This window comes from Eublepharis macularius, chromosome 15 (genome assembly GCF_028583425.1).
Source record: "Eublepharis macularius isolate TG4126 chromosome 15, MPM_Emac_v1.0, whole genome shotgun sequence".
In the NCBI taxonomy this organism is placed as follows: domain Eukaryota; kingdom Metazoa; phylum Chordata; class Lepidosauria; order Squamata; family Eublepharidae; genus Eublepharis; species Eublepharis macularius.
The window spans coordinates 50,250,654-50,311,601 of NC_072804.1; the positions used below are offsets into that span (position 1 = coordinate 50,250,654).

At 46.9% G+C, this 60,948-nt stretch overlaps 3 protein-coding genes across 3 annotated transcripts; 1 reads left to right on the forward strand and 2 right to left on the reverse strand.

The window, feature by feature from the left end:
• Positions 1 to 298: 298 nt before the first annotated feature.
• On the reverse strand, positions 299 to 12,578 carry LOC129342824 (phospholipase A2 inhibitor gamma subunit B-like). The gene is made up of 5 exons (XM_054998735.1): positions 12,502 to 12,578; positions 10,141 to 10,254; positions 8,157 to 8,318; positions 4,756 to 4,902; positions 299 to 671 (listed from the first exon to the last, which is right to left on the reverse strand). Exons 1-5 carry the CDS (start codon positions 12,548 to 12,550, stop codon positions 514 to 516), a joined length of 630 nt encoding a protein of 209 aa, XP_054854710.1. The 5' UTR covers positions 12,551 to 12,578; the 3' UTR covers positions 299 to 513.
• Positions 12,579 to 22,894: 10,316 nt separating this feature from the next.
• On the reverse strand, positions 22,895 to 35,067 carry LOC129342854 (phospholipase A2 inhibitor gamma subunit A1-like). Its single transcript, XM_054998799.1, has 5 exons — positions 34,978 to 35,067; positions 33,223 to 33,336; positions 31,329 to 31,487; positions 27,155 to 27,310; positions 22,895 to 23,244 (listed from the first exon to the last, which is right to left on the reverse strand). The coding sequence occupies exons 1-5, from the start codon at positions 35,024 to 35,026 to the stop codon at positions 23,087 to 23,089; spliced, it is 636 nt and encodes a 211-aa protein (XP_054854774.1). The 5' UTR covers positions 35,027 to 35,067; the 3' UTR covers positions 22,895 to 23,086.
• A 13,984-nt stretch (positions 35,068 to 49,051) lies between these two features.
• Positions 49,052 to 60,657, forward strand: LOC129343634 (phospholipase A2 inhibitor and Ly6/PLAUR domain-containing protein-like). Its single transcript, XM_054999955.1, has 5 exons — positions 49,052 to 49,146; positions 55,835 to 55,951; positions 56,614 to 56,769; positions 58,982 to 59,125; positions 60,082 to 60,657. Exons 1-5 carry the CDS (start codon positions 49,056 to 49,058, stop codon positions 60,240 to 60,242), a joined length of 669 nt encoding a protein of 222 aa, XP_054855930.1. The 5' UTR covers positions 49,052 to 49,055; the 3' UTR covers positions 60,243 to 60,657.
• Positions 60,658 to 60,948: the final 291 nt, after the last annotated feature.

A 60,948-nucleotide genomic window follows, 5' to 3' on the forward strand; every position in this document is an offset into this window, starting at 1 on the left:
CTGTTGTCCTTGATTTCCCTCGAATCTTATTTTATTCCATCTTCTTGGTCCCCACAATAATCTCTTGGATGTCTACTTCGAGCTGGTATGGGATCTTCTGCCACAGCATCACAGAGGGTGGCTCAATTTGTTGCCTTGGTCACTAATCTCCCATTTGCGTGAAGCTGAACTGGGTGTACAATAATACTCAAATTCCCATTTCTTCTATCTGCATCCCCCTCCTCTGTACCCTGACACGTGAATCATCTAAGAAACACACACACGGAACACACTGTACTTGACGGGCCAATTTATTTGGATCATTTTGGTTGTGATTCAGTGAAAATATATTCTGCACATAAGCTTCAGCCTCTAGACCCCAAGGTCTTCTCTCCCTCCCCACTTGTGCCCCGCACCTCCACCCACTACAGAGAAGGAAACCCGAGATCCTGAATGTCAGCCTTTCCATGTGCAAATTACTTGGTCCCCAAGAATGGTGGATTCCAAAGAAGGGAGGGATTTGGACCCTCCCATTTACACTGTTATGACTTCAGTGTTGTTGATGCACTGAATTCGTTTCACGGTGTATTTCATTTCATTAGAGGATACAGGTGCCTTTGAAATTTTAGCAGTGCATATGCTTGGCGTTCCACAACCTTGGAAAGCTATATCACTTGGTTGTTGTTCAGTATCTGTGAAAGAAAAAAACAGTAACATCAGTCTATTTTTTGTGTGTGTGGGCCTTCAGGGAGGCATTGATCAGAATAGCAGGCCCCAAAGTCAAAAATTTCCCACCAGATGGGGATGTTTCTCTTCCTTAAAGGTTCAGTAATATACTTCCAGGCCTCCAATGAATTTCCTACCTTTTGCATCCTTTGTAAGAGTTTCATCAAGGCCCAGGCCCCTAGAGAGGCAATGCTGCCAAGGGGAAATCAGGTGTCAATCAGAATTCAAGAAAGGATTAATTTCCAAAAATCAGGCAGGAATAGGGTTGCCACTTCCAGGTTGGGAAATTCCTGGATATTTGGGGGTGGGGGTGGGGTCTAGAGAAGGTGGGTTTGGGGAGGGGAGGAGCCTCAGACTGGTATAATGCCATACAGCCCACCCTTCAAAGCAGCCATTTTCTCCAGGGGAACTGATCTCTGTCATCTGGAGATCAGTTGTAATTCTGGGAGATCTCCAGCTACCACCTGGAGGCTGGCAACTCTAGGCAGGGCTGCCTCCAAGGTCCTTTCCAAACTCAGTCTTTACAGCGGGTTCATTACCTGTTTCTCATTCCATGTTTGTCTGCCTCTTACACTTCCAAGCTAGTCATGTGACACAGCTCTGGGCTATGTTAGGTTTACCCCATGGTATCTGGCTGTGGAAATACGCCAATTTTTTGTGTGCCTCGGCTGCCAATTCACGCTTCGCCCAGTGTCTATGTGTGAACGGTTTCCCTCTCTCAATCCTCACACTCTTTCCTATCGTAAATTGATTGGCTGGAGCAGATTTAACCACACCCAGCATCGTCAACTCCCCTAACACTTCTTTGCCATTGTTTTTTCTAAAAGACGTTCAGTGGCAGTGCGGTGAAGCATCTTCTGCCCGCCCGGCTTCATGGCAGCGGAGAGCCCAGTGCCTACCTGGCCTGGCCTGAGTGAGGAAAGCAGAGCACAGAATGGGAGGAAGGCGGGCTGGGCTGGGGTGTTTGGGCACACATATGTGAGCTCACCCTCCGGCTCCTCCATATGAGTGAAGCCCCTGTGGAACTCGGGCTTGGATAAGCGGTCAGCTGCACGGGGAGGCCTTTGGCTGTGTGAAGTGCTTGGCACACGGTGGGGGTGGGGGAATGAGCCCACTGTAATCTTTGCTCGGCTGCCTCATGCCCTTTCCAAATCCCGACGAGTTTGTGAACCAGGCATTACGAGCTGTTATCTGAGGCTTCGAGTGAAGAAGGATTGGAAGCTGGTAATAAGCAAGTGTTTTTTGATGGTTTGTGGGACACAATGGCAGAGGAGTTCGGTTTTGTTAATGGAGAATTTAGTCTTCTGTTTCTTTGAAGGTGAGGCCATGGGTCAGTGATACAGCACCTGCTTTGCTGGCAGAAGGTCCTAGATTCAGTCCCTACCATATTCAGAAGGACCGAGACAGCTATTGTTTTATGGACTTTACTTCAAGTTCACAGTTGTCAGTGATTTTAAAAGCTTTAATTGAAGACCATGGAGAGCTTCACCATAGCATACAGTAGCCCACCAAGAGGAGCGCAACCCAATTGACTTACATTGTCATACACAAAAGGTAAAGTCTATACTGAGAGCCAGTTTGGTGTAGTGTGTGGCGGGACTCTAATCTGGAGAACCAGGTTTGATTCCCCACTCCTCCACTTGAAGCCAGCTGGGTGACCTTGGGTGAGTCACAGCTCTCTCAGAGCCCTCTCAGTCTCTTCTACCTCACAGGATGATGATTGTGAGAATATAATAACATACTATGTAAACCACTCTGAGCGGGCTTTAAGTTGTTCTGAAGGGTTGTATATAAATTAAATGTTATGATTATTATGTTATTATTAACCATTCTGTTTCTCAGTCAAAAACCTGGACTCATATCCGTTGTGGCTGGTGAAGGCTGGTGCTGATGGACTTTGGGATTATTTGGAGGCTATTGTTAACTTGTCTTTGGGCACCGGGGTTTTTCCCGGGGTACTAGAGAAGGCCGTGGTGAGACCTTTCCTAAAGAAACCACCATTGGACCCTACTGACCTGGTCAGTTACCGCCCAGTTTAGAACCTCCCATTCCCGGGTAAGGTGATTGAGCAGGCAGTGGAGGAAAAGCTGGCGGGCTTGCTGAAGGATGCCTCAGCCCTAGATCCCTTGCCCAGCTGGTGTGAAGGTTCAGACTTGGGTGTCACCAATATGCGGATGGGATGGTCAAGGCTTTCTCCTTCCAATCAGTGATAATACACAGCAGTGTATTATCACTGCTGTGTATTATCACTGATTATCACTGCTGTGTATTATCACTGATTGGAAGGAGAAAGCCTTGCTGTGAGCACATTAAGTTGGAGACTGTGACTTCGGACGTTATGTATATAAAGGAGGCTGAGAAGAAGGGACTCCGAAACGAGCAGTTTTAGCTGGCGGGCTCGTTGCCAACAACCAGGAGAACCGGGAAGGGACCCGGATGGTGTACTCCGGAATTTGCCATCTAGATTTTCTACTATGAAATTTGCAGCTATCTGGAATTTATACTTCTTTGGACTCAAATAGTGATTTGTTTCCTTTCTAGCCATTGGCATAGGAAAGGATTTAACTGTGCAACAGAATTGGCTTCTGACTATTACAGCACCTTGGAAATGTATAATATATGACTGTATTTATGGAATGAGTTATTGTAATATTGTAACACTGTATGAAATTGTGTATATCTTTGCATTTGGATCATGATAGTGTAATTAAATTTTGATATATATAGTATACAGTTGAGGGGTTCCTGGGAGTTTTCCCTTTGTATCTTGGGGGGTGGGCATTGCCACCTGCTCTGCACCTAATATCAGCTGGGTTAAGGCACTGGGAGGGTATTGCCACCTGCTCTGCTCCTGTTCCCTGCCTGGACTTCCCACCACAACATGTTTCTGAAGTGATATGGTGAGTTACCTGGGCTTTCTTCTATGGCAGCACCCTCTGGTGGTGCAGCAGGGTATAAAGTGAGTTGTCTGAAACATGCTTATTCAATTATATAGTAAGATTATTAACTATTCTGTTTCTCAGTCAAAAACCTGTACCCATGTCCGTTGTGGCTGGTGAAGGCCGGTGCTGATGGACTGTGGAATTATTTGGAGGCTATTGTCAACTTGTCCTTGGGCGCTGGGTTTTTTCCCAGGGCACTAGAGGAGGCCGTGGCAAGACCTTTCCTAAAGAAACCATCCTTGGACCCCACTGACCCAGTCAGTTACCGCCCAGTTTAGAACCTCCCATTCCTGGATAAGGTGATTGAGTGCTCCCTTGCCCAGCTGGTGCGAAGCTTCAGACTTGGGTGTCACCAATATGTGGATGACACTCAACTGTATCTACTGATGGCTGGCTGGCTTGGCTCGGCCCCAGGTGTCCTAGAGCATGCTTTTGAAGCTGTGACTGGATGGTTGAACCAGAGTGGGCTGAAATTAAATCCTATGAAGACAGAGGTCCTGTACTGGTGTCCCCGTACATGTGCAGTGGTGCCTAGAACCTATGGGATGAAATTAACTGAAAGCTTTTTGAGAGTGTTCCAAGGGAAACGGTTGGTATCTACAACTGTGAGAGGAGACAGTTATTCTGTGAGTGAAGGGATGATGGAAGAGCTCTGTTTTACTATGGGGATGAAATCAACCCAAGTGGCAGGTTGGGAAAATTAATTATTTGTGACTGAGTCCTTTTATAAGCACTTGAAGGCCTGTACTGAGCTGGATGAACCACAATAAATGAGGGTTGCTGAGGAGAAGGCAGAAGCGAGGGTGCTACTGAACATCTGTCCGCAGTCTCCTGGGAAGGGTCCCTACTCAATCAGTGGAGCTTCTTCTCCCCTACCTAAAGAAGCCTGGCTGCAACGCTGAGGGCCCTAATATACATGAACATCTTTACAAAAAACATTGTATATAAAGAAATCTTTCAACATTGACTGTTAAGTTTCATGAAATATAAAGAAAATCTTACAACAGTTTGGTAGAGGCTGTTGTATTGTTTCACACAATGGGCATAGTTTCTAAGTAAAACGCACATGCCAAGCAACTCTAGGAATATAGAAAGCAACACTGCTCACCTGTTTCCACCACCATGGCTCCCACAATGCATTTCGTCTCCTCACCAGTACAGGCAATGTTTTCGGTTTCCGAGCACTCGGTCTCACCGAAGGCAATGCAGGATGGGCATTGTATCCCATTGGGGGGAAGTTTCACAGGATCTGACACTGCAAAAATGAACCCAGTCATCGCACAGTTTCATCCCACTTTTTTTCAGGTTTTTAAGAAATTTCATTTACAAATCAAAACGAGAAGACACATTAAAAGGAACAAACCAAAAGAGAGGTTTAGACCAAAGCAGGACTGTTTCCATAATCCAAAGTACAGTAGAAGTCTGAGTGATGAACTAGGACTTGGGAGATGAAACTTTAAAATCCCACGTAGTCATGGAGTGCAGGGGTCCCCAATGAGGTGCCCATGGGCACCATGGAACCTGCTAAGTGTTTATGGAAAGAGGGTGGTGCCACGGGGGGCTCTTGCCCAGCACGCCTTCAGATTTGGCACTGAAGAATTGGCACTGTGTTTATAGCAACAAAGCTTATGTCCCATGGCATCTGCCCCACAGCACAACCTGCCAGCACCCCCCATGCGCCCTTCTGTGCCTCCTGCAGCCTCCCCTGAAGCCATGGCAATAGCCATGGGGCCAGCTGGGCACTTGCAACCGCAGATGGCTCTTTTGTTTTCAGTGCTATGGGGAGGTCTGCTCCCTCCTGCTGCTGCAACCACGCTCCTCGGGGCTCCCGCAGGCAGGCGAGACGGGATGTCCTTCCAACCTGGCTGGGATTGGGGTGAAGCCGCATTGCTGCAGGACAAGCAGGCTCTTTACTGCCAGGGCGGGGTGTGGAGGGGAAAGGCAAGTAGGGAGGCAATGGGGTTTTGGGGAGGGCTGAGAGGCAGGTGGGGTGTGGAGGGGAAAGGCAGGGAGGGAGGCAATGGGGTTTGGGGAGGGCTGAGAGCCTGGTGGGGTGTGGAGGGGAAAAGCAGGTAGGGAGGCAATGGGGTTTGGGGGAGGGATCAGAGGCAGGTGGGGTGTGGAAAGGAAAGGCAGGGAGGGAGGCAATGGGGGTTTGGATCGGCTAGTGGCATGCCACGGCTCCAGGGGCCTTGGAGGGCAGTGGCGCCCCTGGAGCTGCAGTGCGCTGCTCTCCTTGGACCCGGGGCGAGACGCCACGAGAGAAGTGCTGCTGCCGTGCAAAGCCCCAGGTCTTTGCAGAGTGCGCTGCCCTTCCCGCGCTGCCACCTCCGCCTTTCAACCAGCGGCATCGGGTGACGCCCTCCGAAAGCAGCTTGCCCGGCGTGCTTCTATGCTGGTGTGCCCCGCGCAGGCGCACCAGCATCAATGTGAGTTGTTGGAAACCCGCTAAGGGAATTATATAGTAGGAAGAGTAGCAACAAAGCCCATTGTTGGGAAAAAATACGACGGGCTCTAGAAAGGGCAGGCCAGGCAGGCCAGACGTTGCTGCCTCCACTGCACCATGATCTGGTCAAGGGGAGGACAGGGCAGCTGGGTCTGGCATTGCCCCCTCTGCCACACCCCAATCTGGGTGGGGGGAGGACAGGGTGGCTGGGCCTGGCATTGCTCCCTCCCCAGTGCTGGCCAATCATGGTGGGAAAGGGCTGGGAGGCGGTCCAGTCCGGCTTACCACCTCCTCACCCCAATTGGGCTGCAGAGGGTTTGGTAAGTGGACCCTTCCCTCCACTAGCCAATCCCAGGCCTGATTTGGGCACTGCAGAGCCAGGAGCACTGCTGGGGGGAAGGGCCCTGGAGTGCTCCTCCGCCCTGCAGCCACCCGATTTAGCCCCGAATTGGGCGGCTATGGAGACCAGAAGTGCCGCCGGGAGAGTGGCCGAAAGGGCCCAGGAGCAGTCCTGCACTCTGCATCCAGCTTATTCAGCCCAGATTCAAGCTGAATCAGGCTGCTGTGGGGCCTGGGAGTTCTGCCAGGGGAGGGGAGGGCCCTGGAGTGCTCCTGCGCTCCACAGTGGGTCGAATTTGGACTGCTTTGACTGAAATTGCCCTACTGTGGTGCATAGGAGTATGCTACACCATCAGAAAGTGTGCCCAATAGTAGACCTGGCTAGGGTAGTAGACCTGGGGGCAGAGCGTGGCACTGGGGGAGGGGGAAGCAGGGAAATGCCGCTCCCTGGGCACTCTCTCTGATGGTGCAGCATGCTCCTACGCACCACAGTAGGGCGATTTCAGCCTAAATCAGTCCCAATTTGATCCACTGTAGAGCACAGGAGCACTCCAGGGCCCTTTCTGTCCCCCCAGGCAGAACTCCCAGGCTCCAAAGCCACCCGATTCAGGTTGAATCAGAGCTGAATAGGCCGGCTGCAGGGTGTAGGAATGCTCCTGGGCCCTTTCTGCCCCTCTGCCCTGGCAGCACCCCTGATATCCGCAGTGGTCCAATTCCCGGCTGAATTGGGTGGCTGCAGGGCGGAGGAGCACTCCAGGGCCCTTCCCCCCAGCAGTGTTCCTGGCTCTGCAGTGCCGAAATCAGGCCTGGGAATGGCTGGTGGAGGGAAGGGTCCACCTACCAAACCCTCTGCAGCCCAATTGGGGTGAGGAGGTGGTAGGACGGACCTGCTCGCCTCCCAGCCTTTTCCCACCATGGTCGGCCAGCAGTGGGGAGGGAGCAATGCCAGGCCCAGCCACTTTGTCTTCCCCCCACCCAGATTGGGGTGCGGCAGAGGGGGCAATGCCAGACCCGGCTGCCCTGCCCTCTCCTTGACCAGATCATGGTGTGGTGGAGACAGCAATGCCTGGCCCACCCACCCTGCCCTTTCTAGAGCCCGTTGTATTTCCCCCCCACAATGGGCTTTGTTGCTAGTAAATACATAAAATATATGAGCAGTTTGGGATTAAAATAACATTATCTCAGCTGTAGCAGCCAGAACAGTGTTTCTTTTATTCTCTCTTGCCTCTTTCCCAGTGTATTTTTTAATTAAGTCTCTTCTCCTCTGCACTTAGGCTTTCTTTGGTTGTAAGCCTTTGCCTGTTGTGGAAAACATTTTGTGTTAGCTCCCGCCCCCGGGGAATCAGAACTGGAAAAGTGCCCAAAGGATCAAAAAGAATACAGACCCCTCTTCTAGTAACGCTTTTTTGGCCTAAACAACCTCACAGTGTTGTTGTAAGATTAACTGTTGGAAAGAAGAGTAACATTTGGTTCCCTTAAGTGTTTTAGATAGCTCTGCCATATCATTTCAGAAATAAAGTAGACTTTTTTGTTTTAGGACGAGTAGATGTAAGCGGAGGCAGTCTCAAGCACTGTCAAGAGAGAAGGACTTCTGTGTCCCATAACAAATGAGTCCCCAAATGGAGGCTTGCGTTTACCCTGTAAGAATGAATGGCATCCATTTCATATAAAGAAAAGCTTTTCCATAGATATAGAAGATTCTGAAGAATAAACTCGCTGCTTACAAGTGAGAAATTCTTTATTGCAGTTGTCACGGCAGCAGCACTCAAGATGGGAACGATAGCTCGCATCCTCTCCTACATGCATGCTGAATCGCTTGTTCACACAGTCTTCTCTAGTTTTACCACAATACTTCGAATGAATGTTGGATCCTGGATAAATTTCACCTGTGAAAAGGAATCTGAGATAGCCTTTCTAGTTTCTTAGACCAGCAACATTTCAAGGTAATCATCTCTGTTTATTTACCTTTCTATGCCAGAATTTTGAGAATATGGATTATAGTACTTAAAGTTTTTGCTTTTAGACAACAATCATAAAAATGTTGGATGCAGTATTGTTAGTATCTTTGAGCATTGATGTCTGAATTGTGAAAACAGATCCAGTGGTGAACACTTTCATAACTTCATTTCAACCCCAGACCACAGCCTCCAGAATGTTTTTCAATGGTTAAATCAAGGACTGCTGTCCCATGGCTGGAAAACTTGAAGAGCTTCCTATGGGTGGAGCCTGTGAAAATTGCATCAGTGACTCCAGGAAGCCATTTGGGATAAAAATTTGGAAATGACATGATGTCCTACTGCAGCACTGAAGAAGTTCCACAAATCCAGGTAGTATTGCAACTAGAGATGGGCACGAATTGAAATATGACCCCAGAAACCTCACGAATCGGGCCGGTTCATGGTTCGCGAACCAGTGTTCATGGAAGCTCCTTCCCACGAAACTTCCACAAACTTATATGCTGGTTCGTTGGGTCATATTTAAAGGGGTAGTTTAAATGGCCAGGGAAATGGCCATATATCCCTCCCCCGCTGCCTGCCAGCCACCCCCCCGCCGCCGCCTGCCAGCTGCCATGCTGCCCTTTTATCCTGGTGCGCTTGAAATGGGCAACCCTAGGCACACCTGACCCCATGAGTCCTCCACCTTATCTCCTCTTTATGGTTTCAGAGTTCTCTATGCTTCAGGTCAAGGCAGACATGAAGGGACCAAGAGAGATCATGCAGTCAGTCTGTATGACTTACTCTGCTATGCCAAGATGGCATGGACAAAATCATCCCTAATCTTCTCCAAAGGGCTGAACTACACGTGTGGGAAGCTGCTAGGTAAAGAAGTATTTAGCTGCAACAGCAGGAGATACACAAGATCAGGGCCAAACTATTAGCTGAGAACTGCAACTTCTCTCTGATTCCCAGCAACCTCTTGAGTGGCAGGATGCCCTTTCACTCAATGTACCAACTCCCAGCTCCATTTACAAGTGGTTGGGGCAGGTATTCCAAGCATGATGATGTTGTGTCACCTTTGCTCTTTCACAAGAAGTTAGCAGAAGAGGGAGGAGTTGTGATCTGGGGTGTGTTGCCCGATCTAAATTCATTCCCATTTCCCCAGGAAACTAAGGATTCTCTTGTGGAGGACAGATCATGAAATGAAGACAGATTCATATATTAGAGGGTGGTACTTAGGGGTGGTTCAGTGCAGAGCCTGATTCAGACTGGGACCTTGGTGTGCAAGAAAGGTGGCTTCAGCCTTCTCTTCCATGCCATTTTCCTGACCTGAAATGTCTTCAGGGCTCTTCTTCTTTCCTTATTGATGATGGGGGGCGGGGAAGTACACAAAGGTTTCATTGATGGGGCAAATATGACTCCTTCAAAGTCAATCAGGTTCAGGTAAATAGCATCGTAAAAGGGCATAAGCAAGCTCTCCCCCTGTGTCATAGCCCGGATCCCAAATGAGCCCGTGTACATTAGGGAATTGAGTCCCAAGTGGGGAAATGGCAGGCGCATGTCTGACAATCCTTATGGCAGAGTTGGACCTGGCCCAAGAACTGTGCATCCTGCGGTTAGGGGTGCTAAAGCTCTGCAATTGAAGCGGCAGATGGAATTAACGTGAGATGAGATCAAATTCTGCAGTGCCTCATTTATGTTTACAATATCCCCTTTTATGCTAAAACTCTACTGGATGAACATCCCCTTTGAGGAATTTCTTCTCACTTACCTATTCTGAACTTATTTATGGCTGAAACACAGGCATCTTGGTCATCAGTGCAGTTCACAATTTCTGGTGTATCACACAACCCTCCCGGACAGAAATAGCATTGCAGCAGTGCCACTGCAGACAGGAGAGAGATGGTGATATTGGTTGCAAAACCTCACTGCTCTCTGTGCACGTCACACTATACTTGACAAGTAACATGAACATTTCCAGTTAAGAGACTCCAATGGTACAACATTTTTTTGCTGTGCAGAAATTGGAATTTTCCTGAGCTCAGGTGTGTGTGTGTGTGTGTGTGTGGTGGGAATAAAAGGTATTTTGGGGCTGCTTTAAGGTGGTTTTCTGTGATGGTCATCATGCTGATGTGATCACATGTGCAATTGCCCTTGCAGCTGAGATTCTAGAGGAAACAGGGAAATCGGCTTTCTCATATTTGGTTGTTGTGGATTTTCCGGGCTGTATAGCTGTGGTCTTGGCATTGTAGTTCCTGACGTTTCGCCAGCAGCTGTGACTGGCATCCTGAGAGGTGTAGCACCGAAAGACAAGGATCTCTCAGTGTCGAACTGTGGAGAAGATGTTTGCGGGTAATTTATATCTACTCAGAAAGGTGGGTTGGGTTGTGTCATCCTGTAAGAGTTTCCCAGGGTGTGAAATGCATTAGCATATCAATTCATTAGCATATCAAGCACCAATCCATATGCAAAAGAACCTCCTCAGGATACAGTGGAGCATTAGCACTCCATTAGCATTTCACACCCTGGGAAACTCTTACAGGGTGACACAACTCAACCCACCTTTCTGAGTAGATATAAATTACCTGCAAACATCTTCTCCACAGTTCGACACTGAGAGATCCCTGTCTTTCGGTGCTACACCTCTCAAGATGCAAGTCACAGCTGCTGGCGAAACGTCAGGAACTACAATGCCAAGACCACGGCAATACAGCCCGGAAAACCCACAACCACCATCGTTCTCCGGCCATGAAAGCCTTCGACAATATTTTCTCTCCTTTGTTACCCATGGTTTCCCTTTCCCATCTGTTGTATATTGGAGCCCTCTCCCCCGCACATAGGCACTGTATTCTCATGTTAACGTCAGGAGTCTCTGCTCTCCCAGTTTCATTTTTTTCTTATTTTGAGAAGCATGGGTAACATTAAAGGTAAAGGTAGCCAGTCCCCTGTGCAATCACCGAGTCATTACTGACCCAAGGAGGGATGTCACATTAGGACATTTTCTTGGCAGACTTTTTTACAGGGTGGTTTGCCATTGCCTTCCCCAGTCATCTGCACTTTACCCACAGGAATCTGGGTCCTCATTTTACTGACCTTGGAAGGACGGAAGGCTGAGTCAGCCTTGAGCCAGCTACCTGAACCCAGCTTCTGCTAGGATTGAACTCAGGTTGTGAGCAGAGCTTGGGCTGCACTACTGCAGCATATCGCTTTGCGCCACGGGGCTGTTTCCCTCTGGGACATTTATGGGTAACATTGCTGAATTATAATGCAATACCTTTAAAAAAATATATTAAGGAATCCCTCCACATAGGTGCAGATGCACTTCCAGACGATTCCCTACCTCATATCTAAAGGGTAGGCTGGTGTGTGGATGACTATCTTTTGTTTAAAAAAATTCCACGAGTATGGGTAACACTGCATCGGAATAATGTAAGAAAATTTTAAAGCCTGTTTTTTTTAAAAAAACCGTGTACACAAAGAGGCACCTCCAGATGATCTCTTCCCCATTCTCCCTGCCTGAAGACTGAGCTGTGGTGATTCTCTGCTCTTATGCTTATTTATGCAAGTGCTGCAAGGGACTGGTGCCTTTCAGTCTTCAACAATGCAAAGAGTGGTTGACTAGAGCTTAACCCAAGTCCTACGATGGAACTGTTTCCCGCTGGGACTCTAGAATCTGCTCCAGCTCATATCATGGAAACGCCATTTTTAAAATGGTTTAAAGTAAAGCAGAGGTTTTGGTGGATGGAATGAACTGAACTACTAATTAGTCTGAGCACAACAGAGGATGATGTAATGTGGAAACATGAAAAAATGTGTGCATTGGATGGCTGCAACTTGGAAAACATTTTGTGTGAAAGGAACCTTGGTGTGAGAAAGGGACTGCACCTATTAGTTATCTGTCTACAGTTCCATCCATCTGATGAAGTGAGCTTGGAGTAAAACTCTGGAAAATATTGTTTGTCTTTAAGGTATTGTTGAACTCAAATATTGCTCCTCCACTATACATTAAGACAACCACCCACCTGAAACTACCCAGGTCCATATAAATACTGAAAAATATTCCCCTGTTTTCCCCTCCTTGTATCAATGTGAATCATATCAGTTACTGAGACATTCTGGTTTTTAAACTCACCTGGAGAAAGGAGGCCAAAAAGGAGACATGCGCTGAGGACTGCCTTCATAGTAAAGACGAGAGGAAGAGCAGAGGGAACAAACAAGGCAGCGAATGTTGGACCAAAGGGCTCATCTGGAGATCTTTATAAGCCAGAGAAAGGAGCTCTAGGCAATACCTGGACACTGGCTAACTGAGATACAGGAAGGGCTTGTAATCAAGATGGTACATTTTGCCACTCTTGGAAGAAACTGTAATCTTCTTCTAGCACTTTGTGAATTTTTGGCAAGCATGCTTTCCAGACTCTGCCCCAGCTGCTGTTTCCCCAGACTGGACACAGTACCTTAAGCAGTGTGAAGCAGATTGTGTTCATTTCTCTTTCCCAAAGGCTGAGTAAATGACATATGCCTGGAATTACATCCCCTCACTCTGATCTAAAGCAGAATCGGAAAAAAAACAACTGTGAAGTAGCTTTTCTGTGTAGACTGAGAAAATTTTCCTTTTCAGTGTAAAATCCCAGGTTTCCAAACAATGGTTCCCATTATTGGTGTTTTCAGGAGGAGGGAGATGTTGCCAGTTTTGCTTAAATCCATTTTTTTAATCATAGATTTCAACTCTGTTCTTTGCAAAGCAACCTGTGAGACCCTTTCGGGCAGCTGGCTTTGCACTTAAAACTACGAACACTACACAGACCATGGGCCTGCCTCTAAACTGTCAATCCACTCAATTTCACCACATACAACAATGGAGTTTGGTGTTTTTGGACCTCGAAGAATCCTTGGGGGAGCCATCAAGTCAAATACTGCCTGCACAAGCATATATTGCTATTTTGGGGATGGTAGAGAAACGATGTTTGGGCAACTGTATTTTGCACTTAATTAAAAAACACATCAACCATTATCCCCCTCCCTCTAAATCATTAATCCACCACTTTTTTCCCTTAGTACACTACACACCCACAACAATGACCCCAAATACGATGAGTGTTGGTGGGTGCACACTATAGAGGGAAATTGGCAAAGTGGTAGCAGGGCAGCAGGAGGGCAGCATACAAGCAGTAGAGCACTCCAGCCAATACACCAACATTAAAAAAAATCCTGCCTCAAGTTCACTTTTTTCATTTTCTAAGCGATGATAGTGCTAATCAATTATTACTGTTTCCATCCTGATTTTGGCTATTGCTGCCATGTTTCCTTGTTCTCCTTACCGGAAGCCACTTTAATGAAACGAAACAGCAATCTCCGAGTTTATTTCCCCTATTTCCATGAAGCTAGGAATGGCATATAAAAATATTCAAATTCTTATATTTTCCGTTAGTAACCTCCGTATTGTGCCCCCAACACATGATTCCTTTTAGAAACATGGACACGGAATATTTTGTATTTCTCATGTCAATTAATTCCAAGTTTGATTCCACCCAGCATAACTTGAAGTTTGTTAAGATTTGCTTTCCTGAAGTCCAACCTATACGTCTGATTTCAAACAGCTTTTCCCTTCCCCAAGACTGGAAATGCCAGAATTGCACATGTCCAGGATGTGACATCATCGCGCTGCCTAGGGAGCACATTCATGCAAAGACATCAGAAAAGGTGAACACTGGGTCCCCCTCTCCAGCCAGGAGGGTAAGAGAGAGTAACCCTATCCAGAACAGGTGGTGATTCGAATCTGGGTCTCCAACATCCTTTCTAAAAAACTCAGTCAAAGAAAGGAGGCCCCCAAAAGAGACAAGTGCAGAGGAATGCCTTCATAGTAAAGACGAGAGGAAGACCCAGAGGGGAATTTAAATCAGAGATGAATGAACTTAAGCAGTGGATGTCAGACCAAGGGGCTCAACTGGAGGAATTTCAAAACTAGAGGAGCCCTTGGCATCACCTGGAAACTGGCTCAGTGCGGGGCAGGAATGGCTTGTAATCAACAGTATGTTTTCCACTGTTGGAACAGAACTCCATGAAATTTTGGCAAGCATCCTTTTCCAGACTTTGTCCCAGCAGCCAACATTTCTCCATACTGAGCACAGGACCATAAGCACAGACTGAAGCGGATTGTGCAGTACCTCACATAATCTTCTTTTCCCCTAGGGCCAAATAAACAACATTTTACAAGAATTTACCGATATCTATGTTGGTCCATATCCAATTCCAGAAACAGTTGTATAGTAGCTTTTATTAAGTCAAGGATCCCCAAATGTTTTGATCCAGTGGGCACCTTTGGAATTCTGACTCATGCTGTTGGGCACAACCCCATAACGACCACTGCAAAAACCCATAATAGCCACAAAATATCAGGATATGGGCTTACATATAAATCTAACCTTGAGAAATAAAGAGTCCAGTAGCACCTTTAGAGTAACCAACTTCATTGTAGCAAAGGTTTTCAAGAATCACAGCTCTTTTTGTCAGATGCATCTGGCTCTAACAGAGAGAGTCTCTCTACACAAGACTTCTGACACATGAAGAACACATATCAGGAGCTGCAATGTTAACCAGGAAGGGTAGTTTAAAAAGACAGAGCTGGTGGCCGGGCAATGGCTTTACTGTACACTGGAGCTGTGTGAGGGGGCCGTGAAATGCCAGAAGGGAAACTTCAGCCTATTATTACCTCTCAGGTCCAAGCCTGGCTCTGGAAGGCAGCTCCAGCCCATTTCCATACTTCGCTGCCTTCTGGTTGTGATCCCACAGGGGAGTGGTGAAATTGTGAGAGCCTTTGGGAGGTGAAGATGAGATCCCCGCTGGCTCTGTGTTTTTAAACTTGACTTCCTGGCTAACATAGCATCTCCCTACCCTTGACGAACATGCACTGAGATAGTCTCTCATGTAGAGAGACTAACAAGTCTTTAATATTTTACGCAGGAGCTGTGTTAAATAGGATGCCTTTTAAAATGAACATACTGTCTTTCATACACACAGCAAAGATCCTTGTGATGTGGTTGCAACTGGCACCTGAATAGATAAAAGGTCATGGTGATGAGAGCTCTTGGACAACAAATGAGAAGAGCTTGTTTGGTGAGGTGCAAGAAGGGAGTTCAATGGCCTGTTTTCCCAGAAATCTCCTCAAGTTGCACAGCAACTCTGAACTGATTGTCGGCAATGAATGTAACACTTTCCTGGTACTCCTTGAATTTTTTGCCAGCCCTTTCCTGTTACCCCCAGCTAGTTCTACTAGACTGGGCGTGATGGGACTATATCGCCACATCCAGACTGCAGAACGGGGCTGCTGATTCTATCAGGAAGCCGTTTTGTTTTTTGCTCAATCAAGAAGCGCATGTATTCCTCTCCAAACCTTGCTTTTCTGTAACGTGTGCCACTTCTGATCTCCTTTACTGCAGTGATTAGGCCCGCCCACCGAAAAACATTTCAACGAGAGTCTCTCTGTACAAGACAACTTACATGGAGACGCTCAAGTGAAAGATTTTACATTTGTCCTCCCATTGGGGCGACACATGCTCTGCTAGGGAGACACAGACTGGTACATAAGACCACACAGAAAGTAAGTCACTTGAGTGTCCTTGTATAAGATGTCTTATTTCTAATGAAGTAAATAAATAAATATAACTTATTGGTCGACCTTCATCCAGTCTGAGCTACTTGTCAAGGGTAAAAAGGATGAAAACATATAAGCTACTCTGAGCTCCTTACAAATGGGCCTGGACAAAAAGATGATCAATCATTTGTCCTTGCAGGAGGAAGCATTTGGTGAGAGGGAATGAAGAAAAGCAGAAAGGGAACATTTAAATAGGATTTGTTCACAAAGCTCAGGATATGACTGTGTTTCAGGGTTTCACCTCCTTTTTAAGATCTCCAAACGGACACTTTAAAACACTTGTTCTCCTTGTTAGCGGCAAAAAGCAGAATAGCTGGAATTCAGTTCCACGCCCAAATTCAATTCCACGCCCTATCTGGGGCCGGCTCGTAAGCTCAGATTTCATCTCTCACTTCCTCAGGGGCATTGTTTCCCACTATAACATGAGATCATATTATTTAACATAACGTAAATTTTCATGTACAATATAATTTACCAAGCAACACGAATATACAACCTCAGTTACAGACCTGTGATCCTAATGGAGACACTCATATTTCCTGAAACCCGGAAAGTGGCGGCTGTGCATTCTCTCGCGCACCCCCAAAACCACTTGCAAATTACTTTTATCCCTTTTGCCCTGGACATTACATTCATCTTAAAGGGGCAACGTTGCATCTATCTACCTTGCATCTATCTTAAAAGGGCAACATACATTAAAGGATGCAACTTAGACACAACTCATTGTTTAAACCCGCAGGTTTCATAGTCTGTAAGAAATGAATCCACTGTGCCTCTTTATGGAGAAGGGTGCTGCTCGGAATTAACTCCTGATTATTTCTAACTATCACACTGAGTATAGCTACCCGAAACTCATTCTCACGATGTTGTTTTTCAAGGAAATGTTGAGTTAAAGGTGCCTCGATAACTCCATTTTTAATCCTTGATATGTGTTCAAGTATGCGAGTGCTAAGGGGTCTGACAGTACAGCCCACATATAGCAAAGGACACAGGCATTCGATCAAATACACTAGACCCGACGTTTGGCAAGTGGCAAAATGATGAAACATTAGATTCCTGCTTTTTACTACAACAGTACTGCCTTCTCAGATTAAATTACAGATGTTACATCTGCTATTTGGAGGTAATCCTACTATATAATCCCCTTAGCGTCTTTCCGATTGTGCCCATTGATCCTGGTGCGCCTGCACGGGTGCACTAGGATAAAAGTGCACCTTGGAATGCTGCCTCTGCAGGGCAGCACTGGCGGCAGAGGGTCGGGTAAGTCAACCAGCTAGAGGAGGAGAGCGGTGCAGGAAAAGCACCTGCAAGCCCTGGTGGAGCCTGGGCGATGGGGTGAAGTGCCCGGCGGCTTCTCAGCCCCGCTGGAGCCATGCTGCTCCGCTCTCTCTAAGAGCCCGTCACAGTTGGAGCCCTGCTGGAGCCGTAGCATGGCGCTCTCTGCAGGGCCGGGGTGACAGGGCAGAGGCAAAGCGCCCGCCTCCCTCTGAGCCCTCCCGGAGGAGAGCCGTGCCACTCTCGGCAGGGCCGGGGGGAGGCTAAGAGCCTGTCACCGTCGGAGCCCTGCTGGAGCCGCAGCATGGCGCTCTCTGTGGGGCCGGGGTGACAGGGCAGAGGCAAAGCGCCCGAGCAGGGCCGTGCTGTCTGAGCCCCAACGGAGCTCAGAGGCAAAGCGCCTGTCGCCGTCTGAGCCCCACGGGAGCCGCAACACGCTGCTCTCGGCAGGGGCGGGGCGATGGGGCACAAGCGATGCGGCCGCCACCCTGCGAGGTCCACTGGAGCTGCAGTGTGCCACTCTCCATGGAGCTGAGCAACAAGGCGCAAACGACGTGCCTGCCACCATGGCAGTCCTGCTGGAGCTGGGGATGTGGTGGGAAGAGCGAGCCCGCTCTGCCTGCCCTCCCTGGCTCCACACCCCGCCTGCCAGCCATCCCCAGATCTCTCCTGTGTCTCCACCCTCCCCAACCCCCCTTGCCCACCCTACCTGCCAGCCATCCCCACACGCCTCCTTCCTCTCCACCCTCCCCAAACCAACTTGCCCCCATCTACCATCCCTCCCCATACCCCTCCTGCCTCTCCACCCTCCCAACCACCCTGCTCTTCCTATCTGCCATCCCTTCTTCTGCCTCTCCTGCCTCTCAGCTCTTCCCAGACCCCTCCTGCCACTCAGCACTCCCCAGACCCTTCTTTGCTCCCCTACCTGCCAGCCCTCCCCAGACTTCTCCTGCCTCTCTGCTGTCCGCAAACCCCCTTGCCCTCCCTACCCTCCAGCCCTCCCCAGACCCCTCCTGCCTCGCAGCTCTCCCCAGATCCCTCCTGCTTCTCAGCCCTCCCCAGACCCCCCTTGCCTTCCCTACCCTCCAGCCTTCCATAGACCCCCTTGGCCCCTACCTGCCAGCCCTCCCCAGACCCATCCTGCCTCTCAGCCCTCCACCAGACCCCCCTTGCCCCCTACCTGCCAGCCCTCTCCAGACTCCTTCTGCCTCTCAGCTCTTCCCAGACCTCCCCACCAGCCCTCCCCAGACCCAGCTCTCTAGAGCCCTTTGTATTTATTTGCACAATGGGCTTTGTTTCTAGTGTAATGGTAATGAACGAACTTTACAGATTTGGCAGAAAGATTATGACCGGCCAAAGTGCTCAGTGGAAAGTAGTGTTTCTACGAGCATCACAGCCCTCAAATGCTTTGCACACTTACAGGGGAGTTCGTCAGTCCCTGTTTAGGACTGCAGGTGTGAAGATAATGTCTATCATCACTTCCCTGTAGCATCCTGACAAATTTCTGGCCTCAGTGATTCCCAGAATCCTGACACATATATCAGCCTTTTTTGTAGACATCAGAGAATCCAAAAGATGAGATCTACAGCAATGAGGATGTTGTCCACCCCTCAAAACCTTCCCCTTCATCTTGCACCAATCCTTCTTCCATCCCCCCCCCAATAAATTTACCTTGTCCCCAGGGTGCTGGACAGCTCACAGGCTCACCTGTAGTTAAGAGAGCAGAGAGGAGGCAGAAGAGAAAGAATCCAGGCGTGGTGTTTGGGAAGCAGTTCCACCCGCGGTGGAACTGGATCATGGAGTGCATTGAATGTAGCGATGGAGCACAGCCGTATTAGGAAGGCTAATGAGGCTGATGGGAGTGGGTGGGATGGAGAGCAGATGTGGCAACAAAGTCCTGCGTGGCTAGGTAACAGTCTTGTACAAGGAGAGTGGGGAAAGCAACAAGACACGCTCTATAGGTTAAGATTTCACAAACAGATCGGGTCAGCAGAACGTTAAAGACACTTGAGCAAGCCAACTAACAGTGACAGAATAATCAGCCCTCCCCCTCTACCAGGTATTTCAGGCTTGCCATGGGGCATCATCCTTGGCATGAACCAGTGGGCAAGAGCCGGAGGGCTCTTGCCTACTGCGGGTTAGTCTTAAGAACATAAGAACATAAGAACATAAGCAAAGCCATGTTGGATCAGGCCAGTGGCCCATCCAGTCCAACATTCTGTCACACACAGTGGCTAGAAATCCAGTGCCATCTAAAGGACTGTCAGTGAGGCCAGGACACCAGAAGCCCTCCCACTGCCTTCCTTCCAGCACCAAGACAACAGAGCACCACCTCCCCACAAAGAGAATACCATCTATCTCCTGTGGCTAATAGCCACTGATGGACCTCTGCTCCATATATTTGTCCAGTCCCCTCTGGCAATGCTTGTAGCTGCCACCATCTCCTGTGGCAACGAATTCCATGTGTTTATCACCCTTTGTGTAAAGTAGTATTTTCTTCTATCTGTTCTAACCCGACTGCTCAATAATTTCATAGAGTGCCCACGAGTTCTTGTATTGTGAGAAAGGGAGAAAAACACATCTTTCTCTACCTTCTCTAACCCGTGCATTATCTTGTAAACCTCTATCATGTCTCCCCTCAGTCGTCTTTTCTCCAGGCTAAAGAGCCCCAAGCGCCTCAATCTTTCCTCATAGGGAAAGTGTTCCAACCCTTTAATCATTTTAGTTGCCCTTCTCTGTACTTTTTCCAGTGCTATGATATCTTTTTTAAGGTGTGGCGACCAGAACTGTACACAGTACTCCAAATGAGGCCTCACCATCGATTTATACAGAGGCATTATGATACCGGCTGATTTGTTTTCAATCCCTTTCCTAATAACCCCTAGCATAGCATTAGCTTTTTTTATGGCAGTCGCACACTGTGCTGACGTTTTTAGTGAGTTATCTATCATGACTCCAAGATCTCTCTCTTGGTCAGTCTCCGCCAGTTCAGACCCCATCAACTTGTATTTATATTTTGGATTTTTGGTTCCAATGTGCATTACTTTGCACTTGGCTACATTGAACCTCATTTGCCACATGGATGCCCACTCTTCTAGCCTCGACAGATCCCTTTGGAGTGCCTCACAATCCTCTCTGGCTTTCACCACCCTGAACAATTTCGTGTCATCTGCAAATTTAGCCACTTCACTGCTTAATCCCAATTCCAAATCATTAATAAACAAGTTAAAAAGCATTGGACCCAATACCGACCCCTGTGGCACCCCACTGCTCACCACCCTCCACTGTGAGAAGTGCCCGTTTATACTCACTCTCTGTTTCCTATTAATTAGCCAGTTTTCGATCCACAAGAGGACTTGGCCCTTTATCCCATAGCTACTGAGCTTACTTAGGAGCCTTTGATGAGGAACTTTGTCAAAAGCTTTCTGGAAGTCAAGATAAACAATATCTATCGGGTCTCCCTTGTCCACTTGTTTGTTCACTCCCTCAAAGAACTCTAACAGATTGGTGAGACAAGATCTTCCCTTACAGAACCCATGCTGAGTTTTCCTCATCAGCTTTTGGTCATCAATGTGCCCACTAATTTTATTTTTGATAATAGTTTCCACCAACTTACCCGGTATTGACGTCAGGCTGACTGGCCTGTAATTTCCCGGATCTCCCCTGGAACCTTTTTTAAAGATGGGGACAACATTAGCTACCTTCCAGTCCTCAGGAACAGATGCAGAGTTTAATGACAGATTACATATTTTTGTGAGGAGATCTACAAGTTCACACTTGAGTTCTTTCAGAACTCTTGGATGTATGCCATCTGGGCCCGGTGATTTATCAGTTTTTAAATTATCTAGCAGTCGCATAACCTCCTCTCTCGTCACCTCAATGTGACTCAGGTCTTTCAAAACCCCTCCCAAAGTCAGTGCTTCCGGAGTGGGCATGCACTTCTTATCTTCCACAGTGAAGACAGAAGCAAAGAACGCATTCAGCTTCTCGGCCATTTCCCTATCACCCTTTAGTAATCCTTTTACGCCTTGGTCATCCAAGGGCCCCACTGCCTCCCTAGCTGGTTTCCTACTTCTAATATATTTAAAGAATTGTTTATTGTTTTTCTTTATGTTCTTTGCAATATGCTCCTCATATTCCCTTTTTGCCTGTCTGATCACAGACTTGCACTTTTTTTGCCACAGCTTATGCTCCTTTTTATCAACCTCACTCCGACTAGTTTTCCACTGCCTAAAAGAATCCTTTTTACCTTTTACAGCTTCTATTACATTGCTTGTTAACCATGCTGGCCTTTTCCTAAACCTATTTGTGCCTTTCCTAACCAGCGGTATATATTTAATTTGAGCTTCCAGGATTGTAGTTTTAAATAGTCTCCAAGATTCCCCAAGTGTTTTGACCTTTTTTACTTTCCCTTTCAGTTTCTTCTTCACGTACCCCCTCATCTCAGAAAAGTTACCCCTTTTGAAGTTAAACATGGCTGTGTTGGTCTTATTTGGCAATTTCCTATTTATACATATGTTGTACTCAATAACATTATGGTCACTGTTCCCAAGTGGTGCAATCACATTTACATCTCTAAAGGGGCCACTAGAGTCTTAAAGGGGCCACTAGACTCCTGTATACCTACCAAAGGACCTCTCTGAATTTTTTGGCATGTTTCCCCAGCCTGAACATTCCAGCATAAGCAGACTGAAAGAGATTGTGTGGGATATCATATAATCTTCTCTAGGGACAAGTCAACAACATGGCTGATTCCGCACTCGTTGGATAATGCACTTTCAATGCACATGATCAATCGTTTGAGGTGGATATTTGTTCCGCACACAAAAAAATCCATTCCAAATGATCTATAAAGAGGATTGGAAATGCATTATCCAACGTGTGCGGAATCACTCCACATGTCTAGCATTAACCCCGTTCCCTCTTCCCCCACCACCACTTTGGTGTACGGCAAAATCCAACCAGAACAGCCTTCGAGCAGCTTTTCTAAAGTAGGTTTACACTGCAACGCTAAGCAGAGTCAATGGGGTCAGGTGCATGAAACTTTGCTTAGAACTGCACTCTGAATGGCTCTTCTTAATAAAGTTTTTTAAGGCCATTCCTCATCCTGGGAGTCGTCTTCTCTGAGGGCATTACAGAGGGCTGGGGGATCTTGTGCCAGTCATTCTCTCCTGTCCTGCCTCACAGGGTTGTTGTTGTGAGCATTAAATGGAGGAGCGGGCTGTGATGTCCATGGAATAATGGCAGGATAAAAATGTACCCCAAAGAGAAATATAGCAAAGGATTCTGCCGTCCATGATTTCCCCCCCCCGGAATCCTATTTTATTCCATCTTCTTGGTCCCCGCAATAGTCTCTTGGATGTCTACTTCGAGTTGGTATGGGATCTTCTGCTGTAGCATCACAGAGAGTGGCTCAATTCGTTGCCTTGGTCACTAATCTCCCATTTGCATGAGGCCGGACTGGGTGTACAATAATACTCAGATTCCCATTTCTTCTATCTGCATCCCCCTCTTCTGTCCCCTGACACGTGAATCATCTAAGAAACACACACACGGAACACGCAGTATTTGACAGGCCAATTTATTGGGATCATTTTGATTGTGATTCAGTGGAAATATATTCTGCACATAAGCTTCAGCCTCTAGACCCCAAGGTCTTCTCTCCCTCCCCACTTGTGCCCTGCACCTCCACCCACTACAGAGATCCTGAATGTCAGCCTTCCCATGTGCAAATCACTTGGTCCCCGAGAATGGTGGGCTCCAAAGAAGGGAGGGATTTGGACTCTCCCATTTACACTGTCACAACTTCAGTGCCGTTTTTGCACCGAAGCCGTTTCATGGTGTATTTCGTTTCATTAGAGGAGATAGGTGCCACTGAAAACTTAATAGTGCACATGCTTGGTGTTCCACAACCTTGGAAATATATATACATTGCATCATCTAGATGTTCTGTGAAAGAAAAAAAAAACAGTAAGATTAGTCTAATTTGGTTTCAAAGGCCTTGAGGGTGGCATCGATTAGAATAACAGGCCCTAAAGTCAAAAATTTCCCACCAGATGGGGATTCTTCTCTTCCTTAATGGTTCAGTCCTATACTTCCAGGCCTCCAATGAATTTCCTACCTTTTGCATCTTTTGTAAGAGTTTCATCAAGGCCCCAGCCCCTAGAGAGGCAATGCTCCCAAGGGGAAATCAGGTGTCAATCGGAATTCAAGAATGGATTAATTTCCAAAAATCAGGCAAGGATAGGGTTGCCAGGTCTACCATAGCCTGTCTGCACGCATTATGGAATTTGACCCTTAAGAGCTGCAGCCAAGGTCCCTTTCACACTCGGTCTTTCCAGCGCTTTCATTACCTGTTTCTCATACCATCTTTGTCTGCCTTTTACACTTCCAAGCTAGTCATGTGACACAGCTCTGGGCTATGTTAGGTTTTCCCCATGGTATCTGGCTGTGGAAATATGGCAATTTTTTGTGTGCCTCGGCTGCCAATTCACACTTGGCCCAGTATATGTATGTGTGAACGGTTTGCCTCTCTCAATCCCCACACTCTTTCCTATCGTAAGTTGATTGGCTGGAGCAGATTTAACCACACCCACCATCGTCAGCTCCCCTAACACTTCTTTTGCCATTGTTTTTTCTAAAAGACATTCAGTGGCAGTGTGGTGAAGCATCTTCTGCCCGCCCGGCTTCATGGCAGTGGAGAGCCCAGTGCCTACCTGGCCTGGCCTGAGTGGGGAAAGCAGAGCACAGAATGGGAGGAAGGCGGGCTGGGCTGGGGTTCTGGGGCACACATATGTGAGCTCACCCCGTACATGGGCTTGGATAAGCAGGCAGCTGTACGGGGAGGCCTTTAGATGTGTGAAGTGCTCGGCACATGGTGGGGATGGGGGAATGAGTCCACTGTAATCTTTGCTCACTGCCTCTTGCCCTTGCCAAATCCCGATGAGTTTGTGAACCAGGCATTACGAGATGTTATCAGACGGCCAAGCTACACATGACGAATGACACTTGAATGGCAAGTGTATTTCTCCCTGTTCACTTGCCCTCCACTCAATCCACTTGCTGTTCAAGTGTCATTCGTCATGTGTAGCTTGGCCCTAAGGCTCCAAGTGAAGAAGGATTGGAAGCTGGTAATAAGCAAGTGTTTTTTGGTGGTTTGTGGGACACAATGGCAGAGGAGTTTGGTTTTGTTAATGGAGAATTTAGTCTTCTGTTTCTTTGAAGGTGAGGCCATGGGTCATTGATACAGCACCTGCTTTGCTGGCAGAAGGTCCTAGATTCAGTCCCTACCATATTCAGAAGGACCGAGACAGCTATTGTTTTATGGACTTTACTTCAAGCTCACAGTTGTCAGTGATTTTAAAAGCTTTAATTGAAGACCATGGAGAGCTTCACCACAGCCTACAGTAGCCCTCCAAGAGGAGCGCAACCCAATTGACTTACATTGTCATACACAAAAGGTAAAGTCTATACTGAGAGCTAGTTTGGTGTAGTGCATGGCGGGACTCTAATCTGGAGAACCAGGTTTGATTTTCCACTCTTCCGCTTGAAGCCAGCTGGGTGACCTTGGGTCAGTCCCAGCTCTCTCAGAGCCCTCTCAGTCCCTCCTACCTCACAGGGTGATGATCGTGAGGATATAACAACATACTGTGTAAACCACTCTGAGTGGGCTTTAAGTTGTTCTGAAGGGTTGTATATATATCAAATGCTTTTCTTATTATGTTATTATTAACCATTCTGTTTCTCAGTCAAAAACCTGGACTCATGTCCATTGTGGCTGGTAAAGGCTGGTGCTGATGGACTGTGGGATTATTTGGAGGCTATTTTCAACTTGTCCTTGGGCGCTGGGGTTTTTCCCAGGGCACTAGAGGAGGCCGTGCTGACACCTTTCCTAAAGAAACCATCATTGGACCCCACTGACCCAGTCAGTTACCGCCCAGTTTAGAACCTCCCATTCCCGGGTAAGGTGATTGAGTGGGCAGTGGAGGAAAAGCTGCAAGGATTGCTGAAGAATGCTTCAGCCCTAGATCCCTTCCAGACCGGTTTCCGCCTGGGACATGGGACGGAGACACTGCTGGTCTCCCTCACAGATGATCTTCGCAGGCATCTGGATCGAGGTGGATTGGCACTGCTGATATTATTAGATCTTTCAGCAGCATTCAATATGGTCGATTATGATCTTCTGACCCACCACCTCGCCGATGTGGGGATACAAGAGACGGCCTCACAATGGCTTATCTCTTTTCTCCATGGTTGGGGAGGAGTTTTCATCCCACCACCTGCTGGTGTGCGGTGTCCCGCAGGGGGCAATACTGTCCCCACTATTGTTTAAAATGGATATGTGCTCCCTTGCCCAGCTGGTGTGAAGCTTCAGACTAGGGTGTCACCAATATGTGGATGACACCCAACTGTATCTACTGATGGCCAGCTGGCTTGGCTCAGCCCCAGATGTCCTGGAGCATGCCTTTGAAGCTGTGACTGGGTGGTTGAAGCAGAGTGGGCTGAAATTAAATCCTACAAAGATGGAGGTCCTGTACTTGAGTCACGACTCATGAATACCTAGCTTCGGGACTCTGGCTTCTGACCCTCAATGGGGCATTACTTATGCCAGTTCTGAGGGTCAGGAGTTTGGGGGTGATCCTAGATGCCTCCTTTGAAAATGGAGGCTCAGGTCACAGCAGTTGCCAGGTCTTCTTTTCTTCATCTTTGACAGACTGGGCAGTTGTCCCTTACCTTTCAACCTGCAATTTAACTGCAGTGATCCAGTGATCCACCTCTAGGCTGGATTACTGTAACACACTCTACGTGGGGCTCCCTTTGAGTCTGATCCAGAGATTGCAGCTGGTCCAAAATGCATTGTCATCGTCGTCGTCGTCATCATCATCATCATCATCATCATCATCATCATCATCATCATCATCATCATCATCACCACATTCAATTTATATACCACCCTTCAGGACAACTTAATGCCCACTCAGAGCGGTTTACAAAATATGTCATTATTAGTCCCACAACAATAAATACCCTGTGAGGTGGTGGGGCTCAGAGAGCTCCAGAGAACTGTGATTAGCCCAAGGTCTCCCTGCTGGCTTCAAGAGGAGGAGTGGGGAATCAAACTCAGTTCTCCAGATTAGAGTCCCGCACTCTTAACCAAACTGGTGTAGTGCAGCAGTGCATTTCATCACTGGAGCGCCAATTAGTACACATATAATACCGGTATTGCGCCACCTGCATTGGCCGCCAGTGGAGTACCAAATCAGATCCAAGGTTTTAGTATTAACCTATAAAGCCCTATGTGGACTAGAATCAGAGTATCTAGTGGTAGTCCCTGGGAGGCCCGTATAGCCTCCACCAAAGTCAGGGCCTTTTCAGTCCTGGCTCCAACCTGGTGGAACTCTCTGTCTAGTGAGACCAGGGCACGGCAGGATTTAGTGTTCTTCCGCCAGGCCTGTAAGATAGAGATGTTTGTCCGGTGTTTGGTTGGAGCTAGGCTAGGCCCCCACCAGCCTGAATATGTATCCCTCCATATCAGAAGGCATCCACCATCCAGCTTTTTTAAAGTGGTATTTGATTTCCGCCAATTAGCTGATTGCTGCTATCTTGTATATTTTTAAATTTGTATTGTTTTGCTATGCTGCCTGTTGATTTTAAATTGTTTTAAGATGTAAGTTTTTATTATAATTTTTTTTTACCTAATATAATCTGCCCTGGGCCTGCTCGTGCAGAATAAAAGTCAAAAGTAATAAATAAATAAATAAATAAATAAATAAATACATACATACATACATACATACATACATACATACATACATACGCGCCAAGCAACTCTGGGAATACAGAAAGCAACACTGCTCACTTGTTTTCAACTCCATGGTTCCCTCAACGCATCTCGTCTCCTCACCAGTACAGACCATGTTTTCCACTCCCGAGCACTCATCGGAATCAGTGAAATCGAAGGAAAAGCAGGAGGGGCATAGTATCCCATTTGGGAGATCTTCCACAGGCTCTGACACTACAAAAATGAACCCAGTCAGTGCAGTTTCCATCCCACTTTTTCTTTGGGTTTTAAGAAATTTCATTTACAAATCAAAATGAACAGAAGTATTAAAAGGAACGAACCAAAAGAGAGGTTTAAACCAAAGCAGGACGGTTTCAGTAATCCAAAGTACTATAGAAGTCTGAGTGATGAACTAAGACTTGGGAGATCCAGGTTTAAAATCCCACATAGTCATGGAGGATCTAGCATAGGAGTCCCCAACAAGGCTCCCGTGGGCACCATGGAACCTGCTAAGTGTTTATAGAAAGTGCGTGGTACCAAGGGGGGCTCTTGCCCAGCATGCCTTTAGATTTGGCACTGAAGATTTGGCACTGAGAGCCAAACTACAAGTGACGCCTGTCTCTAGTTGGACACTTGTCAGCTTCCCTCAAGTTTTGATGGGATATGTAGGCAACTTGGCGGAATGTTGGACAAGTGACAGTTGAAAAGTCCATTGGACAGCAGTCGGAGAGCCAAGCTGCAAGACCAGGATGCCTACATTTCCCATCAAAACTTGAGGGAAGCTGACAACTGGCAACTTGTGTCCGGTGTCACTTGTAGTTTGGCTCTGTGTTTATTAGCAACAAATCCCATTGTGGGAAAAATATACAACGGGCTTTAGAAAGGGCATGGCAAGCCGGCCAGGCATTGCCGCCTCCCCCATGCCCCCAATGTGGTTGGGGGGAGGGCAGGGTGGCCAGACCTGGCATTGCCCCTTCCCCAGTGCCCCGATCTGGGTGGAGGGAGGGCAGGGCTATTGTGAAGTCATGCTGAGAGCTATGTATGACAGCTCAAGTTCCTTGTGAGAAATTGGAGGGGGAGAATAGATCCATGGTGTCCCAAGTCTTTGAAGAAGGATCAATTTTCAAAATTGCTTTTCTTTGGGGGCCTAGTTGCAAAGTAACTTTGTTCCTCCTCAACACAAAATGTAAAAATCTCACGTTGGTTAACACTGAGTAAGTTTTCATTTGGAAGGTGGGCGGGACTTCCCTGGCAGTAAAGAGCCTGCTTGTCCTGCAGCAAGGTGGCTTCACCCCAATCCCAGCCAGGTTGGAAGGACATCCCGTCTCGCCTGCCTGCGGGAGCCCCGAGGAGCGTGGTTGCAGCAGCAGGAGGGAGCAGACCTCCCCATGGCACTGAAAGCAAAAGAGCCACCTGCGGTTGCAGCTGCCCAGCTGGCCCCATGGCTATTGCCATGGTTTCAGGGGAGGCTGCAGGAGGGCACAGAAGGGCGTATGGGGGGCGCTGTCAGGTTGTGCTGTGGGGTGGATGACCCACCCTCGTGGCGGCATTTTCCAGAGGGGTAGGTGGGCTCGCCCGGCTGTCCTGTTGCTGTGGCTCCCTCTGGAGGAGTGGGCAGGCTCGCCCTGCCATTTTGCCGCAGTGGTGCCTTCTGAAAGGGCAGGTGGGTTCTCTTGGCCATCCTGCAAGAGCGGCTCCCTTCAGAGGGGCGGGTGGCCTCGCCGGGCTGTTTTGCAGTGGTGTTTTGCCCCCTCCGGAGGCCTCATGGTCCCAGATGCACTTTTTATTCTGGTGCTTCTGCAGAGATGTACCAGAATAAAAAGTGTGTCGTCTCGAACACGCTTTCTCAATTACGTAGTAAGATAAGCTTTTATTGAACTATTTTATATATTATATTAAAGGCTCTTTTAATTTCAAATATTCTAATGTTTTCATTATCACCACTTGGGGGATCCTATTTGGGTGGAAAGGGAGCATAAAATGTTTTAAATAAATACATAAAATAAATGAGCAGTGGGAATTAAAATAGCATTATCTCAGCTGTAGCAGCAACAACAGTGTTTGTTTTATTCTCTCTTGCCTCTGTCTCAGTGTATTTTTAAAGTAAGCCTCTTCTCCTCTGCTCTTAGGCATCCTGTGGATGCATACCTTTGCCTGTTATGGCAAACATTTTGTGGTGATTCCCACCACCCTGTACCAGAATTGGAAAGGCGCCCAAAGGCTAAAAAAGAATACAGACCCCTCTTCTAGTAACACTTTTTCAGCCTAAACAACCTCACAGTGTTGTTGTGAGATTAACTGTTGGAAAGAAGGGTAACATTTGCTTCCCTTAAGTGTTCTAGATAGCTCTACCATATCATTTCAGAAATAAAGTAGACATTTTTTGTTTTAGGACTAGCAGATGTAAGCGGAGGCAGTCTCAACCACTGTCAAGAGTGAAGGACTTTCCTGTCCGGTAACAAATGTGTCTTCAAATGGAGGCTTTCGTTTTCCCTGTAAGAATGAACTGCAACCATTTCATATAAAGGGAACCTTTTCCATAGATATAGAAAACTAGAAACAAAGCCCGTTGTGGGAAAAAATACAATGGGCTCTAGAAAGGGAAGAGCGGACAGGCAGGCATTCCTTCCTCCTCTGTCACTGATTCCAGCCGGTGAAGGAAGGGAGTGGGCACTGGCACATACTCCACACCTGATCTCAGCAACATGAAGGGGTGGTGGGCTTTGCTACCTGCTGCACGTCTGATACAGCCCAGGTAAAGGGGGGCAGGCATTGCCACCTGCTCCACTCCTGATCCCAGCCAGGTGAAGGGAAAACGGGCATTGCCTTCTGCTCTACAACTGATTATGGCTGCGTGAAGGGGGGCAGGCACTGCTGCTCCGCTCCTGATCCCAGCTGAATGAAGGGGGATGGGCATTGCCACCTGCTCCGCTCCTAATACCAGCTGGGTTAAGGCCAGTGCAGGCATTGCCACTTGTACTGCTCCTAATGCCACCTGGGTTAAGGTGGGGATGAGCATTGCCACCTGCTCTGCTCCTAATACCAGCTGGGTTAAGGCCTGGGTGGGCATTGCCACCTTCTCTGCTCCTGATCCCAGCTGGTTTAAGGGGGTGGGCATTGCCACCTGCTCTATTCCTAATACCACCTGGGTTAAGGTGAATGTGGGCATTGCCAGTTGTGATAAAGCACGGGTGGGAATTGCCACCAGCTCCGTTCCTAATACCAGCTGGGTTAAGACAGGGGTGGCCATTACCACCTGGTCCACTCCTGATCCCAGCTGTCTGAAAGGGGCGGGCATTGCCACCTGCTCCACTCCTAATACCACCTGGGTTAAGTTGGGGGTGGTGATTGCCACGTCCTCTGCTCCTAATACCAGCTGGGTTAAGGCAGAGGTGAGCATTGCCCACTTTTACACTCTTAATATCTGCTGTGTTAAGGTTGGGGATGGGCATTGCTACCTGCTCCAATACTAATACCAGCTGGGTTAAGACAGGGGGTAGGAATTGTCACTTCTCCCTCCTATACCAGCTAGCTGAAGGGGGGCGGGCATTGCCACCTGCTCCACTCCTCATACCAGCTGGGTTAAGGTGCAGGTGTACATTGCCACCTGCTCTGCTCCTAATACCAGCTGGGTTAAGGCAGAGAGTGGGCATATCTACCTGCTCTGCTCCTGATTCCAGCTGGCTGAAAGGGGAGAGGGCATTGCCACCTGCTTTGCTCCTAATATCAGATGGGTTAAAGTGGAGGGGTGGCATTGCCACCTTCTCCACTCCTAATATTAGCTGGGTTAAGGCAGGGGTGGGCATTGCCATCTGCTCCACTCCTAATACCAGCTGGCTTAAGGGGGAGTGGGCATTGCCACCTGCTCTGGTAATAATACCAGCTGGGTTAAGGTAGTGATGGGCATTGCTACCTGTTCCACTCCTAATACCAGCAGGCTGAAGGGGGGAGGGCATTTCCCCCTTCTCCCCTCCTAATATCAGCTGGGTTAATGTGGGGGGTGGGCATTGCTACGTGCTCCGCACCTAATACCAGCCGGGTTAAGGCGCTGGGAGGGTATTGTTACCTGCTCTGCTCCTTTTCCCTGCCTGGACTTCCCACCACAGCATGTTTCTGAAGTGATATGGTGAGTTACCTGGGCTATCTTCTGTGGCAGCGTCCTCTGGTGGTGCACCAGGGTATAAAGTGAGTTGTCTGAAACACGCTTACTCAATTATATAGTAAGATTTTGAAGAAAAAGCTTGCTACTTACAAGTGAGAAGGGGTCCATTGCACCCGTCACTGCTGCAACACTCACGACGGGAACGAAAGCTCCCACCCTCTCCTGTATGCATGCTGAATCGCTTGTCCAAGCAATGTTCACTTTTACCACAACGCTTGAAATGAATGAGGGATCCTGGGAATGATTCGGCTGTGAAAAGGAATAGCAGATATCCTTTCTAGTTTCTTAGACCAGCAACATTTCAAGGTAATCATCTCTGTTTATTTACCTTTCTATGCCCGAATTTTGAGAATATGGATTATAGTACTTAAAGTTTTTGCTTTTAGACAACAATCATAAAAATGTTGGATGCAGTATTGTTAGTATCTTTGAGCATATTGATCTCTGAATTGTGAAAATAGATCTTGCTCTTTTTTTGTGTTGCAATGCATTTCAGTGGAGCCCATGCAAGTAAATTGGCATTCCTGGCTCCCATTCTCTCCAGTGGGCCTTCAAGCCTCTTCCATTATTTCCATTGGGCTATCCTGTCATTCCTTTTAGTACATCCATTTCCCCCTCCCTGGCTGGTATCAATTCTCACCTTTCCTCAGGCTTTAGGTGGAAAGAGTGGCTGGTTGTGTGTGCACCACCACAGAGGAAGGAGGAAGTGAGGCGAGACACACACAATTCCCTTCCACTTCCTGTGCGACCGGTAGGAGAAATCACTGTTGTTGGGTTTAAAGTTGTTGTTTTAAATTCTATTACTTTCCTCCCCCAGTTATGAACCAGTTTGTGGTTTGTGGGGTTTAAATGCCCCTTTCCGGTAGGGGAGATCAGCGAGGGGGAGATCCCCCCCGCCGCCGCCTGCCAGCTGATAGTTTAAAGGGACCTGCCTCTTGCAAGTGGCAGGAAAAGTTTAAATGGCCATTTCCCTCGGGTTCGTGCCCAACTCTAGTTGTGATATGGGGTGAGTTGTCCTTTCTAAATTAATTCACATTTCCCCAGGAATCTAAGGATTCTCTTGTGGAGGACAGATCATGAACTTAAGACAGATTCATACATTAGAGGGTGGTACTTAGGGGTGGTTCAGTGCAGGCCTGATTCAGGGCCAAGCTACACATGACGAATGACACTTGAATGGCAAGTGTATTTTTCCCTGTTCACTTGCCCTCCACTCAATCCACTTGCCAGGCAAGTGTCTTTTGTCATGTGTAGCTTGGCCCTCAGACTGGGGCCTTGGTGTGCAAGAAAGGGGGCTTCAGCTTTCTCTCCCATGCCATTTTCCTGACCTGAAATGTCTTCAGGGCTCTTTTTTCCTTATTGATGCCCCAACTGATTTTTTTGGGGGGGGTACACAAAGGTTTCATTGGTGGGGCAAATATGGCTCCTTCAAAGTCAATCAGGTTCAGGTAAATACTGTTGTAAAAGGGCGTAAGCAAGCTCTCCCCCTGTGCCATAGCCTGGATCCCAAATGAGCCCTCGTACATTAGGGAATTGAGTCCCAAGTGGGGAAATGGCAGGCGCATGTCTGACAGTCCTTATGGCAGAGTTGGACCTGGCCCAAGAACTGTGCATCCTGCGGTTAGGGGAGCTAAAGCTCTGCAACTGAAGCGGCAGATGGAATTAACGTGAGGTGAGATCAAATTCTGCAGTGCCTCAGGGCCAAGCTACAAGTGACGCCTTACACAGGTTGGACACTTGTCAGCTTCCCTCAAGTTTTGATGGGAAATGTAGGCATCCTGCTTTTACAGCTTTGTTCTCCATTACAGCTGCAAGACCAGGATGTGCCTACATTTCCCATCAAAACTTGAGGGAAGCTGACAAGTGTCCAACCTGTGTCAGGTGTCACTTGTAGCTTAGCTCTCATTTATGTTAACAACATACCTTTTTATGCTGATAGATCTACTTGATGAACATGCCCTTTGAGGAATTTCTTCTCACTTACCTATTTTGACATTAGATACAGCTGAAACACAGGCATCTTGGTCATCAGTGCAGTTCACAATTTCTGGTGTATCACACAACCCTCCCGGACAGAAATAGCATTGCAGCAGTGCCACTGCAGACAGGAGAGAGATGGTGATATTGGTTGCAAAACCTCACTGCTCTCTGTGCGCCTCACACTATACTTGACAAGTAACATGAACATTTCCAGTTAAGAGACTCCAATGGTTCATTTTTTTGCTGTGTGGAAATTGGAATTTTCCTGGGCTCAGGTGTGTGTGTGTGGTGGGAATAAAAGGTATTTTGGGGCTGCTTCAAGGTGGTTTTCCGTGATGGTCGTCATGATAATGTGATCACGTTTGCAATCGCCCTTGCAGCTGAGATTCTAGAGGAAACAGGGAAATCGGCTTTCTCTCCTTTGTTACCCATGGTTTCCCTTTCCTTTCTGTTGTATATCGAAGCCCTCCCCTCCCCCCCCCACATAGGCACTGTATTCTCATGTTAACCTCAGGATTCTCTGCCCTCCGAGTTTCATTTTTTTGTTATTTTGAGGAGCATGGGTAACATTAAAGGTAAAGGTAATCAGTCCCCTGTGCAATCACCGAGTCATTACCCATGGGGGGACGTCGCACTATGACATTTTCTTGGCAGACTTTTTACAGGGTGGTTTGCCATTGCCTTCCCCAGTCATCTAAACTTTACCCCCAGGAAACTGGGTATTCATTTTACCGACCTTGGAAGGATGGAAGGCTGAGTCAACCTTGAGCCGGCTACCTGAACCCAGCTCCCTCTAGGATTGAACTCAGGTTGTGACCAGAGCTTGGGCTGCAGTACCACAGCTTACCACTTTGTGCCACGGGGCTCTTTTATGTGTAGCATTGCTGAATTATAATGCAATACCTTTTTTAAAAGGTATTAAAGAATCATTCCACATAGGTGCAGATCCACTTCCAGACGATTCCCTACCCCATGTCTAGAGGGTAGGCTGGTGTGTGGATGATTATCTTTTGTTAAAAAAAATTCCATGAGAATGGGTAACACTGCATCGGAATAATGTAAGAAAATTTTAAAACCTGTTCTTTAAAAAAACCGTGTACACAAAGAGGCACCTCCAGATGATCTCTTCCCCATTCTCCCTGCCTGAAGACTGAGCTGTGGTGATTCTCTGCTCTTATGCTTATTTATGCAAGTGCTGCAAGGGACTGGTGCCTTTCAGTCTTCAACAATGCAAAGAGTAGTTGACTAGAGCTTAACCCAAGTCCTACGATGGAGCTGTTTCCCGCTGGGACTCTAGAATCTGCGCCAGTTCATATCCTGGAAACGCCATTTTTAAAATGGTTTAAAATAAAGCAGAGGTTTTGGTGGATGGAATGAACTGAACTACTAATTAGTCTGAGCGCAACAGAGGATGATGTAATGTGGAAACATGAAAAAATGTGTGCATTGGATGTCTGCAACCTGGAAAACATTTTGTGTGAAAGGAACCTTGGTGTGAGAAAGGGACTGCACCTATTAGTTATCTGTCTACAGTTCCATCCATCTGATGAAGTGAGCTTGGAGTAAAACTCTGGAAAATATTGTTTGTCTTTAAGGTATTGTTGAACTCAAATATTGCTCCTCCACTACACACCAAGACAACCACCCACCTGAAACTACCCAGTTCCATATAAATATTGAAAAACATTCCCCTATTTTCTCCTCCTCGTATCAATGTGAATCTTATCAGTTACTGAGATGTTCTGGTTTTTAAACTCACCTGGAGAAAAGAGGCCAAAAAGGAGACATGCGCTGAGGACTGCCTTCATAGTAAAGATGAGAGGAAGAGCCAAGGAGGACTTCGAGCAGAGGGAACGAACCAAGGCAGCAAATGTTGGACCAAAGGGCTCACCTGGAGGTCTTTATAAGCCAGAGAAAGGAGCTCCAAGAAACACCTGGATACTGGCTCAGTGGGATACGGGAACGGCTTGTAATCATGATGGTACATTTTGCCACTCTTGGAAGAAAATGTAATCTTCTTCTAGCACCTCATAAATTTTTGGCAAGCATCCTTTCCAGACTCTGCCCTAGCTGCTGCTTCCCCAAACTAAACACAGGACAAGACAAAAGCAGACTGAAGCAGTTTGTGTTGTGTAAATTTCGCTTTCCCAAAGGCCGAGTAAATTACATATGCCTAGAATTATATCCCCTCATTCTGATCGACAGCAAAATCCAAAAAGAACAGCTGTGAAGTAGCTTTTCTGTGTAGACTGAGAAAATTTTCCATTTCAGTGTCAAATCCAGGTTTTAAAAACTATGGTTACCATTATTGGTGTTTTCTGGAGGAAGGAGACATTTCCAGTTTTGCTTAAATCCATTTTTTTATCATAGATTTCAACGCTGTTCTTTGCAAAGCAACCTGTGAGACCCTTTCGGGCAGCTGGTTTTGCACTTAACTGTACCAAAACTGCACAGACTGTGGGCCTCCCTCTAAACTGTGAATCCACTCAATTTGACCACACACAACAATAAAGTTTGGTGTTTATGAACCCCAAATAATTCTTGGGGAAGCCATCAAGTTAAGTACTGCCTGCACAAGCATACACTGTTCTTTTTGGGACAGTAGAGAAACGATGTTTGGGCAACTGTATTTTGCTCTTAATTAAAAAACACATCAACCATTAGCCCCCTCCCTCTAAATCATCAATCCACCAAGTTTTCCCCCTAATATGCTACACATCCACAACAATGACCCCAAATACGATTAGTGTTGGTGGGTGCACACTATAGAGGGAAATTGGCAAAGTGGTAGCAGGGCAGCAGGAGGGCAGCATACAAGCAGTAGAGCACTCCAGTCAGTACACCGACATTAAAAAAAAATCCTGCCTCATGTTCACTTTTTTCATTTTCTAAGTGACGATAGTGCTAATAAATTATTAATCTTTCCATCCTGATTTTGCCTGTTGCTGTCATGTTTCCTTGTTCACCTTACCGGAAGCTACTTTAATGAAACAAAACAGCCATCTCCGGGTGTATTTCCCCTACTTGCATGAAGCTCGGAATGGCATATAAAAATACTCAAATTCTTATTTTTTCCATTAGCAACCTCCGTATTGTGGCCCCTGACACATGATTCCTTTTAGAAACATGCACGTGGAATATGTTATATTCTTCATGTTAATTTATTCTGATTCATTGAAAATTTATCCTGCATATCAGAAGAAGAAGAGCTGGTTTTATACCCTGCCCTTCACCACCGAGGGATTCTCAGAGCAGTTTACAATCATCTTCCTTTTCTCTCTTCACAACAGACAGCCTGTGAGGTGAGTGGGGCTAACAGAGCTCTGAGAGAACCGAGACTGATCCAAGGTCACCCAGCTGGCTTCAAGCAGAAGAGTGGGGAATCAAACCCGGTTCTCCAGAACTGAGTCCTGCTGCTCTTAACCACTACACCAAACTGGCCCTCCCCTTGCCCTTAGCTCCAGCCTCCAAACCCCAAAGTCTTCTTCCCCATCCCCACTTGTGCCCCGCACCTCCACCCACTACAGAGAAGGTAGCCCGGAAGTCCTGAGTGCCAGACCTTCCGTGTGTCGAGCACTTGGCCCTCAGCTTCTTCCTCCTTGTCCAAGAATGGTTGATTCCACAGGAGGGAGGGATTTGAACTCTCCTATCAACACTGTAAAATCTTTATAGTCTTTGATGCATTGCAGTCGCTTGATGGTGAAATTTATTTTATCAGTGATTAGCCCTGTCTGTGGAAGTGGAAAGTAACACATTTGATATTGTGCTGCTTTGGAAAGCTATAGGAATGACATCTTTTGTGAAAGAAAGAAAAAAATGATGTTATTCTCATTTTCTGGAGCCTTGAGGATGGCATTGATTAGAATAGATCCAGAGGAGTTAGCCATGTTAGTCTGCGGTTGTAAAAAAGTAAAGGGTCCGGTAGCTTTAAGACTAACCAACTGTATTGTAGCATAACCTTTTGAGAACCACAGCAATCTCCGTCAGGTGTGTCAAGGAGTTCCAGACCCCTGGGGCCCAGCCCAGCTCAGGGGAAGGGACACAGGCTGCCTGGAAGGTCCTGTTGCAAATAGCAAACCAAGTAAGCTGCCACCAGCTCCCCAGTCTATCCCTAGGCTAAGGAGTTAGGGAGCAAAGCTCCAGAGCCTATTAGGGAATTTAGCCAAAGCAAAGTCTACCTTGCAAGGATAAACTTACAGGCAGAGTTCACAGCAAAAGAATAGTTGTTTGGTAGGTGGATCTCAAGCACACATAGGGTGAGTTCAACAAAGGTTTTATAGCAGTGAGGCTTCAGAGTCTTAATAACCCACACAAGATAAAAATATAAAGGTTTATTAATTCCAGGTGCAGGGTTATCACACACGAGACAAAAAGTGAGTACAAACAAACAAAAACCTACAGCAGTAAGCTCTACATACCACAGTAAATTCTTAGGAGGCAAAGCAAGTTGGTTTCTCAGGTGTAGCAAGCAAAAGTCCCACAAAACAGCAAGGCAAAAGATGGAGCTTCAGTCCTTCTCAACAAATAGAGCCAGAAACAAAGCAAAAGAGCATAGGCAGAGGTCTAAGGTAGACACTCAACATAAGCTTCTCCATGTTGGTTAACAGCCGGTTTATATTGGTTCAAGCTGGAACCAAAGTGAGGCAGGCCTAACCACACCCGCTCCCAACCTGACCACATCACCTGACAAGTACACAAAGGGACGTGTGGAAGATCTGCAGCTCTTGGCACACGACCCCAAACTACAGGTGTGAAGTTAATTACCAATTAGCTAGTAAGAACAGCTTATCTTGACTCAAGGACAGAGCATACATAACTTACTGCTAGCAAAAGTGAAAAGCCTCTCCAAAAGGGGGGAGGGAACCTCTCCAGCCAAGGAAGCTTCCAACCTAGCTCTCAAAAGGGCTTCCTATACTCTTAAACATTTTTTCTTTACAAGGTGCATCTTGTCTATCCACTGGTATAAACACCTCATGGAGTGTCCAGCATTGACACTTCCTGAGCAGAGGCTCAAGATCACCCATCCACGTGATCCTTCTTAGTGTTGCTCCTCTTCCTCACACCACCTGTCCACTTGCCCAATCTGACTCAGGGGGTAAAAGCTTCCTAGTGGCAGGGAGGAGCACAAGCTGCTGCCGGCTGACCAGTTGCCATGCCAAGAGGGCCTCCATAGCAACAGACCTCAGAACTTGGAGACAACACTCAGTAGGGATGCTCGTTCTGGACATGGCATGAAACGATCAGATTGTACGGATGTGGACAGATAGGAAATTCAAATGAATTGCTTGAGGAGGGAGGGGCTTGAAAAAATGGGTTGATTCCTGACTAAACTGGTAATTTCTGCCAAGACCCCTTCCTTGCTGCAGCCTCACCTCATGCCATCCCTCAGGGTTCCTGATCTCCAAGAAAGAGTATTTTGTGGGGAGTCAGTGGGATACAGTGGCAGAGTGAAGCAGGATACTTCCCTTTTGCTAATGGAAAATGTTGTCATCCATCTTTGCTTCTTTGGGATCCTCCCATTTCCCCTTCTCATAAGAATCATTGGTGATTGTACTTTCAATATTTTGCTTTTAAGAAACTCCCACCTCTCTTGAACCTCCTTCTCCTGAAGTATTTCTGACCAGGGGATTCTACCCAGCTTAACTTTAAGTTTGTTAAGATTTGCTTTCCTGAAGTCCAACCTATACGTCTGATTACAAACAGCTTTTCCCTTCCCCAAGACTGTAAATGCCAGAATTGCACATGTCCAGGAAGTGATGTCATGACACTGCCTAGGGAGCACATTCATGCAAAGACATCAGAAAAGGTGAACGCTGGGTCCCCCTCTCTTGCCAGGAGGGTAAGAGGACCCGGCAACCTTATTCACAACAGGGCGGTGATTCGAACCTGGGTCTCTAACATCCTCTTTTTTAAACTAACTCAAAGAAAGGAGGCCCCCAAAAGAGACAAGTGCAGAGGAATGCCTTCATAGTAAAGAAGAGAGAAAGAGCCAGAGGGGAATTTAAATCAGAGATGAATGAACTTAGGCAGTGGATGTCAGACCAAGGGGCTCAACTGGAGGAATTTCAAAACTAGAGGAGCCCTTGGCATCACCTGGAAACTGGCTCAGTGCGGGGCAGGAATGGCTTGTAATCAACAGTATGTTTCCCACTGTTGGAACAGAACTCCATGAAATTTTGGCAAGCATCCTTTTCCAGACTTTGTCCCAGCAGCCGCCATTTCTCCATACTGAGCACAGGACCGTAAGCACAGACTGAAGCGGATTGTGCAGTACCTAACCTAATCTTTTTCCCTAGGACCAGGTAAGCCACATTTTAAAAGAATTTACCGATATCCATGTTTGTCCATATCCAATTCCAGAAACAGTTGTATAGTAGCTTTTATTAAGTTAAGGATCCCCAAATGTTTTGATCCAGTGGGCACCTTTGGAGTTCTGACGCATGCTGTTGGGCACAACTCCATAACGGCCACTGCAAAACCCCATAACAGCTGCAAAATATCAGGAAATGGGCTTTCATATAACTCTAATAGTGAGAAATAAAGAGTTCAGTAGCACCTTTAAGAGTAACCAACTTTATTGTAGCAAAAGCTTTCGAGAACTGCAGCTCTCTTCGTCACATGCATCTGGATCTTACAGCGAGAGTCTCTCTGCATGAGACCTCTGACACGTGAAGAACATGTGCTGGGAGATTCAATGTTAGCCGGGAAGAGTAGTTTTAGAAGACAGAGCCAGCGGCAGGGCAAAGGCTTTGCTGTACACTGGAGCTGTGTGAGGGGGCCGTGAAATGCCAGAAGGGAAACTTCAGCCCATTATTACCTCTCAGGTCCAAGCCTGGCTCTGGAAGGCAGCTCCAGCCCATTTCCATTCCTCGCTGCCCTCTGGTTGAGAACTGAAATAGACAGAGCCTTCATGAAATGAAGATGAAATTGACTAACCCTTTGAGGAAAGATCCCTGCTGGCTCTATATTTTTAAACTTGGCTTCCTGGCTAATATTGTGTCTCCCTACCCTTGATGAACATGCACCAAGGTGTCTCGTGTAGAGAGACTAACTAGTCTTCAATATTTTACGCAGGAGCTGTGTTAAATAGGATGCCTTTTAAAATGAACATATTGTCTTTCATACACGCAGCAAAGATCCTTGTGATGTGGTTGCAACTGCCGCCAAAACTTTTATTTTTTAATCTGCACAGCCTATCAGATTTCCAGTTGCCAGTCAGATGCCCTGCTGGGTAAAAGCCCTTCCCAGTTTATAAAAACACGGCCACCATGTGGGAGACCCTCATTTTAAGGTGCAATTCTACGTAGAGTCATTGGGCTTAGAGGGATTTAACTCTGCTTAGAACTACAGTGTAGATTTCCCTTCATGTTCAAGTTGTTTTAAGCCATTCCTCATTCTGGCATTCTTCTTATCTGAGGGCCCTGAGATATTACAGCCAGGCTGTGGAGATTGAGCCCAGAGAATTCAAAGGCCGAAGGCCTGATTCTCAGGTAGATTCTGACATTCACTGCATGGAATTCTCCTTATCTAATTTGTACATTTCTTCCATGCCCTTAACCCTATTCAACACATTCATATACATGGCAACACACCAGTACTACACAGGCTAATCAATCCAATCTCCAACAAAACCCAGCGTTTGTCACTCAAAAAGCTTCTTTTACACACAGGTGGGAAGCCACAGCCATTCACAGGATTCATTGGCAGAAATGGAGAGGCGAGAGGACAAGAGAACCTGAGCAGACAAAAGGTTGTGGTGCTTGAATGAGAGCCCGTGGGCAACAAGTGACAAGAGCTTGTTTGGTGAGATGCAAGAAGGGAGTTCAATGGCCTGTTTTCCCAGAAATCTCCTCATGTTGCACAGCAACTCTGAACTGATTGTCGGCAATGAATATAACACCTTCCTGGAAATCCTTGAATTTTTTGCCAGCCCTTTCCTGTTAGCCCCAGCTAGTTCTACTAGACTGGGCATGATGGGATTATATTGCCACATCCAGACTGCGGAACGGGGCTGCTGATTCTATCAGGAAGCCGTTTTGTTTTTTGCTCAATCAACAAGCACATGTATTCCTCTCCAAATCTTGCTTTTCTGTAACGTGTGCCACATCTGGGCTCCTTTACTTCAGTGGTTAGGCCCGCCCACTGAAAAACATTTCACAGAGAGTCTCTCTATACAAGACATCTTATACGGAGATGCTCAAGTGAAAGATCTTGCATTTATCCTCCCATTGGGGCTATACATGCACTGCTAGAGAGACAGAGTACATTTGAATATAAGACCACACAGAAAGTAAGTCAGTTGAGCGTCCCTGTATAAGATGTCTTGTGTAGGGAGTTTCAGAGAGAGAGACGCTTGTTCCATTCTGTTCTCAAGCCAAAGATCACTGTCCAGTTCCACCCACCTCCTTATAACTTGCTGATGGCTCTCATCCTTTGCTTTATATTGTAAGTCTGCTGAGATTTCTCAACAGTTTATCTTGCAGTATTCTGGAAAACCAGGAAGGTGTTTGCTCTTTGGGTTAAAGAGATGCTACAGGAACTCAGTTGTCTCACTGTGTGTTGTCAACGGTTTCCAAATTGATTGGCAGGTGCTGAAACTATGCTGTGGGGGCACTGTCCCACCGGGAACTTTGATTTACCCCACGCAAGACTGGGGTTGTTAAGAGACATTTCCTTAAATCCTCTTTATACAATTTCTCCCTGGATTTCAACACACTTAGGAATTTGAAGCCAGTTTCTAATCAAAGAGAATTTGGAGAGAGGCAGGCCAGGAAGGAACGTTCCACATATTTTCAGAATTTCATTCTGCAGATGCTCAGAGGCAGGCAGCATTTCCCCCAGTGTTCCTGTTTTCCTATTACATTACCACCCTGTGGTGTATATCATAAAACCGCTACAAGTGCTAAAGTTACAAAATGGTGCATTGATTTCTTTTCAAAGAGAAGTCAAAGAGAAATGAAAGCTAAAATAATAATAATAATAATGACACTGAGAGATCTCTGTCTTTTGGTGCTACACCTCTGAAGATGCCAGCCACAGCTGCTGGCGAAACGTCAGGAACTACAATGCCAAGACCACGGCAATACAGCCCGGAAAACCCACAACAACCATCGTTCTCCGGCCTTGAAAGCCTTCGACAATACATCAATAATAATAACATTCGATTTATATACTGCCCTTTAGGACTACTTAATGCCACAGAGAGGTTTAAGAGTATGTTATTATTACCCTCATGCCAATCACTCTGTGAGGTTGTTGAGGCTGAGAGAGCTCTGAGAGAGCTGCGACTGACCCAAGGTCACCCAGCTGGCTTCAGGGGGAGGAGTGGGGAATCAAACCCAGTTCTCCAGAGTCCTGCTGCTCTTAACCACTACACCGAACAGTACACATAGAGAGAACAAGAGGAATGAATGGCTATGTCTAAAAAAGCGAATGGGGAGAATTCCCCTCTTGATAACAACACCGCCTACACATTTTTGTTTTTGAAAAAAGCTTTTTGTTTTGTTGGTAATTTTTTTTTAAGACCAAGAGCTTTTTTTCAAGAACAGGAAAATTTTCTGGTATGGCAACTAATTTGGGTTTTGTTGTAAAGAGGATAATCTCTCTCTACTGCATCTACGTTTTACCTGTCTCTGTCCATGGGGAGAACTCTTAGGCAGATATGAATATTTTCAGTAAAACAAATTAGACACAAAGGATTAAGTCATCTTTTAAATTATTTTTTTGAAATACTTTATTAAATATAAGAAGGTGGAAGGGGGGGGGACTGCAATGTGCCATACCCAGAGGATAAAATCTGACCACAACGCTAGTCCTCAGGAAAGAATGGGACCGTCTTGTGGGGATGCTGTTAGTGGAAGACAGAAGACGGGCGGATCCATCACAGCTCTGTTCTGGTACTTCCAGCCGGGATTGCAGGATAACACTTCACTTCGGTCAAAATATCCACTATATCCTTGGTATACCAATGTACACAAAAACTTTTTAGAACAGGTCCCAGCAGTGGCACAGCCAGCAGAAGCCTTGGTGAAATTCAAATTGCCTACATGAAAGAAATGGGACAGGGCTGGCTGGTGAATGCAGGGTTTAGAACTGTTGACTCTCCCCCCCAAAATCCCCAAACAAACCCAGATGCAGGGAAGGAAAGCTGTAGCGTTCATATTTATTTACCTAAATTACTTTTCTTAGGATTAAATCCAGAGAAGTTAGCTGTGTTAGCCTGTAGTTGCAAAAGAGTAAAGAGTCCAGTAGCACCTTTAAGACTAACTATCTTTATTGTAACGTAAGCTTTTGAGAACCACAGCTCTCTTCGCCAGATGCATCAGATGAGACATCACTTTACCACTTCCCTGTGGCAGCTTCTTTTGCCCTTATTCCTGCCACGGCTGGTCTGAGTGATTCTGCCCCTCCCCCACCAAAAGGTGAGGATGGGGCTCCAGAATCACTGCCAACCAGGGGTCATTTCGTAGAAAAAGAGCTGGAGGAACTCATTAGCATATCTTATTAGCATAAGCCATGCCCCTTGCCATCACTAGAAGTGTGATTTGCATATGCCACACCCTCTGACACCACCTATCCTGGCTGTTTTGGACCCTATCCTGGCCATTCAGGGCCGAAATTGGGCCCAAAATGGCAAAAAGGGGCTGAAAATGGCCAAAAAGGGGCCCAAAATGGTCAAGATCGAGCCGCTGCTGAGTGGGAGAGTGATCCACCACCCGTCAGAGGCCTGATCTGGGCTGTGTCAGCCCCAATCCAGGCTGAAACGGGCCCAAAACGGCTGAGTGTCAGGTGGGCGGGGCCACCTGTCTTGTGACCTCTCTGGAGAATTGCCAGAACTGCGTTCCTGTGCGTTCCCCCTCGAAATGAGCCCTGCTGCCAACCCAACCCCATCCAGCTGTTGCTGGCTACGTTAAATGCCAAATATCACCTCAGAACTAAGGCCAAAGTGGAGAGGAAGGAACCATTTATTCATATGTATCTTACAAGTAAAAGAATAGTGGGGAGTCTTATAATAACATTATATTTCTAGACTGACCTTCAGGACAACTCAATGCCCACTGAGAGATGTTTACAAAGTATGTTATTAATAGCAACAAAGCCTGTTGTGGGAAAAAAATACAACAGGCTCTAGAAAACTGATTTGGGAATTGGGTTCCAACTCCAAGTTGGGAAATTCCTGAAGGTCTGTGAAGCCTGGAGAAAGCAGGGTTTGGAGAGGGAAAGGATCTCAGCAGGGTATAATTCCGTAGAGTCCCCCCCCCCCAAGCAGCCATTTTCTCCAGATGAAGTGATCTCTGTGGCTTGGAAATCTGTTGTAATTCCGGGAGATCTCCAGCCACCACCTGGAGGCTGGCAACCCTATTTGGGAGCCCCCCCCATCCCGTTGCGTGGCCTTGGGAGGGCGGTGCCCCAGATCTTGTTGCACTTTTCTCCCTTCGTGATTCAGATACCGGAGCTGAGGTGATCGTAGAGAAAAAGTTGGGAGATAATAGTACTTCTAGAGGGGGAAGGTTCCTCACACCTTTACTGGTAAAATACAGATGTGGGAGGGGGAAAAAATTTTTCTGTCCAACCTAGCTGAGATAGCTGGTATGATGCGATGGTTTAGAGTCCTGGACTGAGACCAAGAGTCTTGGTCCAAGACGAAGGGCCAAGCTACAAGTGACGAATGACACTTGAACGACAAGTGGATTGAGTGAAGCGCAAGTGAACAGAGAGAAATGCACTTGCCGTTCAAGTGTCATTCGTCACTTGTAGCTTCACCCTAAGAATGTTGGGAAGGAAAAGAGGGGTATAAATGAAGTAAATACATAAATACATAAATATAACTTATTGGTTGACTTTGATCCAGTCTAAGCTACTTGTCGGGAGTAAAAAGGACAAAACATATAAGCTACTCTGAACTCCTTGCAAAAGGGCTTGGACAAAAAGGTCATCAATAATTTGTCCTTGCGGGAGGAAGCACCAGGTGAGAGGGGACTTTATTTATACCTCACTTTATGCCCAGTGGGGACTCAGAGCAGCTTACATCATTCTCCACTCCTCCGTTTCATCCTCAAAACAACCCTGTGAGGCAGGTCAGGCTGAGGGAGTATGACTGGTCCAAGGTCACCCAGTGAACTTCTATGGCAGAGCGAGGATTTGAACCTGGGGCTTCCTGACCCTAGTCCGACACCCTAACCACAATGCCACATTGGGTCTTCCTTTAAGGAAGAAACAGCGACTGGTGCTCGTATTGTGCCAGCCCACAGTGGCTAAAAGCAGAATGATGTGGGGTGGGGGAGGGAGATGTTTCAGATGTTTCTTATCCTCCACCCAAAGCCACAAGACGTTGCCCAGCTCCTGTCAGAACCTACCAGGCTTCCCTCTGGCCCTGGCTACAGTATGGAGGCTGCCAGGTTGTGCCAAGTTCCACCCGGCCTTTACCCCCAGCCTATCAGATTTCTAGCAGTAGTCTTGAAATCCAAATTCATCAACCCTAGCAGGAAGCCAGGGGTGGCATCCCTGCAGCCTGAAGTGGGGCATCTCAGCCCCAGAGGCCCTGGCAGAGACCACTACTATTAACCCCTTCCTGCACACTCCTGTGCCACCTGCCTGTGACCCTTCCTTTCCCCACCTGCTTGTTCGCAAGTGGGCCCCTTCCCGTGCTCCTGGCTGCCCAGCGCCACCAGGGAAGACTGTGCCAGTGTTGCAAACAGTGCTGGAGACAATTGCAGCAACAGCACTTCCAACCACATGCAAACCCCCAGTGGTGTTGAGGAAAGTAAGTGCAGGTGGCTGTGCGAGTGGGTGGTGAGAGAAGTTGGGATGAGACATGGTGGGGACACACAGGAAGGTGCAGGGTGCATGGGTGGGGGAAGGAAGGGAAGTGCCGGTGTGGTCCTTGTGGTGGGCAGCAGAGGGGGCTACCAAGCACTCTCTGGCCCAGGGCTCCTCAAAACCTGGAGCTGGCCCTGCAGGAAGGACGCCGCCATCTCACAACAGATGCAGACTCCCTTGAGCCAATGTAGAGTAGCATCAACTGTCTGCTCAAACCTCTGTAAGTTTAGGCCGCACTGCAGTAGGAAACTATCAAAGAAAGCATGAGAAATTTTGCACCAGTGTCTGTGGCACGCTTGTGAAGTTGCATAAGGAACCACAACCATAACAGAAGTAGTACTCTACAGGCCAAGATACAGTCTTGTCTGCTCATCTAGGACAGGCTGTGACTCAGAGCCAAGTTACAAATGACGAATGACACTTGAACAGCAAGTGAACAGACTCGCATGTATTCCTCCCTGTTCACTTGTGCTCCACTTGGTCACAACAAGTGGAGCGCAAGTGGAGCACAAGTGAACAGGGGGGAATACACATGAGGGCCAAGCTACAAGTGACGAATGACACTTGAATGGCAAGTGGATCGAGCGGAGAGCAAGTGGAGGGCAAGTGAACAGGGAGGAATACACTTGCTGTTCAAGTGTCACTCATCACTTGTAGCTTGGCCCTCACTACAGGGCAGCAGGCAAACTTCCAAGATTGGGCAAGAAGAGAATGTCTTTTGGCCAACATACAACATACTGTGATGGCCAAATGTGGATGACTTGGTGTGTTCCACTTTGCAAAAATATCTTGTTTGGTTGTAATGGGGAAAGTCCTTCCTCCCCTTCTAAAACGGTGCCAATTTGACCGTGGCACTGACTCTGTGTAGATGGTGTTGTGCAGATCTTGGCTAGCCCCAATTCAGTTTGGCAGCAATCCAGAGTTAAATCTTTGAGACGTGCTCTTATTATGTCACTAAGGTTCATAAGAAAGAAATGAGGGCGGCTTTCTCTTGCAGGGCCTGAGGCACTGGAGGGAGGGGCTTGCCTACAGCTTCCTCGCGACTGTAGTAAGATTTGTTCTGAAGGACTTACACTGCACTGGTGTGTCACCCCCAACACACTGCTTCCTCTGGAAACGTTTACAGTGCAATCCTGAACTGAGTTACACCCTTCTGTTTCCATTGACCTCGATGGACTTAGAAGGGCATATAACTCTGCTTTGGATTGCACTCTTCATTTATCTCCTAGGAACTTAAGAAGAGTCTGGCTGGATTGAACCAATGGTCCTTCTAGCTCAGCAGCGGCACAGACGTCATAGGTTTCTCTTGCCTTGGCATCTCAGAAACAGGCTTTCACAGGTACGCTGCCTCTGAACGTGGATGTTCCATTTAGTCATCATGGCAAATAGCCACTGATTAACTTATCCTCCACAATGGACTTTTCCTTTCTTTCTGTAGCCTGCATCGGACCAGAATGTGTGAGCAACCAATTAGGTTATTACCTTCCATTTTTAAAGCAAGCTAAACTAGTGACTCTCTACTATTCCCAATGGCAGTCAACCTAAACTGGGACTGGCCTTTTGTGGTGTAACATCACACCTGCTTGCTTATGTGTATTTATTTAGTTGTTTTTAGGGCAATTTTGCAGGCTACAATGATAATAATAAAACAGCGTACAATTAAAAAGGCAGAAAAACTGACAACGTGCATCATTAAAAATTAGGTGGCAGAGTCAAAAGCCCTCGTGATTCATGAATTCTTCTGCTTTGCACAACTTTGCAGGTATCTCAACCCAATGGGAGCCTATGGATCTTATCTGGCTGCCTCACAGCTGCTCTTCCAAGTCTCAGGGCCAAGCTACAAGTGACGAATGACACTTGAACAGCAAGTGGATTGGGTGGAGGGCAAGTGAACAGGGAGAAATACACTTGCCGTTCAAGTGTCATTTGGCACTTGTAGCTTGGCCCTCAGTCTTCTTCTGATTTCTTCATTGCAGCCTGCTGGTTGATGAATGAGCCAAGGAATAGAAAAACGTGAACATTTTCCATTGTTCAAGTCTAGCTAGGTGGATAGTAATCCACCCTTGCACCAACATAATCAAGACTGGCAATAATTTCCACCAGGATTGTGCAATGGGGGGAAACAGAGAATTATAGTCATTCCCCTTTCATATACTCCAGTTCAGAGTTGACACCGGATCACAGGTCTAGCTGCTGTTACTTGATACACACACCCATCCTCAGAATGATCTAGTCACAACGTAAAAGATCTCTCTTATCCATCCGCCAAGACTTTATTTGCAGGATCTGAGCAAGTCTGTTAATGATAAGACATTTTGGAGGTCTTTCCTTCATAGGGTCGCCATAGGTGACTTGATGGCACTTAACACACACACATCAGAGAATCCAAATATTGCTGGAATTTCCAGTAATGAGAGTGTCCATCATTCAAATTCTTCCCCTTTTGTCTTCCACTGCCTATCATTAGAGGACTGGTTCTCAAAGACTCATACGTGCAAGTAAAACTAGAACCACCAGTTCAGTTAACAGAACCTGCTGTTCTGCGTGGCTCCAATTGCACCATTCAGTGTGGGATGAGACTTCCCTCTCCACAGCTGGTGTTCCTCCTACGAAGATGCACTTTGCCACAGATGGAGATGCTATCTGTTGCTGATGGAACTCATCAAGCTCCGAGCTAAGTGCCACAAGCCAAGAGTCCTTCAGCTCTTGCCCACTGGCTCATGCCAAGGATGATGCCCCATGGCAAGCCTGAAATACCTGGTAGAGGTGGAGGGCAGATTATTCTATCACTGTTGGTTGGCTTGCACAAGTGTCTTTAATGTTCTGCTGACCCGATCTGTTTGTAAAATCTTAACCTATAGAGTGTGTCTTGTTGCTTTCCCTATTCTCCTTGTGCAAGACTGTTATCTAGCCATGCAGGACTTTGTTGCCACATCTGCTCTCCATCCCACCCACTCCCATCAGCCTCATTAGCCTTCCCAATACGGCTGTGCTCCATCACTACATTCAATGCACTCCATGATCCAGTTCCACCGCGGGTGGAACTGCTCCCCGAACACCATGCCTGGATCCTTTCTCTTTTGCCTCCTCTCTGCTCTCTTAACTACAGGTGAGTCTGTGAGCTGTCCAGCACCCTGGGGACAAGGTAGATTTATTGGGGGTGGGGGTGGGGAATGGAAGAAGAATTGGTGCAAGATGAAGGGGGAGGTTTTGAGGGGTGAACAACATCCTCATTGCTGTAGATCTCATCTTTTGGATTCTCTGATGTCTACAAAAAAAGGGCAGGATTCTGGGAATCATTGAGGCCAGAATCTTAGTTTGGGGTTATTGCTGTGTTTGTTGTCTTTCAAGAAAGTGGAGACATCTGAGAATACGGTCTCTCACATGCAAGGTTACCTGGACCCTTGTCTATATTCTTGCAGTTTCCCAAACACTGCTGTGCAATTACACTGGTTGTGCAATTAGGCTCTCAATAAACTATTATTCTCATTGAGCCTTCCAAATCCAGGCTGCTTGAATCTGCAGGCTCAATGAGAAAGTATTTTGGAAATGTGTTATGTTTTCAGGCTGCTTGAATGTAGAGGCTCAATGAAGATGGGTTTTTGATGGAATGTTGTTTCTGTGCTATCGTATGAGACTCATTTGAGACATGGCTACACCCCTGATGAAGATCTTGGCAGGAACGAGATTTACAATCATCCGCCCACTCCTTGTGTTAACAGCCAGTTGCAATTGACAAATGCTCGCCCTTGGACTGTTTTGGGAGAGTTGTTTTGTTCAGAAGACAGCAGTTTATTGAAGGGTGCAACATACTGCCTATCTTGTGCATGCCTTTAAGAAAGTGTTTGGATTTATATAATTTTTGAGAATCTCAATTGGTTATGATAATATTCAACAGCTTTTGAATGGGTATAAGATGAGATGGCAATTTTGTATATTTACACAAAGAAGCATATAGTTATCGTCAGAACTTTTTTTCTGGGAAAAGAGGTGGTGGAACTCAGTGGGTTGCCAGCACAGGGGGCAACTCTTGGCGGGAGGTCGTGCCCCTGGTACCATGTGCATGTGCGCAAAGTGCGCACACACTTCCAGGACCACACAATGATGTCATTTAGGGTCAGCTGGAACAGGGGGGGCAGGTTTTTAAAGTTTAAATTGTGCCCTGCGAAAATGGTCACATGGCTGGTGGCCCTACCTCCTAATCTCCAGACAGAGGGGAGTTTAGATTGCCCGCCACTCTCCTCTGTCTGGAGATCAGGGGGTGGGGCCACCGGCCATGTGACCATTTTCAAGCGGTGCCAGAACTCCGTTCCACCACCTTCCAGCTGAAAAAAACCCTGGTTATAGTTGTATTTCACATAAGAACTTTGATTAAATTGTAGTAGTAGTTGGATTATCACAATGGTTATTCCTTTATCTTCTCCTGGATACAAAGATCAAGTAAAATGACCGCAGCTGCTCAAATAACATTAACTCACCAAGTGTTTTCTTTTCCGTATGGGGTGATTGGACATGTCTCCAAAATGATAAATACCAAGTCAGATAGCCAATTGTTCAGAGGCATAGTGAGGGCGGCAGGTCTGTCAGTGTGGCACAGCTGCAGATGTACAGGGGCCTGTGTTGAAACAGACAGCTATGATGGCACTGTGCTGTCTCACCCCCTTGTCCTCTTTTCCACTTCGCTCTCTGAAACAGCCTTCCAATTCAGTGCCCTTGGAGCTCAGCACAAAAAGCATTGGGGCACGTCTCAAAGATTTAACTCTGGATTGCTGCCAAACTGAATTAGGGTTAGCCAAGATCTGCACAACCTCATCTACACAGAGTCAGTGCCAGTAGCCTGTGGATCCTGCAGTCAAATTGGCACCGTTTTAGAAGGGGAGGAAGGACTTTTCCCATTACAACCAAACAAGATATTTTTGCAAATTGGAACATACCAAGTCACCCACATTTGGCCATAGCAGTATGTTGTATGTTAGCCAAAAGACATTCTGTTCTTGCCCAGTCTTGGAAGTTTACCTGCTGCCCTGTGGTGAGTCACAGCCTGTCCTAGATGAGCAGACAAGACTGTATCTTGGCCTGTAGAGTACAACTTCTGTTATGGTTGTTGTTCCTTATGCAACTTCACAAGCGTGCCACAGACACTGGGGCAAAATTTCTCATGCTTTCTTTGATAGTTTCCTACTGCAGTACGGCCTAAACTTACAGAGGTTTGAGCAGACAGTTGATGCTATTCTACATTGGCTCAAGGGAGTCTGCATCTGTTGTGAGATGGCGGCGTCCTTCCCGCAGGGCCAGTTCCAGGTTTTGAGGAGCCCTGGGCCAGAGAGTGCTCAATAGCCCCCTCCCCTCCCCTCCGTAAGGACTCCACTTGCACCTCCCTTCCTGCTCCTACCCAGGCTCCCTGCCTGTATGTCCCTCCCCAGTCTGCTCCTGACCCCTCCCTTCACCCACTCGCACAGCCACATTATTATTATTGTTGTTGTTATTAAAATTATCCAAAACACTATCAACCATAAGCAGAGGCCACATGTTATTATTGATTGGCTTTGCTAAGCTGATACAAGTTTCCACCCAAGACCTAAATATCAATCAGATATTGGTGCAATATGTACACTGTTCCAAGTAACGTCGTTTTTTGCCATTCTGTAGGTGTTATGTCACGAAGCTGCAGTTTTCCCATATAAGTTGCAATTTTTTTTGAAATAGTTCCCAGTGCCCTGATGACAATGGGGACTACTGTTGCATTCTTCTTCCATTGTTGTTGTTATTTAATTTATAGCCCACCCCATGAGAGGGCTCAGGGCAGGTTACAATAAAGGATAAAATACAGGAATACGATAAAATCACAAATCTCACAAACATATCATTTCAGCATACATGAAATGGGTGAAGGTGTGGATTTGCTGATCATGCATGGGGGGCAGGTGGCCATATAGCCCCTCCCACAGGTAGGAGACCAGCAAGGGGACTCATTTGATGGATTTAACGCTGGCATGTACTTTCCTCATCATCACCACTGGGGGTTTGCATGTGGTTGGAAGTGCTGTTGCTGCAACCATCTGGAGCACCATTTGCAACACCGGCACACTCTTCCCTGGTGGCGCTGGGCAGCCAGGAGCACAGGAAGGGGTGCACTTGCAAACAAACAGATGGGGAGAGGCAGGGTCACAGGCAGATGGCACAGGAGTGTGAAGGGAGGGGTTCAGTGTTGGGGAAAACTTTTATTACCTGCCAGTTTCAAGGTCGTCCTTCTCTCCTTGTCTGAAAAATAAACCAGGGCTTCAAACTTGGTGATCTTAGAAGCAGAAAAGTTTTATTAGGAGAAGTTCCCAAATAAGCCTGATGCACACGCTATTACAGCAGACTGCATACCAACAAACAGGCAGCACCGACGTTTATTCTATCACACAGGCATGATGCAAGTAAACAACAATTGTTTACAGTATAAAGGATTATTACAAAATTATATAAACAATCCACTGAACGTCCCATGATGTTTGGAACACGATAGATTGACAGGTCAAGATTATGTTTCCTTTCAGGTCATGTAACACAAACTGTCAGAAAGACTCAGTGGTTATCTCTACATTGCTAAGGTAGAACGTACCCAAGGCTGAGAACAGGGTAGAGGAAATATATGTAGCCTTCATTTGTTCTCAGAATGCAAGCTGACTGTACACAACAAGGCCTTCATGTTATGACAATCAAAATATAGGATGGACTGAGGGGTGAGAAGGACACAGACAGAAAAGTTTTATTCACAAGTTCTTTGGTCAGTTTAGACCTCAAAGAAAACAATAGAGCGCCCCAAAATTCCTTGACCTTAATAATAGTGGGCTCTGCCAGGACTGAGACGCCCCACTTCAGGCTGCAGGGATGCCACCCTGGCTTCCTGCTGGGGTTGATGAATTTGGATTTCAAGACTACTGCTAGAAATCTGATAGGCTGGGGGTAAAGGCAGGGTGGAACTTGGCACAACCTGGCAGCCTCCATACTGTAGCCAGGGCCAGAGGGAAGCCTGGTAGGTTCTGACAGGAGCTGGGCAACGTCTTGTGGCTTTGGGTGGAGGATTAGAAGCATCTGGCAGGTCACAGGTGTGGCCTGTCCTGTCCAAGGGTGGAGTGAATAGCGAAAGATCTTTATCGGACCAGATCTCAAACTGAAAGCCTTTTATCACATAGAATTATGATTTATCTCTCTGACTCCATGAATTCACAGAGAGGTGAGCAGAGATTGTCAAACAAAAAAGACCGTCCCCTGCAACTAAGGAGCTTTGAATCTAAACTTTGATAGCAGCAGAGTACAGGGAGGGTAAAAGCGGGAGAAATGCCGGCAGCAGGGGATAAAGGCAAGCAAATATAGCTTTGTGTACTCAAAGGTCATTTCAGTTGGGGAGGTAAAAGGGGGTAAGCCAGAGGTTGATCCAAGACTGACCAACTCTGGAGATTTCTAAAAGACTCACACACACACATACACACAATTGAATTTGCACTTCTAATGCCCTCTTGCCTCAAAATGTATACTGACAACACCGTTCTTAAAAAGCATCCCCTCAAAATCAGCTTTCAAAATTCCATTTTGACTCCAAGAGTGAAAAATCCCCACAGCTTTCCAAATGTGTTTCTATCTGTAGTATGAACAGAAAGTTTGTACAATTTAGTAATTAGAACATCAGAGTAGGATCTGGGAGGTACAGCTTCGAATCCCACTTTGTCATGGATGCTTGCTGGATGACCTTGAATCACACACTCTCAGGGCCAAGCTACACATGACGAATGACACTTGAACGGCAAGTGGATTGAGTGGAGGGCAGGTGAACAGGGAGAAATACACTTGCTGTTGAAGTGTCATTCGTCATGTGTAGCTTGGCCCTCAGTCTAACCTACCTCAAAGGATTCTTGTGAGAACAAAATTGAAGAGGCGGGAATGTTGTAAACTTCTTTGGATCCCCACTGGGGGAGAAAAGTGAGATATAAATGAAGTAAATAAAAAGCAGGTTAGACATGTTCCAAAACAGTGCCACAGGGCCAAGCTACACATGACGAATGACACTTGAACAGCAAGTGTATTTCTCCCTGTTCACTTGCCCTCCACTCAATCCACTTGCCGTTCAAGTGTCATTCGTCATGTGTAGCTTGGCCCTCATTCTAAATTTAGTTGGTGACAGAGGGCCAAGCTACACATGACGAAAGACACCTGCCTGGCAAGTGGATTGAGTGGAGGGCAAGTGAACAGGGAGAAATACACTTGCCGTTCAAGTGTCATTTGTCACTTGTAGCTTGGCCCAGAGACTGCTCAAGATGCTTAGATGGCCAAGATAGACAGTGCATCTATCCTTTCACAAAACCTACCGACCAAAATTGCCCGACTTATCCATCTACCCTGGAGTTCAATGACATTTTTTTCAAACAGCTAAAGTGTTTCAAAGAGGGTAATTACTCATGATGATGTAGACTGCCATCCCACTATGTCAAAAAGAGGCGTTGCAGGTTTTTATATTGATTCAAACCATGTAAAACTAGTCAAAGCCAAAGAAACATCAGGAGAAAAGAAATGAAGCAAAACCTTCCTTCAACCACATTCAAGAAAGGTTATCACTATTTCTAACCTCCCTTTGAACCTTTCTCCCAGTCGGTGCGGTTCCCCCAGTCCCACCTCCGCCCCCCACCGCTGCTCACCTGGCTGTCAGGGAGGGAAGGTGGGGGAACAGGCCTCCAGAGCATGCTCCCGTGGTGGCATGATGACATCACTTCCTGGAAATGATATCATCGTACATGCCTGGGGGACGCATGTGCTGTAAAGCCAGGCAAGGAGTTCCCCTAGAGAAAATTGCTGTTCTGGAAGGTGGATTCTATGGCATTATACACCACTGAGGTACCTCCCCTCCCCAAACTCTGTCCTTCCCAGATTGCACCTCCAAAATCAAGAATTTCTCAACCCAGAGCAGGCAATCCAATTTGCAGCCCTCAAGAGAAAGCAAGGCTTTCTGCAAAACGGAGCTGGAAGGCAAGAACTCTAAAAAGATCCAGAGTGCCTTTCCTGTTTCTTCAGTGAAGTGCTGAAAGGCAGTAGGGGGAAGAAGGAAATCTGATGAGTAGGTTTATTCAGGTGTGAAGGGAAAAAATGTTTGGGGTTCTCTGAGAGCCAAACTATAAGTGGCGTCTTACACAGGTTGCACACTAGTCGGCTTCCCTCAAGTTTTGATGGGAAATGTAGGCGCCCTGGTTTTACAGCTTGGCTCTCCATTACAGCTGCAAGACCAGGATGCCTACATTTCCCATCAAAACTTGAGGGAAGCCGACTACTGTCCAACCTGTGTAAGACGTCACTTGTAGTTTGGCTCTGAATCAACTTGTTTCATGGGCGACAACACTGCCGCCCAGTGGCTGCAGTGGATTTTTTTCCTTCTCTTCCTGCGCTGTTGATCGTTTCTACCATTGCTCCAGAATGCCAGACTGGGAAGTTGGAACTGCAGTTCTTTGAGGGTAAGAATTTCCAGCACAGGTTCTCAGCGCCCTCTCCAAACTACAGTTCTTTTGGGGGGAAAGTTATGATCAAGCAGGTACACAGGTGACTGTAACCAACCTTTACAAGCACAGCTGCAGAACCGATGATAATCATAGGCACCTCTCTCTGTTTAGCTCCTCTGTGACAGGCAGCGGAGCCTATCACTGCCACAAGTTTCATCACCACCACCACTAGAGAGGCCCTGTTGAGTTCGGAAGGAGCTTTAATTTGCAAAAGCACAGAGAATGTTGTTGATGCTGAAGAGACATTTTTTTCCTTATGTTTTCCAGGGAGCTCTCTCATCTGTGAGGTGTGTCAAGCTAGACAAACCTCCTGCTCAGGAAATCTACAAACTTGCAAAGATTCGGAAGATGTGTGCACTACGATTGTAGGAGAATATAAGATTGGTTAGTGCCTCTATCACATTGGAGGGCTGCTCTTTGCAGAATAAGGGCGGGGGGAGATTAGATCCATCTGTGAATAGATCTCCTGATTTTTTAAAAAGGGAAACAACATCCTTGCAGAGTGAGAGGCGGCTTGCCCCTCCCTCCTCTGCAGTTGGTGGTGGAGAAAAGTGCTGTCAAGTCATAGCTGGCTTATGGCGACCCCTGCTGGTTTGACTTGTACAAAAATGACAACCTGACTCCCCCAGTGCTGATGCAGTGGATGAATACTCCAAAGGCAGGCATGTATGTATATTTAAAAAACAGAAGGTTCAAGGGACTAAGAAATGCAGGGATCACAGGGCAAAAAACACAACAGTGTAGAATCCAGACCCGATCAAGAAAAAGACAGAGAAGGCTAGGAAGGCTCATACTGCTGGAACAGATCGGCCGGGCCCAGTTGTACAACTATCACTTGAAAGGGGCGTGTTCCTACATCGCTAGCACAATTCCACTTATCAGTTTTTAGTTTGGGGGGCGGGGTTGGAGATTTCCAAGCTTAAATACTTGGATTGTGGGAAAATTTGGTTTTCAATCATAGCAGGATTGCTACCCCAGCGCCCCTCTCCGCCCTGCCCCACAAGGTGATGTAAGATCTTAACCTGAGCTTTGTTTCTTTCCCACAGCGGGACGGACCTTCCCGAGAACTTTCAAAGACTGCGCCACCACATCTCTGCTCTGTAACTTCGTCCCCTTCAGCATGACATACCGGCCGAGCTTCTCCATGCGAACGAGCTTTAACTGCTGCAGTACTGATGGGTGCAACTCGGAGCAAACTGAACGTACGCCCTTCTTACCCCTTCTCCTTTGGTATTCTCTCCAGCTGCTCTTTCCCCAAAGTGATACAGGGCTGGAAGAATATGAGCCAAGGCATATGTGACTTGAGGGAGCTGTGATCCGAGATGGACATTAACCTTATGAAACAGCTAGAAGAGGTGATATGCACCATAGTGCTAGAGAACAATGGGTTACCTCTCCCCCCATGTTTTTTCTCTGATAAATAATCACTTCCTCTCCCCCCCCCACTGTTCTGCTTTTAGCCCCAGTGGGCTGGCACAATACAAGTACCAGTCTCCGTTTCTTCCTTAAAAGGAGATGCATTGTGGTTAGGGTGTCAGACTAGGATCGGGAAGACCCAGGTTCGAATCCTTGCTCTGCCATAGAAGCTCACTGGGTGACCTTGGACCAATCATACTCTCTCAGCCTAACCTACCTCACAGGGTTGTTTTGAGGATAAAATAGAGTGGGGAACGATGTAAGCTTCTTTTGGTCCTCACTTGGGAGAAAAATGAGGTAAAAATAAAGTAAATAAATAGATAAAAGTAAGAGAGGTCTTAAGGAGGACAGCTTTCCTGTTTCCTGTGCTGTGTGGAGGGGAGGGAACCACATACTCCCTCCTCCAATGGGGGTGGGGGAGAAAGAAAATGAGCAAGATCCCACTTCTGCCATTCACACTCACCCCATCTGGGGCTTAGGCTGTTCTTTTGCAGCCACAGCTACTTGCCCCCACCTCAAGAGGATATCAGACATCCAGCTCCCGCCCACAGCTCCCGTCCGCCTGACATGGGCAAAGGGGAGCCCCTTGCTTGGCCCCAGCAAGACAGACTGTATGGGGGATGGCTTTTGCCCAGGGCCCCAGAATCACTCAGCATACCCCTGACTTAATTCAACCTGAGCGATACCTTTCTTTTGTAGGAATTGTGCAGGGGTGGGGGGAAACTAACCCTCCACTTTCCATAGTGACATATCTCTCATCTAAGTGGAGCCCTCCTGCAGCTGATTTTAAGGGTAGGACTGGGAGGTTGGATTGCCAGCTCCAGGTTGGGAAATACCAGGAGATTTGGAAGAGGGGGCGTAGAGCCTGGGGAGAGGCCTCAGCTGGGTAAAAAAAGGTAAAGGTAGTCCCCTGTGCAAGCATCGTGTCATTACTGAGCCATGGGGGGACGTCTTCTTGGCAGACTTTTGACGGGGTGGTTTGTCGTTGCCTTGCCCAGTCATCTACACTTTACCCCCAGGAAACTGGGTACTCATTTTACCTTGAGCTAGCTACCTGAACCCAGCTTCCACCAGGATCAAACTCAGGTCGTGACAGAGCTTGGGCTGCAGTATGGCAGCTTACCACTCTGTGCCACGGGGCCGTAGAGGCTGTAGAGGCCTCCAAAACAGCCTTTTTCTACAGGGGATCTGATCTCTGTAAACTGGAGATCAGTTGTAATACCAGAAGATCTCCAGGCCTGGAGGTTGGCAATTTATGGGAGGAGATACATTTATGGATCTCCAGGTTCAGGTGCCTCTCCCAACTTGTAACCACTTCGCAGCTCCATGGTTGGAAGGAAGACCTGCCGATCAAGGTAAGCTGGGCTTCCATTTGGGTTTCCAGGGCGACAGAAGGAGCGTAGACAGAGTTCAGGCATTCCCCCGGCTCCACTTCCAGGGGAATTGATTGATGGCACCCGACTGTCTGGCTTCCCGAACTGCAGCCAAACACACCGAACCAGGCCTCTTCCAAACGCTGGTTCGTTTGCCATGGACAATAACGAACTGCCGGATCGCAATTGTGTGATCACCAATTTCGTGGGTTTTTGAAGTTCGTAATGCGGTTCGTCCCCATAGCCCTTTTCACACTCCTTACTTGCTTCCGAAACATCGTGAGATGTAGTGCAAAAAACGCAGAAGATAGCAGCTTCTCGAGAGAGTTTTGCGCGACATCGCACAAAACTCGCACAAGAAGACGCTATCTTCCACATTTTTTTGTGCTACATCTCGAGATGTTTCGGAAGCAAGTAGGTAGTGTGAAAAGGGCCCTGGTCTAGTCACAGCTTCTAGGAGCTCTCTCACCCCTACCCACCTCACAGGGTGTTTTGTTGTGGGGATAATAATAACATACATGTAAACCACTCTGAGTGGGTGTTAAGTCATCCTGAAGGACAGTATATACATTGAATGTCGTTGTTGTTATTATGATAAAGTAACCAATTTTTGGTCTGTCCCTAGTGCCTGCAGTCCCCAGGACACCGAATGGCTTCCAATGCCCATCCTGTTTAGCGCTCGGAGTCTCTCAGTGCCGAAACATGGATACTTTGCTGTGCTCTGGAAACGAAGACCATTGTTTTGAAATTACGGGAACGTTGATGATAAGTAAGTTCTTCTGAGTGGGGGGAAGACCGGAACAGCTCAAGAGGTTGGTCTATCTGGGGGCAGTGCAGATGGAAACAAATCAGGAGGACTAGAGTTTGCACTTTCCCACTTGTCTGCACCCCTTCCCTCGCTTGGAGCCCCACCAGTGGGTTAGAATCAGGGGTGGTTTTAGCCCCACACTGTCTGATTGCTGCTGCCTTGTCTGCCACCAAGCCATGCATTTGCCCCTCTGCTGGCTGGCATTGCAATAATCTAGGCAGGACAGGGCAGCAGCCGTGCGGCAGCTGGCTAACATGCCAGCTTCCTCATCAGCCCACCCCCTCAGGGGCCGGGCAACTAGCTGTCAAGCTCACCAACTCCTAGCCACTCACTGCCGCATGTGCCTGCACAATCACTTGGGCGGTGTCTGGGCACTGCATGGACAGTACCTGGGCAGCTTGGCAGTCGCCCACCCACTTCCAGGCTCCAGCAGTGGCTGGACGCTATCTGCGCACTTTCCTGTTTCTTGAGGCTGGGAGGGCCCAGATAGGATGGGGAGGGTTGGCAGTGATTCTGGGGCCCCATCTCACCTTTGGGCCGGGGCCCCAGAATCACTCAGACCAGCCGTGGCAGGAATAAGGGCGAAAGAAGCTGTCGCAGGGAAGTGGTAAAGCGATACAGCATAATGAGATGCATCTGGCGAAGAGAGCTGTGGTTCTCGAAAGCTTACGCTACAATAAAGATAGTTAGTCTTAAAGGTGCTACTGGACTCTTTACTCTTTTGCAACTACAGACTAACACAGCTAACTTCTCTGGATTTAATCCTAAGAAAAGTAATTTAGGTAAATAAACATGAACGCTACAGCTTTCATTCCCTGCATCTGGGTTTGTTTGGGGATTTTTGGGGGGGAGGGGGGAAGACAACAGTTCTAAACCCTGCGTTCACCAGCCAGCCCTGTCCCATTTCTTTCATCCAGACAATATGAATTTCACCAAGGCGTCTGCTGGCTGTGCCACTGCTGGGACCTGTTCTAAAAAAGTTGGTGTCCATCAGTATACCAAGGATATAGTGGATATTTTGACCCAAGTGAAGTGTTATCCTGCAATCCCGGCTGGAAGTACCAGAACAGAGCTGTGATGGATCCGCCCGTCTTCTGTCTTCCACTAACAGCATCACCGCAAGACAGTCCCATTCTTTCCTGAGGACTAGAGTTGTGGTCAGATTTTATCCTCTGGGATAAAAGGACTGCACATTGCAGTCCTCCCCCCACTTCTTATATTTAATAAAGTATTTCAAAAAAATAATTTAAAAGATGACTTAATCCTTTGTGTCTAATTTGTTTTACTGAAAATATTCATATCTGCCTAAGAGTTCTCCCCATGGACAGAGACAGGTAAAACATGGATGCAGTAGAGAGAGATTATCCTCTTTACAACAAAACCCAAATTAGTTGCCACACCAGAAAATTTTCCTATTCTTGAAAAAAGGCTCTTGATCTTTAAAAAAAAATTACCAACAAAACAAAAAGCTTGTTTTTCAAAAACAAAGAAGTTGTAGGCAGTGTTGTTATAGGGGAAGTCCCCCCTTGCTTATAAATAAACAGGAAATTCCCCTGTTTATATACTTATTGGTTGTATAAGATTTTATAACTTTCAATTTAATGTTTAATTGAGAATCTGCATAACTTTTATACTATGCACTTACTTTACTTTCTTTTCTTACTTTATTTTATTTTATTTAAATTAAACTCTTTATTAAAAAAAGAAAGAGAGAGATGGGAATTCTTCCCATTCGCTTTTTTAGATATAGCCATTCATTCCTCTTATTCTCTCTCTGTGTACTG

Excerpts from the sequence above, each read along its gene's own strand:
- LOC129342824 (XM_054998735.1), bottom strand. The coding sequence starts at position 12,550 with ATGAAGGCAGTCCTCAGCGCATGTCTCCTTTTTGGCCTCCTTTCTCCA. Across the intron at positions 10,255-12,501 it reads TTTTGGCCTCCTTTCTCCAG|TGGCACTGCTGCAATGCTAT; the intron begins GTGAGTTTAAAA and ends TCCTGTCTGCAG. Across the intron at positions 672-4,755 it reads AGCCATGGTGGTGGAAACAG|ATACTGAACAACAACCAAGT; the intron begins GTGAGCAGTGTT and ends TTTCTTTCACAG.
- LOC129343634 (XM_054999955.1), top strand. The coding sequence starts at position 49,056 with ATGATCCAGTTCCACCGCGGGTGGAACTGCTCCCCGAACACCATGCCT. Across the intron at positions 55,952-56,613 it reads TGTAGGAGAATATAAGATTG|CGGGACGGACCTTCCCGAGA; the intron begins GTTAGTGCCTCT and ends TCTTTCCCACAG. Across the intron at positions 56,770-58,981 it reads CAACTCGGAGCAAACTGAAC|TGCCTGCAGTCCCCAGGACA; the intron begins GTACGCCCTTCT and ends GTCTGTCCCTAG.
- LOC129342854 (XM_054998799.1), bottom strand. The coding sequence starts at position 35,026 with ATGAAGGCAGTCCTCAGCGCATGTCTCCTTTTTGGCCTCTTTTCTCCA. Across the intron at positions 27,311-31,328 it reads CAATGGACCCCTTCTCACTT|TGTCAGAGCCTGTGGAAGAT; the intron begins GTAAGTAGCAAG and ends TCATTTTTGTAG. Across the intron at positions 23,245-27,154 it reads AACCATGGAGTTGAAAACAA|AACATCTAGATGATGCAATG; the intron begins GTGAGCAGTGTT and ends TTTCTTTCACAG.